This window comes from Hemitrygon akajei, unplaced genomic scaffold (genome assembly GCF_048418815.1).
Source record: "Hemitrygon akajei unplaced genomic scaffold, sHemAka1.3 Scf000098, whole genome shotgun sequence".
NCBI classification, from domain to species: domain Eukaryota; kingdom Metazoa; phylum Chordata; class Chondrichthyes; order Myliobatiformes; family Dasyatidae; genus Hemitrygon; species Hemitrygon akajei.
Genome location: NW_027331984.1, coordinates 11,756 through 83,844, shown reverse-complemented (window position 1 = coordinate 83,844; position 72,089 = coordinate 11,756). Strand labels below are relative to the sequence as shown.

General features: G+C 45.1%; 2 protein-coding genes across 3 annotated transcripts; one reads left to right on the top strand and one right to left on the bottom strand.

Annotated features, from left to right (window-relative positions):
* The first annotated feature begins 30,384 nt into the window (after window positions 1-30,384).
* On the top strand, window positions 30,385-35,367 carry LOC140723031 (NACHT, LRR and PYD domains-containing protein 3-like). Of its 2 annotated transcripts, XM_073037655.1 has the most exons (5): window positions 30,386-30,546; window positions 30,640-30,810; window positions 30,966-31,136; window positions 34,573-34,740; window positions 34,905-35,367. In XM_073037655.1, the coding sequence occupies exons 1-5, from the start codon at window positions 30,500-30,502 to the stop codon at window positions 34,990-34,992; spliced, it is 645 nt and encodes a 214-aa protein (XP_072893756.1). In that variant the 5' UTR covers window positions 30,386-30,499; the 3' UTR covers window positions 34,993-35,367. The 2 variants fall into 2 exon arrangements, with proteins under 2 accessions (XP_072893755.1, XP_072893756.1); XM_073037654.1 differs by having other exon boundaries at window positions 30,385-30,810.
* Window positions 35,368-43,119: 7,752 nt separating this feature from the next.
* LOC140723032 (NACHT, LRR and PYD domains-containing protein 3-like) lies at window positions 43,120-63,051 on the bottom strand. Its single transcript, XM_073037657.1, has 12 exons — window positions 62,759-63,051; window positions 61,873-62,062; window positions 56,643-56,734; window positions 56,096-56,262; window positions 50,655-50,826; window positions 50,490-50,555; window positions 47,181-48,948; window positions 44,973-45,059; window positions 44,647-44,817; window positions 44,323-44,493; window positions 44,001-44,168; window positions 43,120-43,825 (listed from the first exon to the last, which is right to left on the bottom strand). The coding sequence occupies exons 3-12, from the start codon at window positions 56,650-56,652 to the stop codon at window positions 43,723-43,725; spliced, it is 2,883 nt and encodes a 960-aa protein (XP_072893758.1). The 5' UTR covers window positions 56,653-56,734; window positions 61,873-62,062; window positions 62,759-63,051; the 3' UTR covers window positions 43,120-43,722.
* Between the last annotated feature and the right edge of the window lie 9,038 nt (window positions 63,052-72,089).

Here is a 72,089-nt window from a genome sequence, read left to right as displayed (position 1 = left end):
CGCTGTGTGGTCTTAATTTAGCTCAATAGAACACATTAACTATTTCTGAAATAATACAAACCGGACTTTTGTAAAATATAATAAAATTGACTTTTAGTGTGATTCATTTTGTTCCAACAGCCTTCTTTCGTAAACGGGGCCCGCAGCCTGTATCAGTACCCACAGTAATCCCACTGCCCACAACCCCCTGTCTGACAAGCTGATTAACTGGGTAAATGATCCTATCAGGCTGGAAACTCAGAGCTAAAATCGGGAACGGCTGTGCTCAGGGAAATGCACAACGGAAAAGTGGAAGTATTTTAGGCAGCGCTTTTTTGGGGTTCTGGATAGGTTTGTCCCATTGAGGCAGGGAAAGGGTGGTTATGCGAAGGAACCAGAGTTGAAAAGATATGTGGAACTAAGGAAACCTCCCCCCACCCCAAGACATTCTATATATATAGTTGATGACAGTTCAGGGATAGAAGGTGAACATGCGCCTAGAATCGGGGGAGGTAGGGCAGTTCCTTAATGAAGACTCTACTTCAGTATTCACTGGTGAAATAGATCTTGACGCTTATTAGGACAGCCACAAACGGGCTGGGGTGACGACGTTAAGACAGAGGATATATTGATACTTATGAAAAAACATCAGGATATTTAAGTCCTTTTGTGAATTCGGGACATACACCAGTTCACTGCGCGAAGCGGGAGAAGAGATTGCAGCTCCTTTGGAGATGTTCTTTGCATTGGCAGTATTCAAAGAAGTAGTGTCATAGGATTGGAACGGGGAAACTATTGTTCATTTGTTCAGGAAAGGGAGTAGGGATAACTCTGGAAATTATAGTCCAGTGAGACCTACTTCGATGGTGGGCAAACTATTGAAGAAGGCTCTTAGAGACGTAATTCATGATAATGGGGAAGCATAACCTGATTTAGGAAAGTCAGTAACGATTTGTGAGGAGCGGGGCATGTCTCGAGAGCCTGGTTGAATTCTGTGAGGATGTAACAAAACACATTGATAAATGCAGGGAAATTGATCTGGTATAAATAGATGTTAGTAAGACATTTGATATGTTTCACCACGGTAAGCTCTTTCGGAAGGCATAGTATCCAGGGAAAGTTGGCTGGTAGATTCATAATTAGCTTTTGTCCATAGCAGTCAGAGCATAATTATGCAGAGAGCGTTTTCTCCCTGGAGGATGGTGACCGGTGATGATGTACAGAAACTTGTCTGGGATCCCTTGTTCTTACTGTTTTTTATAAATGATTTCTTGAAAGAGTGGAGGGTAGAATTAGTACTTTTGCAGACGATGTAGAGGTTGGTTGAGGTAAAATAGAGTAGAAAATTGTTGAAGGTTATAACAAGTCATTGACAGGATGCAGAACGGGGCCAAGAGGAGTCAGATGGAGTTTAACCGGAAAAATGCGAAGTGATTCACTTTGGAAGGACACATTTGAAAGCAGAATACATGTATAATGACAGGATTGTTAGCAGTGTGGTGGAACAGAGGGATGATAGTGTCGACATTCACAGATTGCTCAACCTTTCATCACAAGTTGACAGGGAGTTTCGGAAGGCGAAATGGGTGTCGGCCTCATTCGTCATGGGCTTGAGTTGAAGAGCCACAAGTTAATTTTGTGACTCTAGAAATCCTGGTTAGACCGCACTTGGAATATTGTGTTCAGTTCTGAGCGCCTCGTTATTGGAAAATGTGAAAACGATGGAGTGCAGAGCAGGTTCACCGGGATGCTGGTTGGATTAAAGAGCATGTGCTCTGATGATACTTTCAGTGAGCGAGGGTGCTGTTTGTTGGAGCAAAGAGAGATGAGCGCAGACTTGATAGAGGTGTACAAGATGATTCGAGGCATAGACAGAGACTGGATAGATAAAGACTTTTCTCCGTGGCAGAAATGGTTATTATGACTAGTCACAATGCTATGGTGATGAAAAATACAGAGGGGGATAAGCATTGACCTTATGGGAGTGTATTAAACTAGAGCTTAGCACCTTGTGAGAGCATTATGCAGGACCTAGGGAGAGCTAACAGGGAACAGCTGCTTTTGGACAAGTCTGCATCCAACATGTGGAGGATGTTTGAAATCTAACTATACATGGTACAGGACTGTATGTTTCAGTCTGAAGGACCAGGATGGCAAGTTAAGAGAACCGTGGATTGTGAGGAAGATAATGTATCTTAATAATAAATGGAATAAAATGGACCAGAATAAAATGGAAAATAGGTAAATCTTTGAAAGCTAGAATCAAACAGAGACTGTGAGTTTTAATAAAATGCCAGAAAACAAGAAGTGGAAGGGAATTAGGAAGGCCAGGGCTGTCCGTAAAAAAAAAAAAAAAACAAAAGAAAAACCTCCTTGGCAAGTATAGTATATCAAAGCATTCTATAAATACATTAGGAGGAAAAGGACAATACGGGAGAGGGTGGGAACACTCAATGAACATTTGGTTGGGTGTGTATGATATGGGTGAGGTTCATAATGAGCACTTTACATCAATATTTACCAAAGTGAAGGATGTGGAGTAAGTGTAAATCAGGGCGAAGCGTATTGGTTTGTTGGAAGTAAAGGACGAGTTAGCGTTGCGTCTCTTAAATCGCATTAAAGTGAATATGTCCCAGGGCCTGATGGGATATACTCCAGGTTATTGACAGAGACAAGTGAAGAGGTTACTGGGGACTAGACAGATATCTTTAAGCCCTCTCAGGCCACACTGACGGGGTCTGAAGAACTGGTGAGCAGACAATGTTGACCGATTATTCAAGCAGGAAACCAATGATAATCCTGGAGAGTTATAGGCCGTCAGTAGTAGGGAGAGGACTTATGAGTATTTGAAAATAAAACATAGTTTAATCAGAAGAGTCAGCATGGCTTTGTGTGGGGCAAATCGTGCCTTACTCACATGATTGATTTCTTTTTTTTTTGATGAGGTGACAAGGATCATTAGTGAAGGTCGAGCTCTGGATGTTGTTTATACACATTTTAGTGAGGCATTTGACAATGTCCCACATGGGAGACCCATCCAGAAGATTAAGATTTACGGGATTGATTGTGAATTGGATTCAGAACTTGATTCCTCTTTGAAGACAGAGGGTGATGGTTAAATGGACCTATTCCAGCTGCAGGTTTATGATTAGTTGTGTTCCGCAAAACTGTGCCGTCTGTGATGTAAGTAAACAACCCGGATGAAAATGTACATGGATGTTGATAGAATAGATGACAGTCATAGAACCATAGAACATTAAAGCACAGAAACAAGCCCTTTGGCCCGTTTTAGCTGTGCCGAACCATTTTTCTGCCTAGTCCCACTGACCTGCACCTGTGCATATCCCTCCATACACCTCTCATTCATGTACCTGTCCAGGTTTTTCGTAAATGTTAAAAGTGAACCCTCATTTACCACTTCATCTGGCAGCTCATTCTACACTCCCAACACACTCTGTGTGAAGAAGCCCCCCCCCCCAATGTTCCCTTTAAACTTTTCCCCCTTCACTCTTAACACATGCCCTCTGTTTTATTCCTCCCCTTGCCTCAGTGGGAAAAGCCTGCTTGCATTCACTCTGTCTATCCCCATCATAATTTTATATACCTCTATCAAATCTTCCCTCATTCTTCTATGCCCCGGGGAATAAAGCCCTAAACTATTCAACCTTTCTCTGTAAGTCAGTTTCCCAAGTCCCTGCAACAGCCTTGTAAACTTTCTCTGCACTCTTTCAACATTATTTATATCCTTCCTGTAACAAAGGCTGACAAAGGCTGTACAGAATATTCCAAAATCGGTCTGACCAATGCCTTACACAACCACAACATAACATTCCAACTCTTATAGTGTGTCAAAGAATACAGTGAGATGTCCTGTAAATCAGCTGCAGATATGAGCAGAGAAATGGCAGATGGGTTTAACCTGGCCAAATCAGTGTCAATGAGCAGAGGGATTTTGGAGTCCAAGTTTATCGCCCATTTAGTGAGCCTACACAGATTAATAGGGTGGTTAATAAGGCAAATGGCATGTTTGCTTTTATTACTCGCGACATTGAGTTCAATAGTTAGGAAGTTATGTTGTACCTGATAAAACTCTAGTCAAGCCACATCTGGACTATTGAGAGCCGTTCTGGTTGCCTCACGCTCGGAAGATGGTGAGGCTTTGGAGAGAGTGCAGAAGAGGTGTACGAGGATATTACCCGGATTAGGAGGGCATGTGGTTATAAACCTTGCTTGTTTTCTCTGGAGCGTTGGAGTGTGAGGTGAAATTGGATAGAGGTTTATAAGATTATAAGAGGCAGATATACAGCAGGCAGATGGTATCTTTGTTGAGTGGCTGAAAGGTCTAAAACCACAGGATTTGCATTTAATGTGAGAGGGGGTAAGTTCAAAGTAGAAAGGCAAGGTCTGTTGAAAGACAAGTTCGTCTCCACAGATTGGATGTGTGTGGAATGAACGCTTGTGTGATTATAGATGCGGATACAGACGGGACTTTTAAGAGACTCTTAGATAGGCACACGAATGTGAGGAAAACAGAAGCATATTTATATTTTCAATAGATGCCCGTTTGATTTCCAATTTACTTACCTTTCAGGGAGCTCTGAACATTGTTGGCCGAAGGGCGTGTCCCTGTGGTATACGAACCCATCTTCAATGTCTATCTTCTATAATATTGTTACATCTACAATGTGTCAATGTGATTTTCTGTTCAATGTGTTGTTTTACAATACAGAGCTGCAGAACTTCTTTCAGCACTTTGTCCAACGTCGCCAACCCATTCCTTATTTCCATAAAGGATTCCCACATCATTCCCTGGGACTGGGAGCCTTTCCCATCACCATGCAGAGGAAGAGCGGGGAATCCTCTGTAGGGTTTCCCTTCTCTGTGAGTTACGTGACTTCCTGTAAACAATGTTGAGTGACAGACTAAGGGAACCCCAATGAAGATGATAATATCTGCCCTTTGATGACAGGTCCCAGTATCTCTGAGCACAGGAACAGTCAATGGGCAGCCACATCGGCTATTCTGTAAGTTTCTGGATTCAGTCTTTAGCAGCAAAACACGGACCGTGCAAGATGCAAATCAAAATATTACTAGAGTCATAGAGCACAGAAGCACAGAAACAGTCCTTTCGGCCTTGCTGGTACATGTTGACCTGTATATTTTTCTCTGAATGGTCTTGTCAACCAGCACCATCCTCCTCCAGAAATCTCCCATCGTATATTATCACATTTCTGTTGAATATCAAAATCGAGCCCCAATCAAATATTTCCACTTTCAGCTCGTTCCACACTCTCAGCATGCTCTGAGTGAAGCTCCCCTCAGGTTCCCTTAAGCGTTTCACCGTTCACCCCAAATCAGGCATCTCTGAGGGGAAGATGGGGTGGAGAATTAAGGTGGACGAGGGAGGAGGCAGAATGCGGGAGTGGGAGGGATTGAGTGAGTAGGAAGAAAGAAATAGAAGGGTGATCATATATCTGTGGTACAGTCCTCGAGTCTAATAAACAGCCATCCACTCTCTGTCTCAGCATCTTGCCATCAAGCCAGCTGTGAATCCGGGTAGACAGCCCTCCTTTGATCCCATGTGATCTAACTTTCCACGGTAATTTACAATTCTGAACCGTATCAAAGGCCTTACTAAAGCAGATATAGGCCACCTTCCTGGAACAGGAGTCTCAAATATCACACACTTGAGCAGAGATCAAAGGTGTTTCGAGCGATCTGAGGAAGAGATTTTTCCCTCAGACGGTACTTGAAATCTGGAACACACTGCCTGAGATGCTGGCGGAAGTAGGTCCATGCAGAACATTTACGAAGCGGATGAGCATTAAAACTGCCGAGATCAAGTCGGCGATAAACCAAGTGCTGTTAAATGCGTAGACAGTGAGTGGATGTTCAGAACAGGTATAGTTGGCCAAAGGCCTGTTTCCGTGCTGTGTGATCCACAACTCCCGACATGCTAAATTAACGATTGTGGCACCACAAGGCATTGATTTCATAACCCCACACCAATCTCCAAACTAAAATTAACCAGACTGCACACCTTTGTTGCCACTTCGAATAATTGTTTCTGTGAAGGTAACTTTCAGGTTGGTCATTGCTGCTAAACAATTGATGAGGTTCCTGTGACTGCCTCCTTGCAGCAACACTAACCCTCTCACTTTGTCAGAGTCATTGATTAAATCGAGACCCAAACGTTCTGCTTTCATCCCTGTCCGTCGTCATTTGAACTATCTCACTGAGCGTCTGATGGAGACGTAATGCCTGCATATGCAATCACATCTGCCCTGCCTCAGACATATCAACTACCCTCAGAATTGTTTTCTGATTCAGTCTGAAGACGATGGATTGTTGAACTCATCAGAACGGAAGCTCACATCATTGTCGCTCTCAACGTTCAGAGTTCTAATTAATTTATTAACAAAATGCATATTTTTCAACACATAGGACCCTGATTTTTTTTGCGTAATTTCGAAACATAGAAGCTTAGCCCACTATTTTTCTAAGCTTCATAATTTGTAATAGAACAATAATAATTTTAAAATCAACGAAAAACCATGCCATCCTGGATGTAAAACCAGTGTGGAAAGAGAGAAAACCGTGTAATAATAATAATAATAAGAAGAAGAAGAAGAAGAAGAAGAAGAAGAAGAAGAAGAAGAAGAAGAAGAAGAAGAAGAAGAAGAAGAAGAAGAAGAAGAAGAAGAATACTCAGAAGATTGGATGAGGGGTTCATGAAAGTGAGTCCATTGGTTGTAGGAGATTTTCAATGATGGGTATGTGAAGTAATTCTCTTTGGTTCAAGAGCCCGATGTTTGAGCGATAATATCTGTTACTGAATCTGGTGGTGTGAGACCTGAGGCTTCTATCCCTTCCTCCTGATGCAACATCAAGAAGACAGCATGGGTTGTATGGAGGGTTTCCGATGAATGATGTTGCTTTTCTGGGACTACGTTTCATGTAGATCTGCTGAATGGTGAGGAAGACATTATTCATGATAGTTCGGGCCGTATCCCCTAATTTTTATGTGAAATTTCTTCAAGGGCAATGGTGTTTTCATGGCAGGTTGTGATGTAGCCAGGCAACGCGCTCTCCACTACACATCTATAAATGTTTGTCAGCGCTTTGTATGTCATGTCAAATCTTCGCAAACTACCAAGGAAATTGCGGCACTGGCCTGCTTCCTAGGTAATAGCATTTACATGCTATGCCCAAGGACGGTCTTCAAAATAATAACGCTAAGGAAAACCATCTCTGATCCTTCGATGAGTACTGGCTCATGGATCCCTGGTTTCCTCCTCGTGAATTTATAATCATCTCCTTTGTCAATCTCCTACCCATATGCTGAGTCGTTACCACTTCTTATATAATAAGCTTCATTAGTGCAATATGAAGACTGTTTATGCAACGAACAGTTGGAATGTGCCTTCGTGCACAGTCATTTGACTGGTTTGTATTAAGTCAAATGTCAGAGATTTCCTTGTGTATATATTAATTCGCGTAGGCTAGTCGGGCCCTCAAACACGCTATTCCTGACAGCAACCTGTTTTAAAATTTGCTTATTACATTTTCACTTTAATCCCGCATCCAGCACGCCGAGCTCCATACAGCTCTTCAGCTCCACGTTCATCGAACACATGGTTCTTGAATGATTACTTATGGCGGAGTGTGAGGGATAACAAAGAGAAAGCCAGAAAAAGGGAGAAGAAAGAGTAGAGGATGGTTCTTTGAGAGAGCGATAAGGAAGGAGGGTTGCGTACAAGGGTGTGAATTTGGATGGGTGTGTGTGTGAGACAACAATGGAGAGATAAGCGTTTAGGGTAGCGAGCAGAGTGGGTTGGGTAAGCCGGATAGTGAGGGGTGAGGAGTGAGAGGGATGAAGGGAGAGGAGCTGGGATGACAGATTTGATAAGGCAAGAGACGGTAGGGGAAATAGAGCGTAGCGTTATGCAGAATAAGTGAAGGTGTGGGGAGATAGCAAAGGAGAAAGAACGAGGGAACGGCGATTGTGAAGACAGTTGTTGAGAAGGGAAGGAAACTGGGCGAGCTTGGAGAGGTGAGTTCCAAGGGATGGGGTAGAGGGATGGGTTAAGGAGACGGGTGGTCAGGAGAGATTGGGGGGAGAGAGACAGTGATTGTGGTCTTCAGGGATGTGAGGGTGATAAATTACCAGGGCTTGGTAAGGTATCCTCTTGGCTCCATGGCAGGCAAATGAAGACATGTCAGCTGCCCTAGCAGGGATATAAAGATCATCCTTAGCGATTCGTGAGGTACCAGAAGATTGTTGGATAGCCAATAAATACATAGAGTCACAGTGATAGGACAGGGAAGCACAGAAACAGGCAGTCCGGCCCATCTAGTCCGCGCCGGACCATTTAAAGTGCTACCTCCATCGAGCTGCACCCGGTCCATTGCCCTCAATGTCACTACCATCCATTGACCTATCCAAACTTTTCCTAATCATTGAAATCGAGTTTCCATGCACCGCCAGTGCTGGCAGCTCGTTCCACACTCTCACAACCCTCTGATTGTAGGCGTTTAACTCGTTTTCCATTTAAGCTTTTCACCTTTCACCTTGAAACTATGACTTTTGGTTGTATTCTCTCCCAACGTCAATAAAAATGCTTGCATTTAACCTGTCTGTACACCCCCATTTTGTATATCCTTATCGAATATCATCTCAGTGTTCAACATTCCATGGAAGAACATCCTAACCTGTTCAAACGTTCTTTATAACTTAGGCCGTCCACAATCTGACACAAACTTCTGCATTTTATCTGTACTCTTTCAAACTTATTTCCAGCCATCCTGTAGGTAGTTGAACAAAATTGCAAAAAATACTCCGAGTTAGGTCTCAAGTGTCCTATATAACATCAACACATCATCGATAGACTTGTACAGACTAACATAATTTTTGAAGGACAATGTGCCAAAAGTTTTTTCATCTAATTTTGACGCCTCCAATAGGAATTAAAGAGCAGTATTTCCATATTTCTTTATCCTACCACACTCATCAGTGGACCACCGTTCATTGTATGAGATCTATACTTGTTTGTAATGCCTACGTGCTTCAAAGTATTCTTCAAGGTTCATTTTAAGTAAATCAGCCCATTGCATCTCAAAACAGCATTCATTACTATTTGAGCACAACAACATTATCTTGTTTATGGAGACTGCAAGTTTCCCAGTTACAATGCAACTTACATCATAAATACTGCAGATGCAAGGGTGAGAGTAAGTGTGAGGGGAATGAGAGAGTGAGGCTGAAGATTAGGCTACGGTTTATTGTGAGGCGAGAGGGAAAGTCGGGGTGAGTGTGAGGGAGACCGTGAGAGTAAATGTGAGCGTGGTTTTAAGGGTGAGGTTTAAGAAGAGGTTTAGAGTTACAGGTGAAAGAGGGAAAGGGCGACGAGGAGTGTAAAGGGAGCGTGAGGGGGAGGTGAATTTTCAAGGTGTGGACGAGCATGAGGCGCAAATGAGGGATGAGGCGAAAGTTGGTAGGATGGAAAGGCTATGTTTCTGGTGATAAGGAGAGTTTGGGAAAGAGGTTGTTTGAGGGTGAGTTTCAGGGCAGTGTTGAAAGCAGTACGGCGAGTCTGAGGGCAGGACACGGTTCGGAAATGTGAGGGTGAAGGTCAGGGTAAGTGTGTAGTAGTGCGGGGGGAGAGTTGGAAAATTAGTTGGTGGGTCAGTGTCGGACGGAGGAGGAGGGTGAGGGTATGGGGTGGAGAAGAACCAGTGGAAAGGTGAGAGTTGGTGACCTGGGTGGTAGAGAGATGTTGCGGACGGGTTGGGGAAGGATGGGGGAAGTGGAATATGGTTGAAATTGAGTGTGATGTAGGGAAAGCGTAGAGAGTGGGCGTGTAAGAGCATGAGGGATAGGGGAGAGTGTGTGAGAGAGGGGGAAGCAAAGGAGACAAGGAGACAAAGACGAGAGAGAGTATAAAACACGGAGAAAGGGGGGCAGATGAGAGCGATTGAGAGTGTGAGAGAGGGAGTGGAGATAGAAAAATGGAGAGGTGGAAATGAGGGGTGAGAGGTGGAAAGAGGAAAAATAAGTTGAGCAGTGGAAAGACGGGAGAGATGGAGGGGAGGGAGAGGAAAATGGGGGTGAGCGTTCGAAAGAGGGGAGGGATGGAGATGGAGAGGGGGAGGGATATTGAGAGGGGTCTGTGAGTGATTGGGAGGGAGTGGAGGGAGAGGAAAGAGGGAAAGCGGAGGACTGAATGGGGCAGGGAGAAAAGAGGTGAAAGAAAGGGAAAGGAGAAGGCCGAGAAATAGGAACCGTCTGGGATGTTGAGTGTAGAAGGTGTGATGGATCACACCACTATTCAGTTATTATGCAAATTTATCGGGTCAGTCTTTGGCATCAAAGCATTGAAAGTAGAAAATGAAAGTCAGGCATTTATTAGTCATAAAGTACAGAAGCTCAGAAGAGGGCCCTTCGGCCCTTCTAGTCCATGATGACCTGTTTTGTTTCTGACTGGTCCGATCAAACTGCAACTCCCCTCTCCACAAACCTCCCATCCTGTACTGATCAAATTTCTGTTAAATATCAGAATCAACCTCTTCCTCTGGCAGTTCGTTCCATACTCTCACCATCATCTGAGTGAAGCTACCCTCAGGTTCCCTTAATCCGTTCACCCCAAATCTGAGATCTCTGAGGGGGATGGCGGGAAAGATGGAGTGGAGAGGGAAAAAAGGTGGAAAATGGGGTAGGAGGCAGAAGACAGGGGGAGAGTGGGAGGCTTAGGAAGAAGGAAACAGAGGGAAGAGTTTATATTTATGATCTTCTGAAAAAAGGCAATTGTTCAAAATTACTTCCTGCAAACTTACTAAACATACCCTATACATTCTCAACCAAATTTCTAATCTAGATAACAAGTAGCAATTGGCGTAACCATGAGGAACACCACTGGACACGCGCCTCGAGTCCACTAAACAGCCTCCCACCATCACTGTCTGCATCCTACCAACAATCCAAATGAGCATCCAGTTAGTCAGCTCGCCAGGGATCCCACGTTATCTAACTTCATGCTGTACCAGATCAAAGGCCTCACTGGTGCAAATATAAGCCACGATAATGAGACAGGTGACAAATATCAGAGATTTCAGCAGAGAAGGGGGAGGTTTTGAGGGATCTGAGGGACATAATTTTCACTCAGAGGGCCGGTGAAATCTGGAACACACTGCCTTAGGTGGTTGTGGCAGGTCCCTTCACGATATTTACTAAGTGGATCAGCATTGAAACTGCCGAGATACAGTTCGCTATGAACCAAGTGCTGATAAATGGGACCAGAGCAGACAGTGCGTGGATGGTCAGAACAGGTATGGCCGTTTCCGTACTCTGTAATCCACTACTTCGGGCATGCTAAATTAACGATGGTGGCACCACAAGGCATTGATTTCAAAACTCCACACCCCTCTCCAACCTGAAATAAACCAGACTGCACCCTTTTGTCACCGCTGTCAATATCTGCTTCTGACAAGGTAACATACAAATTGTTCGCTTCTACTAAAGAACTGGCAATTGGTGAAGTTCCTTGCCCTCTTCTATTAATATTGCTTCCTTACAGCAAAACTAACCCTCTCACTGTGTCAGAATCAGTGACTAAATCCGGCCCCAGGCACTGTGCTGTCATCCCTGCACATTGCAATTTTGACGCAAGCTCACTGAGGATCTAATGGAGACGTAATGCCTACAAATGCGATCACATCTGCCCTGCTTCTGAAATATTAATTATCCTCAATGTTGTTTCTTGATTCAGTGTGAAAGTGATTGATTATTCAGCTTGTCAAAACAAGAACTCACATCATTGTCGCTCTCAACGTTAAGTTCAAATTAATATATTATAATTCATATCTGTTACCACATACAACCCTGAGAATCTTTCTTCTTGCTGGCATAATCAATAAACCTCTAATAGAATAATAAAATTCTGGAATCACCAAAAGACCGCACCATCGTGTGCACATAACCAATGTACAACAGACAACAAATTATATAATAATAAAAATAATAAGATGAATAATTAAAGAAACAATAAATTTCAGAACATGAGATGAGGGGTTATCGAAAGTGAGTCCATAAGCTATAGGAAAATTTAAATGATGGGGCAATAGAAGTTAAGTGATGTAACTATCTTTGGTTCATGATGTTTGAAAGGTAATAACTATTCATAAACCTGGTAGTGTGAGTCCTGAGGCTTCCGTAACTTCCTCCTGATGCAACAGCAAGAAGAGAGCGTGGTCTGTATGGCGCGGTTCGCTGATGATGGATGATACTTGTCTGCGACGACGTTTCATGTAGATCCGCTCAGTGATGAGCGGACAATATTCCTGATACATTGGACCGTATACATTACTTTTTATGTGATATTCCGTTCAGTGGCAATGGTGTTTCCATACCAGGTTGCGGTGTAGCCAGCTATTTGATCTCCACTACGCATCCATAAAAGTTTGTCGACGTTTGAGGTGTCATGCCACATCTTCTCAAGCACCTATGGAAATAGAGGCGTTGGCATGCTTCCTAGGTAACTGCGTTTACATCCTGGGTCGAGGACAGTTCTTCCAAATAATAACACCGACGGATTTAACATTGCTGACTCTGATCCACCGGGGAGGATGGACATCTGGTTTCCTCCCCGTGAAGTCAATAATGAAATCTTTGGTCTTGCTGACACAGAGTGAGTGGTGTTTGTTGCACCACTCGGTCAGATTTTCAATCACCTTCCCATATGATGATTCGTTGCGAACTCGGATATCAAAAGCTTAATTAGATCAACATTAATTTTGGGATCAATCAAAAGAATGCACGTGATTTCGCGCGCAGTCATTGGATTGATCTATTTTAAGTTAATTGTCAAAGATGTCCGTTGTCAGTAAGGCGCTCCGCCACCACCCCACCCCCCCAATCCGCTACACCTGCCAGTAACCTGATTTAAACTTTGCATGTCAGATTTGCACTTTCATCCCGCATTCAGCACGCCCAGCTCCATACAGCTGTTCGTTTACCGATCATCTGGCCCTTGAATGTAATCAAGAACTTTGCTTCCATTGGCCATTGCGAGAAATTACAAGCACCCACAATCACCCAGAATATATATAGATGCAGCTATCTGAAATAATACATTTTGAAAACCGATGAGCAACTGGCTGTAAAGCCTTTGCTTTGAAATACTTAACCGTCATTGCAGACACCGTTTTTCCTCATCCCATAATATATAGAAATCCTCAACCCCGTGTAAACAGGAAATTCTAGAAACACAAACATCATTACCATCAAAAGAGTTTTAAAACAGAGTTGATAAGTCTTTGATCACTTAGACAAAGCACAGGAATGGGTGACTTGGAAATAAAGATACCAAATCAATATCAGTAGCAGAGTTATTCTCATATCAAATCCTCGAGAATATTCTGACACTGTTGACAATTTCAAGTCGCGCCTTTCAACTCGCCGCGCTCACTGCCCCACACGATCCCTCTCGGGGATATTTTGTAACCACGGCAATACACAAAATACTGCAAGAATTCAGTCGGTCAGGCAGCATCCATGAATGGAAGGGAACAGTCGATGTTTGAGTGCGATAGCTCTCGTAGTGACTGAAAATAAAGGGTTGAGGATGACAGATGATTGATTGATATCGGCAAGTGCGGGATGTTGCTCTGTGAGACTCGGATCTTTGGGTCCCCGTGTAAGCAGCTGCGTATCTGAGCACAGTTCTGGGAGCAGGGAGCGGCTTTCCAACTGAAATCATGTTTATTCCGTTCCTCAAAACACTCACATGCAGATGTGAACAAAGTCGTTTTAAAATTGTAATTCATCATTTCTGCTGAGGAACAAGCATTTGTACATTTAACATATTTTGAATAAAAAACATACCTCATTTATGGTCTCATTTATATCAAACTCCAATCATCTGCAGCTGTTTTAAAATATTTTTCACAGTTCCTTTTAGATAAATCACCCCATTGCATCTGAACAACAATATTCCTTAATGAAAAAAATAAAGTATTCTATCGTATGGAACTGACAGGTTTCCCGGTTACAATTGCCATTTTCCTATTAAATGCTCTTGATGAAAGGGTGAGAGTGCGTTTGAGGGTAAGCGGGAGATTGAGTGTAAGGGTTAGGCTGAGGGCGGGAGTACGGAGGTATGCTCAGAATCTGATAGATCAACACTACTTATTCAGTTCACAATGATGCTAATCCTGGCTGTTCACGTCATCGAAAAAAATCCACGCTGAGATTATTTTTCCCTATCTCGGTATCGCACACTGGGTGGTTTATCCCGTTCTCCATATCCTACATCGGTAGTGTACCTCACACGATTACCGGTCTCCATACGCCACGGCACACAAATTCTCGTCAATACACCGGGTCTTTTCAGACAGACAGACATACTTTATTGATCCCGAGGGAAACTGGGTTTCATTACAGCCGCACCAAGAATAGAGAAGAAATATAGCAATATAAAACCATAAATAATTAAACAATAATAAGGTAATCATGCCAAGTGGAAATAAGTCCAGGAGCAGCCTATTGGCTCAGGGTGTCTGACAATCCGAGGGAGGAGTTCCTTTGCATGGTTGCAGCTCTCCGTGCCGAACTGTTGGTCTGCCAAGTCCCGTTCACCTGGTCTCCCCACTGCTTTCATCAAAGCCAGGTGAGCCCAGGGCATGGGCCAATGCATAGAATTGTGATATTTTATACATCAGTGAAACTTAGATGCAGGAGGACCAGAACCGGCAGCCCAGTATTCCGGGGTCTCTTGTTTTAGCCGCGACTAAAGGGGAGTGGATGACGTTACTGTGATGGAAAATGTCAAAGCAGTGTTCGGTCAGGACTCGTGTAGGGAGTCTTTAAGAGTGGAACTGAGAAGAATCAGTGTTAGGATCACGCTAATGGGCGATATTTCAGAGCTCAGCCGTTCGGGTAGTTCAGAGGAACAAATTTGTGAAAAAGTCGCAGAATTTTGCAAAAAACATGATTATTTTACAGAAGACGATTTTAACTTTCTGTATATTGACGGAGACACCCATACTTTAAAAGGACTAGATGGGATAGATTTTTTCAAATGTGTTCAGGAAAGTTTTATTTAACAGTACAGATAAGTCTCATAGAGAGAATGTGCTTTACCATAGAACAGGGGTGTCAAACTAATTTTAGGTCACGGGCCGGATTGAGCAAAATGCATCTTCATGCGGGCTGGATAAGTCGGACGCGTGCGAACGCAGCTTTCGTTGCCTCCGTGTTTTCAGCCTGCTGTCATGTGTCACAGTCTCTGCTATAACTACAAAGTGTTTCACTTTACAACTTCCGTTTCTTATGAAGAAGACTGCCGAGCAAGACTGCCGAATAAACATTAAAAACCCTGAAAACCTGGTACCTGAATAAACTCAGCATTAGACATATCATACACCATAGGCGCTTAGATTACTGGGGCCAGCTTTAATTGTAATTAGATATTATCTCGCGGGCCAAAGATAATTCCACCGCGGACCGGATTTGGCCCGCGGGCCTTGAGTTTGACATATATGCCATAGAACATTACAGCACAGAAATAGGCCTTTTGGCCCTTATTGCTGTGCCGAACCATTTTTCTGCCAAGTCCCGCTGATCCACTGACATGCACCTGGACCATAACCCTCCATACACCTCTCATCCATGTACCTGTCCAAGTTTTTGTTAAATGTTAAAATTGAGTTCGCATTTGCCATTTCACATGGCAGCTCATTCCACACTCCCACCACTCTCTGTGTGAAGAATAACACCCCTAAAGTTCCCTTTAAATTTATCCCCCTTCAGACTTAACACGTGCCCTCTGTTTTTCCCCCCTAACCTCAATGGAAAAAGCCTGCTTGCATTAACTCTATCTATACCCATCATAATTTTATATGCCTTTATCAAATCTCCTCTTATTCATCGACGCTCCAGGGAATAAAGTCCTAACCTATTCAACCTGACTTTGTAACTCAGTCTCTCTCGTCCCGCCAAGATCCTTGTAAATCTTTTCTGCATTCTTTCAACCATATTAATATCGTTCCTGTAATTCGTTGACCAAAACTGCACACAGTACTTCAAATTCGGCCTCACAAATGCCTTATACACTCTCACCATCACATTCCAACTCTTAGACTCAATACTTTGATTTATAAAGACCAATGTAGCAAAAGCTCTCTTTACTACCCTATCCACTCGTGACGCCACTTTTAGGGAATTCTTTTATGTATTCCCAGATACCCCTGTCCTACTGCACTCCTCCGTGCCCTACCATTTACCTTCTATGTTCTACCTTGGCTTTCCTTCCTAAGGGCAATACCTCACACTTGTCTGTATTAAACTTCATCTGCCATTTTCAGCCTATTTTTTCAGCTGGTCCAAATCCCTGTGTAAGCTTTTGAGAACCTTCGTCGCTGTCCTATACATATCCTATCTTTGTATCATCAGCAAATTTACTGATTCAATTTACCGCATTATCATCCAGATCATTGATATACATGGTAAATGGTAGGGCATTGAAGAATGCGGTAGAACAGAGTGATCTAGGAATAATGGTGCATAGTTCCCTGAAGGTGGCATCTCATGTGGATAGGGTGGTGAAGAAAGCTTTTCGTATGCTGGCCTTTATAAATCAGAGCATTGAGAATAGGAGTTGGTATGTAATGTTAAGGAAGGATCATTTCTAGATGTCTAGGATACCCTGCTCGGGGGCGAAGGGAGTTTGCGAATAGGCGACCACAAGTGTCCCGCACGGGGCGAAGAGACCGGACCTGCACACCGGCCCGACTCCCCGACGGAGGCACAGTGGCCGTCGACTCACGCCCGTGGCGGCGAGCCGCCCGGCGGAGCCCGAGCCCGCAGCCGCTGCCTTTCCTGTTTTCGACTGCGGTCGGTCGTGCCGCCGGACGGTCGCCCGAAAAGGACGCGTCCGACCTCCGAGAGGAGGCGCGCGCGCCTGCAGCGTCGGCGGCCGCTCCGGGTCCGGCCGGTTGCGTCCGCGCGCCGAGCGAGACGGGCGGGGTGGGGCCCGCCGGAGCCAGGCGAGGAGAAGCGGCGGAGCCCCCGGGCGAACGGGAGAGAAGTGCGGCCCCCTCGGCACCGCCCCGCACTCTTCCCGCACTCGCGCGCGAGAACTCGCACTCGACTCCTCCGCCCCGTAGCTGCCGGTCGGACGGCCTCCGCCGCCGCCGCCGCCGCCCCGCGCGCGCGGCCGTCCGTCCCGCCCCGGGGTCGTCCGCCGCGTGCAGCGCGCGTCCGGGCTCGGCGGCCCGCCGCCAGACCCCCTCTGGGCGGGGACGCCTGGAGCGTGCCGGCGGCCGGATCGCGTCCGTGCTTCCGGACCGTGTTCGCCCCGTCGGGTCGATCACGGGTGAGGACTCCTCGCCCGCGCGAGAAGCGCCCGGCACCCGCAGGGCTTAGGCTCCGGGCCGGTCCCGGTAGCGCTCCGCCTGGCCCTGGGGCACGCGAGGCTGGTCGTGTGCGCCGTCTTGACTTTCCGTCTGTTCGGGCCACGAGTCCGCCCCGAGGTGGCGGCGGCGACAAGTGGGCCCACGACCTATAATGATCCTTCCTTAACATTCTGCTAGCGAAGAACCCTCGTACCCATAGGCTGATATGGAAATCTTTCTTGAAGGAAATGCAAGAACTCGGTACAGTAATTTTCATATTTTTCATTGTTTGCCATCATCAGTGGGGCAATTGCTCAAAGGAATTATTTTATCAAGAGCACATAGTATTTCGATTGATACTATCAGGATTCAGCATGGCTTTGTGGTGGAAATTCCTGCTGGCCGAATCATATGACGTGTTTTCATGCAGTAACCAGGAAGATAGATGACAGTAAGGCAGTGGATTTTGTCTGTGTGGACTTCAAGACGTTTGACAAGTTCCTGCATGGTAGTTTAGTCCTGGAGCTAAACTGCTATAGACTGAAGGATAAGCTATTTGCTTGGATTCAGTGTTAGCTTGGAGGTAAGAAGCAGATGTTGGTGAATCAAGGTTGTCTTTTGTAATCGAAGGCAACCACTAATCTTGTGCCATGGCGATTGTGCAAGGCTTGATCAGAACATTCGCGAATGACAGAACATTGAGAGAGGTTCTTTTTTATAGTAAATAAGGTATTCCCTGATTAGAGAGAGATGTTGGTCAATTAGAGAACTAAGCTTATGAGTGGTAAATATACGACAATATAAATATAAGGAAAAATATTTTGGAGAGTCCAAGTAGTGTGGGGCTTGTAATATCAATGGTAAATCTCTCTGCAGCGAACCAGAAATGTGGAATTGGAGCAGTGAATCATTGTACAGTTATACAGTGGCATGCCAAAGTTTGGGCACCCATGGTCAAAATTTCTGTTACTGTGAATAGCTAACCGAGTAAAAGATTACCTGATTTCCAAAAGGAATAAAGTTAACGATGACAGATTTCTTTAATATTTAAGCAAGAAAAGTTTTTGTTTATCTCCATCATTTACAAGTTCTAAATAACAAACAATGGAAAAGGGCCCGAACCAAAAGTTTGAGTACCCTGCATGGTCAGTACTTAGTAACACCCCCTTTGGCAAATATCACAGCTTGTAAACACTTTCTGTAGCCAGCTAAGAGTTTTTTTTTTAATTCTTGTTTGGAGGATACTCACCCATTCTTCCTTGTAAAAGGCTTCTACTTCTGTGAGATTCTTGGGCCGTCTTGCATGCACTGCTCTTTTGATGTCTGTCCATAGATTTTCGATGATATTTAGGGCGGGACACTGTCAGGGCCATGGCAAAACCTTAAGCTTGCGCCTCTTTATGTAGGCTATTGTGGATTTTGAGGTGTATTTAGAAGCCATCTTCTTTTCATTTTCAGCTTTTTTACAGAGGGCGTGATGTTTGCTTCCAGAATTTGCTGGTATTTAATTAAAATAATTCTTCCCTCTACCAGAGAAATGCTCCCCGTGCCGCTGGCTGCAACTCAAGCCCAAAGTATGATCGATCCACCCCCATTCCTAACAGTTGGAAAGGTGTTTTTTTTCATGAAATTCTGCCCCATTTTTTTCCAAAATACCTTTGTTCATTGTGGCAAAAAAGTTCCAGTTTAATTTCATCAGTCCATAGGACTTATTTCCAAAATGCATCAGGCTTGTTTAGATGTTCCTTTGCAAAGTTCTGATGCTATATTTTAGAAACATAGAAACATAAAAAGCCTACAGCACAATAAAGATCTCTTCGGCCCACAAAGTCGAACTGAACATGTCCCTACCTTAGAAATTACTAGGCATACACATAGTCCTCTATTTTTAAGCTCCATGTACCTATCCAAAAGTCTTTTAAAAGACCCGATCGTATCCGCCTCCACCACCGTTGCTGGCAGCCCATTCAACACACTCACCACTGAGTAAATATTTACCCCTCACATCTCCTCTGTACCTACTCCACAGCACCTTAAACCTGTGTCCTATTGTGACAACCATTTAAGTCCTGGGAAAAAAGCCTCTGACTATCCACATGATCAATGCATCTCATTGTCTTATACACCTCTGAGAGGTCACCTGAAATCCTCCTTCGCTTCAAGGAGAAAAGGCCGAGTTCACTCAACCTATTCTTATAAGGCATGCTCTCCAATCCAGGAAACATCCTTGTAAATCTCCTCTGCACTATTTCTGTGGCATCAACATCCTTCCTGTAGTGAGGTGACCAGAACTGAGCACAGTACTCCAGGTGGGGTCTGACCAGGGTCCTATATAGCTGCAACATTACCTCTCGGCTCCTAAATTCTATTCCACATTTGATGAAGGCCAATACACCGTATGCCTTCTTAACCACAGAGCCAACCTGCGCGGCTGCTTTGAGCGTCCTGTGGAATCGGACCCCAAGATCCCTCTGATCCTCCACACTGCTAAGAGTATTACCATGTATACTATATTGTACCATCTTATTTGACCTACCAAAATGAACCACCGCACACGTATCCGGGTTGAACTCCCATCTGCCACTTCTCAGCCCAGTTTTGCATCCTATCAATATCCCTCTGTAACATCTAAAAGCCCTCCACACTATCCACAACACCTCCAACTTTTGCATCATCATCAAACTTACTAACCCATCCCTCCAATTACCCATCCAGGCATTTATAAATATCACGAAGAGTAAGGGTCCCAGAACAAATCCCTGAGGCACACCACTGGAGACCTACCTCCGCAGAATATGACCCGTCTACAACCACTCTTTGCCTTCTGTGGCAAGCCAGTTCTGGATCCACAAAGCAATGTCCCCTTGAATCCCATGCCTCTTGACTTTCTCAATAAGTCTTGCATGGGGTACCTTATCAAATGCCTTGCTGAAATCCATATGCACTACATCTACTGCTCTTCCTTCACCAATTTTGTAGTGGGGACTTAGGAAAGGTTTTCTTCTGATGGCTCTTCCATAAAGGTCATACTTGTGCATGTTTCACTGCACAGCAGATCAGTGCACCACCACTCCAGAGTCGGCTAAATCTTCCTGAAGGTCTTTTGCAGTGAAACAGGGGTTTTGATTTGCCTGTCTAGCAATCCTACAAGCAGTTCTCTTGGAAAGTTTTGTTGGACTTCCAGAATTCAACTTGACCTCCATCGTTCCTGTGAACTGCCATTTCTTAATTATTTTACGAACTGAGAAAACGGCTACCCAAAAACGATTTGTTATCTTGTTACAGCCTTCTCCTGCTTTGTGGGCATCGATTATTTTAATTTTCAGATTGCTAGGCTGCCGCTTGGATGAGCCCATGGCTGCTGATTGTTGGGCCAAGGTTTGAGGAGTCAGGGTATTTATAAAGCTTTGAAATTTGCATCGCCTGGCCTTTCAATGATGCCTGTAAACAAACCATTGTCCTAACAAGCGAATTATATGTGAGAACTTGGGTAAAATTATCTGAGAGCTCAAATCTCTTGGGGTGCCCAAACTTTTGCATTATGCTCCTTTCCTTTTTCTTCAGTCTAAAATTTTACAAAACAAAAATAATACACAAATCTTGATTAAAATGTTGAAAAAAATGTTTCACCTTTAACTTTATGCTTCTTGGAGATCAGTTCATCCTCTACTTACTTAACTCTTGATAGTAACAGAAATTTTGACCAGGGGTGCCTAAAGTTTTGCCTGCCACTCTAACTATATAAGCAATTAAATTAGGGGCTAAGCACACAAACTTGTGGTGCAACTGTGCTGATGGTGATTGCCAAGCAGGTGTTTCCAATCTGATGTAACTGATCTGCAAGACAGGAAATAGATCGATGATTCGTTTGCATGGGAATATTGAAACCTAGGTGTTTGAGATTATTGATTTCCATAAGTCATTGTGTACTACTCCTGACCGGAGTAACTTGTCGGTTGTGTCTCAAGTAAGTCCAGCCAACTGCCATATTTGATATCATTTTGATCGTACTGCAATATGAAAGGAAGGCTGAATGCAAAGTCTTTGTAAGGTATTGGTCAGACAGCATTTTGATTTCTCGATTTGATTTTAAGCTATCCTCAAAGTCTAAGTATATCCTGTTATAACAGAGATAAGGAGGGATTTCCATTGCTACAGTGTGCTAAGTGTGTGGAATGCATTTCTGTTGAATGCTGTGGAGGCCACGGCATTGAAGATATTTCAATATATTAGAATATTTGAGAATATTTAAGTATATGTAGGTTTAGGTCGATAGGTTTGTAAATTAGTAAAGACGTCAGTGGTTCCAGCGAGAATGAGTTTGAATGGGAAAATTGATCGGCCTTGATAGAATTGTACAGTAGACTCTATGGTATTAATGGCCTAATTATGCTCCAATATTTCAGGTACTTATGGTCTTTTGGGACCTCGGATTTCAATCCATCGTGTGTTGAAAGGAACGTCAGTGTTAGACAAGGTGGTGTAATAGACCTGTAATAGGAGTAATAGGTCTTCAGACAGGGAATTGAATAGAGTATCATTTGCATTATGTGGCATAATGTAAGGCACACTTGGAGTTTTGTGCAGAGTTTTACACGTTGTGTTGTAGGAAAGACGTTTTATACTTGTTTAAACAGATACAAATCCTAAGGAGAATGAGGGTTCAGTATTTCGATGGGATGTATAAGATGGACACTAAATGCATTTTCCTGCAGTATCATGAGATCCTACAGCCGAAGTGGGGAGGGGGGTTGGAGGTGGCATAGACTTAGCGCAAGAAGGGAAAATTGTTAAAGGGACTAAATGCAAACAGTTCCATGCAGAGGGTGGTGGTCTGTTGGGGGATCTGCCAGAGACTGTTTTTGAGGCACATACAATAGTGTCTTCTATAAGTACTCTTTTAGAGTACATTTATGAATGGGGTTTCAAGTCTAGGGAGAGAACGCAGGAATTGGATAATAACTGGGTGAGCAAGTAGTTGGCATAGCAAGAGGGCCTGTATCGATACTGTAATGCTCAGCAACTCTTGGACTCTATTTGCTGAGGATATCACATTGACTGATTGCTTCTATTAATTTTAACAGCTTCTGATCCCACTGAATTTTTGAAAATCATGGAACTTCTGTGTGAGCTCCCTGCAGAACTGAAAGGTAAGTCAAAATAACACTGAGTATTTTTCTTCTGAAGCTGTGGTGTTTACTTTAAGGAGTTGTGCAGGCAATCAAAAGCGAAGGGAAGATAAAGTCATCTTGGTAACTGAGCAATGGAAACTGGGTGGGAGTATGGACGCTGGCTGGCTGTGTTTAATGTGCTGAGTGTTATATGCACTTAAATGCATGTTATCTCTGGATCCTCGATGACACTCAAAGTCATTCTGAAACTTTAACAGTTCCACAATTTAATTTAACTTGAGTTTGAGTCCTCAAGAAATCCATTCACCTCAATAATGAAGTCTTTTATAATAGTCTTTGCATAAAGATTGTCCTAGTCTTCCACCATTTCTAACGCAGTCAGGCTTACTGCGTAACACGCTAAAACACTGTACAACAAATAATTTGCTTCCTGAATAATTTTGGGTGTATATTATGGATTTTGGGCTGCTGATAATGAAAATTTCCATAACATTTCCCTAGCTAAAGTAACTAAAATAATTATGCTCAGAACACACGCACTCTTATGACTCAATCATTTTTTTTCTCTTATTGTACACAAAGAGATCAGCACTCACTGTTCTGAAGACTGAACATTTTATACTTTATTTTCTTGTCATTCATCGATACTGATCGTTATAAATGGTATATCTTTGAATTCCTTGCTCAGCAGATTAATAGCCATTGGCAATTGAGGTATTAAAGTTAATCAAAACTTCAAGCGGACAGCTGATGATATTTTGAATTTAGTGAGGACGACAGAGATTTAGTTATTAGTTATGTTCAATTCTCAATTGTCTTTGGCATCCCTTATTGTGCAGTGGGAAGCTAAGTTTTAAGAAGACCTTCCTGGAAAATGTCTCAGTCCAGAGGCCTTACTGGTTTATCTTAAATACACATTGTCAGAGTTACTTCAGCCTAACTCTTCTGTAGTAAGCAGAGGTGTCTCCGGTGGTCTGTCTTCAATTGTCTTAATTGACTATAACTGCACCAGGCTATTCATGCCTCACTCCCTCTTCTTTGTTCTTTAAACGACAACATAAACATTACGAATTTTGATAAAGCGGTCCATGAAACTCCATGACAGTTTCATCAGGGACGTTTGCCTCTCTGTATTAGGGATGTACGTGCAACATTCCTGGCTAGTAATGGCACAGGTACACTTCGCTTTGATAACAGAATGCCAAGTGCTAGTAGATTTTTGGGTCCACAGTGCAGATGAACTAGCAATTTTTACGATCTTTGGAAGGGCTCCGCAGGCTTTATTCACAAGCATGCAGGTACAGCATGATCAAGTGGAGGAAGGTGCGCATCGCCACAGCTGGAAGAGAAGGAGGACAGTGGACTCAAAGCAATGCTGAAGCACAGTGGAACAACATTTTACAAACGTACAGCCACTGGAGAATAAGACTGATGATGTAAGGGCAAGATTGCTTTATCGGTAAGAAATGAGGAATTGATGTGTTCTGTATTTCGTGGAGACATGGCTCACTTCAGTCACGCTGGATGTGTAACAAAATATCTGAAGGCTTCTTAATACACCAGATGGTCTGGAATGCTGATTTAAACAAGGTAAAATCTGGGATCTATGTTTAATGATAAATTCTTTGTGCTGCTCAGACTCAGCACTCTTTTCTCAGTCTTTATTCCACACCTGGAACATCTGATCTTTATGGTGTAGTTGGCAAGAGAGTACTCCCGCGTGAAACTATACTGAAAATAGCATCACAGTTTGCATACTGACGAAAACAGATATTTAAAAATCAATCGATGTATTGAATGCCTCAATTAGCAAACATGAAACAGCTTACCCTATCGCCTTTCTACTAATTGTCAGGGACTTCAGTCAGGCTTATTTAAAGAAAACTCTGCGCACATAATTCAGTATATCAGCTGCAGCGTTACTGTTCTCAATACACTCGGCCACTGTTATCTACCAATCCATGCCTGGACTGCAGTTCAGAATATCTGAACAGTTAGCTGTCCTCATCTTACCTGCATACAGTAAAAGACTAATGAGCATGGGTCCAGATACAAGGATAACACAGAAATGGCAAATTTGGGCGGGAGCCCAACCTGGACCGTGGAAAGCATCGCTTGTTTTTTTAAAAGCTGCATCTTTCCTATGTTGGTGACTAATGTAGTTTACCTTGACAACACCCACACGGGGGGGAGATTTCCATTTCAGCAACAGGCACATTAAATTGTTCAAATGAGAGAAGCCTCGGATTCAGGAGTGATCGACATCTTGGACTGAATTTCTTTCTCTTGTACAATAAAGCATAGGGTTAGCCATCTTGGTGGAACCCCAAGTACTGTCATCACTGATAAAGCAAAGAACCCCAAGTACTGTCATCACTGATAAAATAAAGCAAAGTAATAACATATCTGAAATAGAAGGGCCTAGAGCACACACAATCTTATGACTCAAAGGCCTCACTCGTTCGGCTTGAGGATGCACTGCTGTAGACACGACAACCTTTCGCGTCTGTTGTAGGCAGAGTTGTCTCCATCCCACTCGACTAAATCTGCCCCACCTTATCCTTCCTTTACCACAACTTCCACACAGGTTCTAGAGATTCTGCAGATGTTGAAAATCTTGATTAAAACACTCAAAATTTGCTATTGTAACTCTACAGGTCAGGCAGCTTCTAGGGAGGGAAATAGCATTCAACATATTGGGTCAAGACATATCATCAGGACACCCATCCTGAGGTGCTGACAATTCACTCCTCTGCATATTTGCTGCTGGACTTGCTGAGTTCCTTCTGCATTGTGTGTGAGTTCGACCATCCATAGACATTGGTCAAAGGAAATCCGAGTCACCAGCAAAGAGCTCACAACCTTTCCAATTCTGAGTTCTATATGTCCTACATTTTATTTGCAAAATAAACCATGCTAAGTTCCGAGTCAGCCAAGTTATTTTGTAATTATTTCCCTCATACCTAAGGCCTGCTGGGCTGCAATTACTCTATTTTTTTTTTTTAATTTTCACTTCCTCTATTGTGGATTCATTTGTGTTGCTGGAGGGAAGCAAGAACTGTCAGCTGTACAATTGGTATCGACTCATTCAGGCACTCCTTGTCCCAATATATAATCATTGTGTAAATAAAGACATAACCACCTAACCACTCTCTGCGCCTACACAACTATCTTCTATGCTTTCTCACAGGCAAATCAGGTTCCTTTTAGCAGAGCTATCTCATAGCACTCTCTGATGCACAATGCCTCGCTTTGCATCTATGTGTGACAAAGCAGGTGATCTTGCTTCTATAATATATTCTTTTTACTGAATTTCACCTGCTCCCCTTGATAGAGTTCTTAGTTCAAACACATAGTTCATTTGCATTTAGTATCATGAATTGTACAGCTCAGCACCGATCCCTGTTGTGTGCCAAACGTCATAGCCAACAAGCCGAGAAAGACCGATCTACCACCCATGCATGTGTATAAACAAGGCTACGCAATGACTTTAAAATCATTCGAGAGGAAAGCTTCCTTTATCTTTTTAATGAGAGCTTACTTCTGCAATTGATGAATGTTAAGTAAAATACATATGAATTTCATTACAATATTCTAGTGTCCCTCAATATACACTAACATTATCAATTATTCTTGCAATCAGTGTTAACCAAGGTAATACATACATGTAAAATTCCGTAATTCTGCTGAGCAGAGCAGTTGCTTAATAGCGATAGGCGATAAACATAAACATCACAGGAAAACGATACTGGAGAAACAGAAATGGATGACAAGGAAGCACCGGACAAATTAAATATGAATTTTATCTAAGTCTTCACTGTGGAAGTTCCAGGCGTCAGGGGTCATAAAGTATGTGATAAGCATTTCTGGAGAGATGTCACCGGCGCATATTAACTGACTCTGCAAGCAGCCATGTGATTCAGCCGGGAGAAGGCCACATTTATAGCAATATACCTCACGGGCTGATAACATTTTGGGTTCAACCAAAATGGATGTCAAGATGTTCTGATTAAAGGAACCTCGTTTTAAGCAAATGCTGTGTAAATACTGTTCATACGCAATTATCGGTCGCTAATATGACAGATCGTACATCAGCATAAAACCAAAAAGATATGTTTATTAGTTTTCAACTTTATCAACCAGTCAGTAGAAAAAAAAGGAAGAATGATCATCTGTTACAGTTAAATCAGTCTCAATGTCCTTCGTTCGAGAAGAGGTTCTTGCAATAGGAACTTCCCTTCAGATTGGATCCTCCAGGCATCTTTCCTGATTCTATCCTCTTCGCATCCCCAACCAAAAGACCCTAAACCAGACTAATGTCCATCAGGAATCACTCTTCACCCAGCTCCTGGAACCTTGTTTCCATCACACATCCTTATTGGCTGACACAGCATTCCCAAGTTGGAAAACCTGGCTCCTTACCTTTAGCTGAAGCAAAACTACTATCACCATCAGAACGCATGGCTATTACCAAAAAGAGCTGAAATAAATTGCCACACCATGTCACAGTAGAAATCTTAACCGGGGCTTTACCGGTGAGGAAGTCCATGAGTAGAGCACACAGCCTCAGAATAGGGGGTTGGGGGCATGTTTTTACAAAGGAGATGAGGAGGAACCTCGGGAAAGAAAGTGGTGAATCGGTGAAATTTATTGACACAGACTTAAGTCATTGGGTATATTTAAGGCAGAAGTTGATGGATTCTCGATTACTCAGGGACACAGAGAGAAGACAGGATACAGAGAATGGCCTAATTCTGTTCCAGTACCTTTTGGTCTTATCGTCCTAAATTTCACCTTAATGAAAGTCATGTTATGCAAAACCTGCCTGTCCCGATGTGCATCTAACTGTGTTTGTAACTTCATTGAAAATTACTCTTTATGTTAATATCTTCAGTATATTGTCCAGGGCCTCTCTGAACCAAGAGGCCTACATGAAGTAAAAGATCCATAGTACATTTAAGGGTGCTTCTCAGAAAGTGCGTAGGTAGTACCAATAGAGATGGAAAAATGTTGAGCTCTGTGTTGGGAACTGAACCGAGGTTGGTTACTGGCCATGCAATGGGAGACACTAAAGTCTATCTATACCAGCACGTCAGTTCGTTCATATCCTCCTTCTGCTAAACAGAATATCGGTTTCAGTTTCGCTGAAACACAAACCATGCATGCCACAGATAAGGCAGTATGAATGGTGGATAATTTTCAACTTTTGCACTTAAGCCTATATCAAAATAGACGATTTATTTTATTTCTAGCCATTGACTGCTGTTGGAATTTGTCTTACAATATTAAACCTGTCAGTGAGTTAGTTGTTTTAATTTTCAGTTCAAACAGCTAACACTGAGGTCATTTTCTTTCCCTTTCCATGGAAGATGTTCAACAGAAACACAAGGAAGTGCTGCGGATACAAACGGAAACACTGAGAGTGAACACGATCTTAAAGGGGGAGAAGGTGAAGATTTTGCAGCTGCTTGATCACTACGCTGAGCTAACAGTCATTTCCACAGTTCGAGATCGAAGACTGGTGGAACATGAGCTGCTGGCAAGAGGCCGAAAACACGAGGAGTTCAGACAGCAACATCTCAAGGGAGATTTGAAAAAAATCATGACTGATCAATTGTTCGAGAGCAGATTATTCCTGACCAAATCCAAATCTGGGAGTTCAGCAACAGTCGCTGGAGTCCCGGGGATTGGGAAAACCACAATGGTACAAAAGATTGTTTATGACTGGGCCACGGGGAAAATATACCAACAGTTCCAGTTTGTCTTCAGTTTCAGATGCCGGGATTTAAACTCCATTAACACTAGAGTAATCCTGAGGGAACTGATTCTGGATCAGTATCCTTACTTTAAGAATTTCCTGCCAGAGGTCTGGAAGAAATCAGAGAGAGTACTGTTTATATTCGATGGTTTAGATGAATTCAAGCACACAATTGATTTTTCTGACAGTCGGAGAGATACAGAACGCAAGCACCAGTGTCTAGACCCCGAGTGCTGGTGTGAAGTGTCTGACATTGTGTACAGTTTAATCCAAGGCAAGCTGCTCCCAGGGTGTTCAGTGCTGGTGACCACACGCCCCACTGCGTTACATTTATTGGAAAAGGCGGAGATCAGTGTCTGGGCTGAAATCCTGGGATTTGTTGGTGAGGAACGGAAGGAATATTTCACCAGATATTTTAAAGATCAGACAGTGGCGGAAGCTGTTTTCGAACACATGGAGGAGAACGAGATCCTGTACACCATGAGCTACAACCCCTCCTACTGCTGGATCCTCGCTCTGGTACTTGGCCACCTCTTCTCACAAAGAGTCAGGGACCCGCAGCGAGTTCCCAACACCATCACACAGCTGTATTCCTACTATATTTACAACATCTTGGAAAACCATGGCCGTGAGATTGAAAACCCCCGTGATGTGTTACTCAGGGTTGGTCAGATGGCCTTCAGAGGAGGGGCTGAGAAGAAGATTGTGTTCACAGATGGAAATTTGATCAAATACAATCTGCAGCCTTCCCAGTTCCTGTCCGGGTTCCTGATGGAGCTTTTGGAGAGAGAGGATTCTGGTCGGAGCGTGGTGTACACATTCCCACACCTCACCATCCAAAAGTTTGTAGCCGCTCTCGCACAATTCCTGGATCCACAAACCAGAAATATCCTGAAATTCCTCACTGAAGTCCGCAGTACAACTGACGGGCGATTTGAGGTATTTCTCCGTTTTGTTGCCGGTCTCTCCTCCCCAATGACAACTTGGCGGCTGGTAGAGATTCTGGGTCCATTTCCTCAAGAAATTGTCTGTGGAGTTATTGACTGGGTGAAGGAAGAGGTGAAACGCCAGACTGGGAACGCATCAAGTAGAATTGCTAAAAGGACACTACTGAACACATTGCACTACCTGTTTGAGTCTCAAAATCGAGTAGTGGCTCAGGAGACACTCGGGAATGTGGAAAAACTTTCATTCAGTGGACTGCGCTGCCCTGTCTCATGTCATTGGGCTTTGCAATACAACAAAACATCTCAATCTGGAGCAATGCTACATTCAGTGTGAGGGACTCCAGCGGCTGGAACCAGCGCTACACAAATGCCTGGATTTGAGGTAACTGTCATTTGTCACTGATTGTGAATTTGTCCCATTTTGTTGGTGTGATATGAAGGAAATGAAACAGTGAATGAAACTCTGGGAAAGCAGACTCCCAGTGTCATTAACAAATGCCAATGGATCCGGCAAGAGACTACAATCTCTACAATGCCTCTTTATGAAGCGGTTTTCTGATCATTATCTGATCAGAGAATACTAGACAATGATTACATTGGAATTTAATTAAATGATTACTATCCTTCCCTCTGCCAGAGACACTCACATTGATGATTATCGTATGGTGCCCCCTCTTCCTCAATTGTTGGTATCGGAGACTATAATAGCGAATGGATTTCAGTCTGTACACCATGTATTCTCCCTTATTTTACCCTGTACGTCTCTGATAGGAGGCATCCATTGTACATCCTGTCTGTTTTAGACTCCACTCTTGCCCATTTCTCTTTACATCTCCATGCTCCAACCTCTCACCCCGCATATCGGCAGTTCTGCCATGTCCCAGCATCACGTCGTTCTGACATTGCTATCTCCACTGTTGCTCATAAGCGATGCGACCTCGGCTCTGTCACAACAACGTACGCACAGTGAACCAGCACCTGCTCTTACAACCATAGCTGCCGCTGTATCTTCATCTCTCTATTTCATTAAGCAGGAAGATTTTTCAGTCGTCCTGGATTGAAACACAATTGGGAGAGTTCACAGATCTGTCAACTAAAGCACTTCATTGCATAAATTATTCACATTTCTTGAAAAAAAAAAGGAGGGGGTAATTTAACTGTTAATTCCTGAAGGTTTTAATGATTCTTGAAATACCCATGTGACAGAAGTGACATCGACTTGTATGAGCTGATTTCTCACTCTGTTTGTGTTTAGACTGGGTTATAATGAACTGGGAGATTCAGGAGTGAAATTAATGTCTGCGGCTCTGAGGAACCCGGAATGTAAAATACAGAGACTGTGGTAAGTACCAGACAATAATTGACTGTGCGACTGCCAAATGTCTGTATGGACAGTTTCTCTGTGTCTTACAGTCTCTCCCTCTCCGATCTACAGGATAGACAGAAACGGTCTCACAGATTCTTGCGCAGGGAATCTTGCTTCCGCTCTCAGTACAAACCGATCACTAACGGAATTATACTTGCGTAGAAATAACCTGGGAGATTCAGGAGTGAAATTGATGTCTGCGCCTCTGAGGGAGCCAGAGTGTAAAATACAGAGACTGTGGTAAGTACCAGACTGTGGCAGATTGTGTTTGAAGTCAGTGGCTGTCTGACACTGAACATTAATGTGATCAGTAATGGTGTTACTGATAAACTCTGGGGAATCTCACCGTCCCCTATCTCTCTGTATCACTGACTGTTGCTCTCTCTGATCGCCAGGTTGGGAGAAAATAGTCTCACAGAATCTTGTGCCACAGATCTCGGGGATGCTCTTAGTAAAAATGACTCACTGATGATGTTGGAACTTGGTCGCAATGAACTTCGAGATTTGGGAGTAAAACTGGTGTCTGCATCCCTGAGCAGCCCAGACTGCAAATTAAAGCAACTGTGGTAAGTGCATTTATACATACATGTCCCCATATGCACGACGTACAAATGTATAAGTCACCATGTACGCCATACAAATTTAACTATGTCAGTGTATGCATCATATAAATGTGCATATGTCAGCATGTACACCATATACATTTGCTTATGTCACCCTGAACACCATATGTCACTGTATACATATTTTCCTACAGGCAATTGCAGTTAAACAATAAAATACAATAGAATCAGTGAAAAAGTCTGTACACAAGGACTGACATGCTAAAAGGGACAAATAAAAATAATAATATTGATGATGTAACACTTGCTTCGCTAATCAACTTAATATAGGAAGCGATAACCCCCTGCCCGGCTAAACTTAAGGAATCTCCTTTGGGTGGATGCTGCGCGATATATCCCGTGTTACAAATCACTACCCCGAAATAACAAACAGTACACAATATGCGATTAAACGATTAAGCTTTATAACTCTTACTTTGACTATATGGTTAGTAGAGAAACAATATAACAGGAAAAGGGCCCAAATCGTATTAACAGTCTGTGCACACGAAGTTGGAGCTCACGCTGTTAAGTAGTCCTTCTTCCACCATCATTCTCCTCTTAGCGTCGCCGACCTTCGGATCGCTGCTCCGTGTCCATCCCGTCCGGCGGTTTACCAAATCAGTGCATTCGCGTCTGCTCACTTCATTTCTCTCTCTCTCCCTCTGGCAAAAGCCCGCAAAATCAACTGCTTCCGGAATCACAAGACAGGGCAACAAACTCCTGATTGGCTAATCCCTGCATGCCAAAGCCCCGTTATCTCTAGCCATAACCCAAACATTGCTGATACAGAGAAACCATTACCTAATCAGTGAAACATTACAAAGAAGCCATTCCAAGTAGATCAGTTGAAACATCCTTGAAAGTCAGCCCATAGATTGCATTGAGTGATTAGTTTAATGTTGAGGTGAAGGAGTCAATCTGTGCTGGCTAAAGTGCCTGATGGCTCAAAGATAATACCTGTTCCAGAACCAGGAGGCATGGGAATGAAGGCACCTGTATCTCCTCCCTGATGGTGGGAGTACTGGATAATGGTCGCTGCTTTCTCGTGGCGGCACCCCTTCCAGATGTGTTCAATAATGGGGATGGCTTTTTTTCTCTGAGAAACTCTGTTTTATCCACCAATGTTTATGAACATTTTTTTTCCTGGGGCTGGTGTTTCCATACCAGCCTATGGTACAATCAGACAGAATACTCTGCACTGTGCATTGATAGAAGTTGTTCAAAAGTTTTAGATGCCACGTTGAATCTCTGACAAATTCTAACAATGTGCAGACTCTGCCCAACACAGAGGAATTTAAAGTTACTCTCGGCTGCTAAACCCCTAATGAGCCCTGGGATATTACCCCTGATTTCCTCCTCCTGCAATCTATAATTAGCTCTCTGCTTTTGCTGATGTTGAGTAAGCACTGTTATAGTGGCACCATTCAACCAGATTTTAATCCCCCTCTATATACAGATTCATCACTACCTTTGATTCAGCCAACAGCAATGGTGTCAACAGCAAACTTAAATGTTTCATTGACTCTGTTCTTAGCCTCATAGTCACTAGCATAAATGAAGTCGAACAGAAGGATAAGCAGATAGCCTTGTGGTGTACTTGTGTTGATAGTGATTATGCAGGTAATTTTCACAAACATCAGGAATTTGCAATATTTTTAACTATCTGTTAAAAATGAAAATATGAAAGGAAATATATTATCAAAGTACATATGCAACCCTAAGATTTGTGGAAATACACAGTAAAATCCAGAAACACAATAAGTCAATGAAAGGCCACATGTAAAAGGACAAACATCAAAAATACAAAAGACAGCAAACTGTGCAAATACAGAATAATTATAATAAATAATTAAGAAATGTTTATCGAGTACTTGAGAGGGTCCATAGTTTGAAGAAACTTTTCAATGATGGAGCAAGTGAAGTTGAGTGATGTTATCCCCTTCGGTTGAAGAGCCTGATGTTTGAGGGTACTAACTGTTCCTGAACCTGGGTTGAGTCCTGATGCTGCTCTCCCTTTTTCCTGATGGTAGCAGCAAGAAGTGAGCATGGCCTGGATGGTAAGGGTCGCTGACGATGGACACTACTTTCCTGCAAAAACGTTTTGTACAGATGTCTTCAATGGCCTTACCCATAATGAACTGGGCCATATCCACTATATTACATATGCATTTCCGTTCAAGGGCATTGGTCTATCCATACCAGCATCTAACGCAGCCAGTCAATATACTCTCCTCTACACATCTGCAGAAGCTTTTAAAAATTTTCAGATGTCATGGCCGATTTTCGCTAGCTCCAAAGGAAGTAGAGGCACAGCTTTGCTTTCTCTGGAATTGCACGCACTTGCTAGGCCCAGAACAGGTTCTCCAAAATGTTAAGACTGAGGAGTTTAAAGTCCATGACTGTTTTCACCTCTGTTCCTCCAAAGTAACTGGCTTATGAACCTGTGAATTCCTCCTCTTGAAGTCCATAATCAGCTTTTTAGCCTTCCTAAAACGGAGTACGAGCTTGTTATTATGGCATCACAAGCCGATTTTCAATCTACTTCCTGTATGCTGATTTGTCACCACCTCTGTTTAGGCCAATGAACGAGATGTCATCTGCAAATCTGAATATGGCATTGCAACTGTGCATCATCACTTAGGGATAGTTGCAAAGTGATTAGCTGAGGAAGATAAACACACATCCTTGTGGTGCACCTGTGATGATGGAGATTATGGATATGTGGTTGGCAACTGATTGGCCTCTGCAAGAGGGGATACAACGGATCAAATTGCATAAGGAGGTTTTGAGGCCAGGGTCTTAAAGCTTTTTGATTAGTTTTGCGGGGATGTTAGTATTGAATGCCGAGCAGTACTCAATCAAGAGCATCCTGATGTATGCAGCTGCGCTGTACAGATGTCCCTCGGTTAAGTGAAGAGCCAATAAATTGGCATCTGCTGTGGATCTGTTGTTCCGGTAGGCAAAAATGAGTGGATTCAAGTTGCTTTTCAGGTAGGAGTTGAAATTTTTCATTACTGACCTTTCAGAACACCTGATCACTGGATGTAAGTGCTACTAAATAGTGATTGAGATAGGTTACCAGATTTCTCTAAGGCACTAATATAAGTAAAGTTGGCTTGAAGCAGTTGAGTACCTCAGACTGCTGAAGTGGGAGGTTAAAGTCCTCCATTATCACCCCAGTCAACTGATCAGTATAGCTCTTCTGTACTTGTGTACAGTTACGCAATCTGGTCTAGCAGGTTTTTTTCATGGGCCCACCCTCCTGAAGGCTGCTTGCATTAGAGGCTCAAAGACTGAAATTTCACTATTATCGGGGCACACACAGATTTTCTGAAATAATAGCATTGAGGAATTTAAAGTTGCTGTCTTTCACCTTCATTCTTTCTCTCATCTCCAGGCTGAGGGATGTCGGTCTTACAGATTCTTGCATCGAGGATCTTGTCTCTGCTCTCATGACCAACCCCTCATTGAACGATCTGGACCTGGGTTCGAATTCCCTCACAGACAGATCTGTCCCCGACCTTCAGAGATTGATACTTGAGCACCCAAGTTTGCAACAGTTCGGGTGAGGGTTTATGCTAAAGTTTAACGTAATAAAATACCACTTGATCCATGGGCTTTATTTATTATGGTTTTGTATAAGTGTTATTAGTACTTTAACCCCAGATGTCTGTGAAAGACATTTTTATGCAGTCAGTTATTTACTCTTTATTCCTCTATGTTTTTCAGGCTAAGGAACAATCCATTCAGTTCAGATAGAGAAAATCAGTTGAAATCGCTGCAGGAGGAGAGACCCGGACTGCGTGTGGACCTATAAACACATCAGTATATCAAAGGATGGGAATGTTTTCCCCAATTTCCCACCTTCCACTTTAAACAGATGATGCAGAAAGATTTGGACAGGACATCCGCTGTTTGCAAGACGTGTTAATATTTTTGATGAAACATGCTGGTTTTCTGATTATTATATTTGCAGATAGCACAGAATAAGTCAAGTTTTGGAAAATGTGGGAGATTCTCAAAGGCCAAAGCAGATATATATTGGAAATTTGAGAGGGCAAAACTGCACAGATAGCAACATTAGTGGCACGCGGGGGCAGACCCCAGCGTATACTCAGACTGTCACAGTATGTTTTGATGTACACGTGACCTGTACAGCTAATGTATAACAATAAAATGTGTGGTTTTGCAATTTGTCCCTACCTCACTTTAACCCACTTTCTTTCACAGTATCCATTCCTCGCTCATCTGCCTCTCAGTTTCTCAGCTTGTTCACTCTCAACATGTCCGTAGTTATTTCTATGCTGTGAAGTGGCAATATGCAACACACAAATGTTTTTGTCTGTGTGTGTGTAAGAGAGAGTGTATCTGCTGCACACGCCACACTCACAATATCCAGACATATACAGATGTTACAGCTTTCACGTCACATGACAGGCATTTGTGTGCACACATCCACACTTGCACACGCACCCGTCAGCACCGACTGAAACGCTTGCCTGGAATGCTAGAACACAGCAACATTGTCTTTTGCTGACACTCAGTTGCTGCTGCTTCTGCATGTCTCCCCTTTCTCACCGTCACAGCAACAGTGACCAAAGGGATGAGGCAATTCCGTCCTTTACCAGTTCTCTCTTCTGATCCCAGGCAAGATAAAAATGCAGTGGCCTATAGTTACAGTCCTAATTGAGAGCATATGCAACTTCAGACCTGTTTGCCAAGGACGAGAACTATATCCTATCCTTCTGCTGTGTGATGTCCCAACCTCATGTTTCACATCCTAATATCCCTCCCCATCCAGTTTCTCAGTCACCACACATACACACTGCTAATCATGTCCCATAATGGATCCCACACTCATACCCCATCTCATCTGTGATGTTTTTGACATTTTTCTTTTGGTCAGAATAAACAAAAGGAAAGGCATTGTGGAGGGAATGACCTCAATGTTTATTTTTCTCTCACCTGTTTCGCCATGGTCGGTTTCTGGTTGTCTGTATTAATTTCTCACACACGTCATGGTGTCTCCTCCTTCTGAGTCCATCCTTCCCCATTGTTCAATTTTCTCTCCAGCTCCTTGGTTCCCTGTGTTTCTCCTCACTTTTCCCCCACTTCTCATCATCTCTTTCTGCAATATTTTTTCTCCTCCTTTGCCAGATCTATCGATCCTTTCTGACACCTGCAGCAGATTTATAAACATCCCCGGCATCACTCAGGTATGCGGCAACTTGTGCGCCTTTAACACAGGCTGATCTCTGACTGATACAAAGGGAGGTTTAAGCGGTTAGATGGAACAGTAGGTAAAGAGGCTCTCCTATTCTGCCACAGTGATATCTGGGACTGTGATGCTCACATTTGGACAACTTGAAGTCCAGTTGTTCCGCCCGTCTCCTAAGCCACACCAAACATCCTCTGATGACAATGGTCTCGGCTATGGTATCCCTGTTTCATCCTCGTCAATGGACTTTTGTATGACAATCCATTGTGTGCCAGCATCAAAGTTGAGACTTATACACATGTGTCATCCAGAGTTCCAGAGAAATGGGTTATGAACGGTTTATGCACAGACTCTAGGTCAATCGCAAACCCTCCCGTATCCACCTGACCCAGAAGGCGACAGATTTTGTTATGTCATCAAAGAGGAAAATGAGTCAATACATGGGCAACACAGAAATGCAATGGATCCTCAGTCCTGATACAAAGTTTCGATTTGAAACACCAATTCATTTCCCCTCTACAGATGCTGCTCGACTGATTCCTCCGTGAGACTGTGTGGTGCTATGGAAATCTTGACTGTGACCCCGAGTCCTTTAGGAAGTACAAGGAAGGTAACAGACAGTAACCTTTGTGGATACTTGAGAAACAGAGATTCCTCTTAGTGCAGAGACAGTTCGGGATAGATTATACAAACAAGACAAGAAGCAGTTAACGAGATGACATACTGGTGGTCGGCTAAGTAGAGATTGATGGTGACAGGAACGAAACTATGCATTTTCCCAAAGAAAAATTTTATGATTTTTGAAGGCGCTGCCTGATACTATGATGGAGAAGGGTTCACCCAGAGGCTTTGAAGGCAACTGCACACACAGATGATGGTCGATTTACAGTGGCGTGCAAATTTTGGGTGCCCCCATTCAAAAGTCCTGTTACTGTGAAAAGTTAAGTGAGTAGAAGATGTACTGATCTCCAAAAGTCATAAAGTTAAAGATGAAACAGTCTTTTCAACATTTTAAGCAAGATTAGTGTATTATTTTTGTTTTGTACAATTTTAAAGGACACAGCTGACTACAGAAAGCATTTACAAGCTGTGATACTTGCCAAGGCGGGTGTTACTAAGTACTGACCATGCAGGGTACCCAAACTTTTGCTTCGGGCCCTTTTCCTTGTTTGTTACTTTGAAACTGTAAAAGATGGGAATAAAAAAAAATCTTGCTTAAAATATTAAAGAAATGTATTATCTTTAACTTTATGCTGTTTGAAAATCAGGTAATCTTTTACTCGCTTAACTATTCACAGTAACAGAAATTTTGACCAGGGTGCCCAAACTTTTGAATGCCACTATATGTGTAGATATCAAAACGAAACTTGCAGCACAAATAAGGAGAACGCTCGTCCAATTGTCAGCACACTGAAGACTGGATGAGGGACCTCCTTCTGTACCGTACACTGGGTTAATTCAATGGCGGTCGGGGATATTGAACTCCCTAAATACTGACTCTCACACTTGCTCGCATTTGTCCCCGTTCTGAATCAGATGATTGTCGCCTTTATCATCTTGATAATACCGGCCTCTGCTCCCCCAAGTATCTTCGATTTTTACTGCCGAAGGGAAACTTGCAGAAGAAGCAGCAACAGCTCAAAAAGACCAAGACGCATACACCCAAAGATTCACAGACATCTGATCCGGAGGGTGCAATGTGCGGTCAATTAGATGAGTGAATGTTGCTGGTGGGATTCTGTGGATTTTGAGCAGTGGGCATCCACTGATCGCGAGGAGTAGGGCAGTGACAGGGGAAGGCATGATGTAGATTCAGGGGCCATAGGAACTGTGTCTTGTTTCGCTGGCAAGGCCGTGTGGGAGCGGAGATACAGGTGTGCTCTTGGTGGGGAACCCTGATCCGTTTCAGGGTCTGGCGGGTGAGGTGTAGATTGAATGGGTGTTCGATAGTGGTGTGTGATCAGTAGCAGACGACTGGACGTGTGGGGTTCGCAGTGTGAGCTGATGGGGATGAGTGGAGTCAGCGAGCCTATAGAAGGTGTGTGGCCATTGGAATCGTGAGGAAGTGGCGGTCAGTGGAAATTAATGGAAAGGAGGAGAGTGACTGGACTGCCAACACAGATGCCTTGTGCAGGAAGGCACAGAGTCGACTGTACTTCCTTAGAAGGTTGGCGTCATTCAATGTCTGCAGTGAGATGCTGAAGATATTCTATAGGTCAGTTGTTGAGAGCGCCCTCTTCTTTGTGGTGGCGTGTTGGGGAGGAAGCATTAAGAAGAGGGACGCCTCACGTCTTAATAAGCTGGTAAGGAAGGCGGGCTCTGTCGTGGGCAAAGTACTGGAGAGTTTAACATCGGTAGCTGAGCGAAGGGCGCTGAGTAGGCTACGGTCAATTATGGAAAACCCTGAACATCCTCTACATAGCACCATCCAGAGACAGAGAAGCAGTTTCAGCGACAGGTTACTATCGATGCAATGCTGCTCAGACAGGATGAAGAGGTCAATACTCCCCAATGCCATTAGGCTTTACAATTCAACCGCCAGGACTTAAGAACTTTTTTTTGAAGCTATTATTAATGCTTTTTGAGTTAGTGATTTAGATGCATATCATATTATTACTGAGTTAAGTATTGTATGTAATTAGTTTTTGCTACAACAAGTGTATGGGACATTGGAAAAAAGGTTGAATTTCCCCATGGGGATGAATAAAGTATCTATCTATCTATCTATTGCGGCAGTGTAGGCGGTTTAGTGTCAGTGGAAACGGCTGGACAGTTCTGTACTCATTGGGGACGTGGAAATGTTTGACGTCAGTGGGAACTGGGAGATGTGTTGTGGTATTAGTTGTACCGTGGAGTAAGTCAATGGGAGCTAGCGGAAGAGTCGAGATCTTCTGGGCACGGATAGTAGGAACTGCTGGGGATGTGTGGAGACACTGGGGACGCAGTCTGTGTGGAGTCACTGGGGGCTTATAGAGGAGTTGTGGTGTTAATTGGAACATGGCGGAAGTGCAACGGCAGTGGATAATGTTGGGTCTTTTGGGTTGCTCGGCACGTGGAGCGATGAGAGGTCATTAGGAACTGCTGGGGAGATGTGGGTTTATTGCGACTTGGATTCTTGTTCGGCCAGGGCAGTGGGGGAAAGTGGAAGCGATGTGGCGTTCTTTGGAACGTGAATGAACGATGTTGTCAGAGATAAGCTACGGGGTGGTGTATGAGCAGTCGAGGTGCGTGGAGGGGTGTGGGGTCATTGTGAGCTGTCGATATGAGTGTGTTTAGTGACTCATCTGGTGCAGCGGTATGGATTCACTAGGGCTGTTGCAAGTGTGTTGTGTCAGAGAACCTGGTGGGGACGTGGAGGCAGGTGGGAAGGTGGGGCCAGTGGGAACCGGTTAACGCGGGTTAGGATTAGTGGGAAATGTATCGGGATAACACATACAAAATGCTGGACGAACGCAGCAAATCAGGGAGAATCCATAGAAAAAACACAGCCGATGTTTCGGACCGAAACCCTTCGCCAGGACTGAAGAGGAATAAAGCTGAGAAGTAGATGTGAAAGGTGAGGGGATGGGAGAGAGATACACCAGGCGATAGGTGAAACTTGGAGGGGGAAGGATGAAACAAAAAGCTAGGAAATTGATAGGTGAAAGAGACAGAAGACCATGGAATGAAGAAAAAAATGGGAGATGGGCGGACAAGGAGATAAGATGACAGAGAGAAAAGCGGATGGCAAGTGGTGAAAGGTAGGGGAGTGGCATTACTGGAAGTTTGAGAAATCGATGTTCATAAATCAGATTGGAGGCTGCTCAAACAGACCCAACCTAAGTGTCGCCTTATCACGACAGTGGAGGAGGCCATGTATAGACATATCGGAATGGGAATGGGAAGTGGAATCAAACTGGATAGCCGCTGGGAGATCCCGCCTGTTCTGGCGGACGGAGTGTAGATACTCCATCGAAGCGGTTTCCCTGTCTACGTTGGGTCTCACCGATATACAGGAGGCGCAACATGAGCACCGAACACAGTATATGACCCCAGCAGGCTCACAGGTGATGTGCGCCTGATCTGGAATGGGTGTTTAGGCCGCTGACTGGTAGTGAGAGAGTAGGTTTAGAGGCAGATGTAGCACTTGTTTCGCTTGGAAGGATAAGTGCCAGGAGGAAGATCAGTGGGGAGGGACGAATGGACAAGGGAGGTACGTAGGGAATGCTCTCTGCCAAAAGAAGAAAGAGGGGTAGGTGGGGGTGGGGGGGCGAGATGTGTTTGGTGGTAGGGTTCAGTTAGAGGTGGTGGAAATTTCAGAAAATTATGTGCTGGATGCGGAGGCTGGTGGGGTGTTAGGTGAGGGCAAGAGGAACACTATCCCCGGTGGGAAGCCGGGAGGATGGTGCAAGAGCAGATGTGCGTGAAATGGAAGAGATGCGGTTGAGGACAGCACTGTTTGTGGAGGAAGGGAAGCCACTTTCTTTGCAAACGGAGAACATCTCCTTCGTTCAGTAATGAAAAGCATCATCCTGAGAGCAGATGTGACGGAGACGGAGGATTTGAGAGAAGGGGGATGGCGTTTTTCCCAGTAGAAGGGTGGGACGAGGTATATTCCAGGTAGCTGTGAGAGTCCATTGGTTAATACTACACATTGGTGGATAAGCTGTCTCCGGAGATAGAGGCAAGGAAAGGAAGTGATGGAAAAGGACCAGCGGAATTTGAGGGCAGAGTGGAAGTTGCAGGCAAAGAGGATGAAATCGACCAATTCAGCACGCGTGCAGGAAGGAGCACCAATGTAGTCGTCAGTGCTGTGTAGGAAAAGTGCGGGACGGTAATCGGGATGTGTGTCAGCGGTTAGTGATTGTGTCGCTGACAGAATTGGTCAATGTAGGGGCTTTGAGGGTTTGCAGAATCAGAGATTAATAGGGCTGCGTGGCTACAGCGGTACATTCTGCTGGGATCTGATGAGACCACTGGGAAAATTTCATTAACCTTCCTCTACATCACGATTATGCTCCTCCAAACTATTCTCGCTCTTCATTAATATTTAAGAAGTGTTCCTGCTAAGTCTCCCACCAGTTCAGAAAAAAATTGTAACGTATCAGAGTTCTGCATTGTTTCTGTAGAATAGCAGTTCTTGTTATTCCACTATATTATACCGTGTTGGCAACCCAGAGCTTTTAAAAGTCAGTAACCGCCCCATTTCATTTGCTTGCTTATCTTCTGCTTCGTTAAAGGATCCTATCGAATTAGTAAGAATCAATTTGGATTTAACAAACCGGCCCGGTCAGTTGCAGACCAACAACGACGTGACCGACTGAAAGTTATATCTGCATTTGCACATCTGTGTCCAGTCCATCGTTCCTGAGGTATACAGTATATAGTTACTGTTCTATAGATCTGATAATCATATCCGCTCAAAAAAAATCCCAGTGTTATGTGTGGTGACAAGTAGGCAATCTGTTAATAGATGTTACTTTGAAATTTGAACTGGAATGCCGAGGCTTTGAAGTGGGTGCAGAAGACTTTTACCCGGGCATGGGCTATAACAAGAAGTTGGATAAACTTGTTTTTTTTTTCCTCTGGAGGGCAGGAGACTGCGGATAGAAATTTAAAAGTTTATGAGAAGCTTGAATAAAGTTGACAGACAGGATATTTCTACCAGAGTGAAATGTCAAACAATAGAGGGCATACATTTAAAGTGAGACGTAGCAATTCCAATGGAGATGTGGGGGTGGGGCAGCTTTTTTTTTTTAACACAGACTATGGATGGCGCCTGGAATGAGTTGCCTGGGATGGTGGTAGAAGCAGATATATTAGGGAATTTAAAGAGATATTAATATAGGCACAACATTTTCCATTAAATGGGAGCAGATTTAGGGGAAGGTTTTATTTCCACAGTGAGGCGGGAAGACAGGAATGTCCTGTCAAGGGTAGTTATAGAGGCTGATGCATGAGGACGACAGAAATATGCAGGGTTATAGGCTGTGAGTGGGGAGATGTTCGAGGTAGTTGGGGCGCAGGGGAGCAATTTGGAGGTCTGGCGTAGGGAGAGTGCGGACGTCAACGAGGAGAGTTCGGGAAGGGAGCCGAGTGAGGAAAGCGCAACTGGGGGGCTGAAATGTGTGGTTCGAGCATGCAGAGTGCCGGGTGCTGGTGGGAAGCGAGGAGAGCGCAGAATCGGCGGAGTTGGAGGACGAGATCCTGGACATTACTCCTGAAGTAGATATACTCCAGATTTTTAACAGACTTTCATAAGCACGGGAATGATACGACAATGGAGTATATTCGGCTGTGTGGTACGGATTGGTTCACGGTTCAGCAGCGAGAGAGCGAGAATCTGGCCGACGCAAGATGAGCGCGGGATGCGAAAACAAGTACGGTAGGCCGGTGGTCGTTGCAAAGAGTGACCCCAGGCGGATAGGCATGCAAGTTGCGCACGCGGATGGGAGCGGGATGGTTTGGGGAGGGTAGCGATGAGAGCGCGGTGGGAAGATTGTGCGGGTTAGGGAGCGAGGGGAGAATGGGAGATTCATCGAGCGAGGAGAGCGCGGGAGGTCACCAGACTCTGTGAGACTGACTTTCATCAGGCTGCAAATCAGATTCTGCTTTTCTGTGAAGAGATATAAACCACTGTTACAGTGCGCTGGGTGCGCGGGGCAGCAGTAATCTGAGGTCTGTGTTTTTTTTTTTAACCATAGTAAGATGCATCTGATACCAGGACAGGAATTTACGGTGTTTTATTGATTTCATCATGACAAATGTAAATTAAACTACCTATGAGTTGCTAACATACGGAAATAAATAAACTGCTCCCGATTCATACACAGTCACTAACAATTAACTGACCGACGACAACGAGAGACAGGTTGAATAATCAGTCCCGTTTCTCACCGTTACTCTGAATCGGGGAATCGATGATTATAAAATCACACCTCAGGGCAGTGTCCGAGATCGCTGCCGAGGTATTTGTTAATTTAACATCACTATAGTGGCAAGACTGACGAATTACCGTCCTCAGCCCAAAGTGAGAAAAACGATCCCCTTCCCGGATAATCCAACCCGGGACACGGGTGTCCCCGAGTAACAATGGCCGGCTTTGCAATTCCTGTCTGTGTAAGTCCCCGGTTCCCCTTGGCGAAGCCTGCACCAGGACATCCGGCAGAAGCAGGGCCGCTGCACTGCAGATGGAAACACTCGACTATGGGACTGGTTCTGACGTCAGAGCACACTCGGCTGGAGCCGGAGTCTATTGGAATTAATTCTGGGTCGCGGCAATTAAAGGCGGCCGTTCAAGATAAAACCGGGAATTCTGCTTAAATGTCCTCATCCCTCGGGGGGAAATTTTCACATATTCCGATGGTCAAATATCACGCTCAGTCCTGGTCTGGGTTCTTGGAGAGACCTCAATTCCTTCTCCCCAGTTTGACTGAACCGATTCTTCACCAGCCTGAAACAGATGGAAGAAAAAAGATAAAATATTCAGATTACAGATTACCCACCAATGTCAGTAACAGGGGACTGGGGGACTGGAGTTAAGGTTTCAACAACACTCACAGACAAATATCACCAGAAAACCTACGGATCTGCTGTTTCTTTTTATAATATTAAATCTTAACACTTACACGATCCGCTCCAGACTCGGGACTGCCAGTATAAGGCGACGAAGAGCGGGGACAGAACGGTCTGTGAGCCAGTTTGATCCCAGGTTCAGCCGCGTTAGTAATCCGTTTGTAATGATAGCTGAGACGAGATCCTCGACACCAGAATCTGTGAGACGGACACCACTCAGCCTGGACATAGAGAAAGTGAGGGTGAAGGACACAGAGAGACAGGACACGGTACAAATCCCCAGTGTTCATCAGTGACACAATTACTGACCACATTAATGTTCAGTGTCAGACACCCAGTGACTGTAAACACAATCTCCCACAATCTGGTACTTACCACAGTTTCTGTATTTTACACTCTGGGTTCTTCAGTGCCTCAGATACCAGTTTCACCCCTGAATCTCCCAGTTTATTAACACTCAAGTCCAGATCCGTGAGTGATCGCGTTGTAATGAGAGCGGAGACGAGATCCTCGGCACCAGAATCTGTGAGACCGACACTGAATAGCCTGGAGATGAGAGATAGTGAGTGAAGAACACAGAGAGACAGGAGACGGTACAAAGCCCCAGTGTTTATCAGTAAAACAATTACTGATCACTTTAATGTTCACTGTCAGACACACAGTGAATGTAAACACTATCTCCCATAGTCTGGTACTTACCGCACTGTCTGTATTTTACACTCTGTGTTCCTTAGAACCGCAGACACCTGTTTCACTCCTGAATTTCCCAGTTCATTTTCACTCAGGTTCAGCTCCGTCAGTGATGTGATTGTACTGAGAGCAGAGACGAGATCCTCGGCACCAGAATCTGTGAGACCGACATTGTTCAGCCTGGAGATGAGAGAGAGTGAGGGTGAAGGACACAGAGAGACAGGAGACGGTACAAATCCCCAGTGTTTATCAGTGACAGAATTACTGATCACATTAATGTTCAGTGTCAGACACCCAGTGACTGTAAACACAATCTCCCACAGTCTGGTACTTACCACAGTTTCTGTATTTTACACTCTGGGTTCCTCAGAGCCGCAGACACCAGTTTCACTCCTGCATCTCCCAGTTCATTGCGCCCAACTCTAAACACAAACGGAAAATTGATGAACAAAGTGATTCAAAACGTGGGTCTGAGGGAATTTATCTCACTCTGATATTTCAGGAAACATTAAACCCTTCAGTAAACCACGGAACAGAGTTCCCATCATTGTCAATGTCCCTCGCTGACCAGCTCCAGGGTATTCACCGAATGGAGGTAATTTAGTCTGTCGGTGTGACCCTGCAAACTCCACTTATTCTGTCTCAATCCCGGTGGTCCGAAAGATATTCCTGTTTCATGGGCGTCGGAAGGAGCAGGATTGAAGTTTAGATACATTCCCATGGTGAAGATCATGTTGGATGGGAAGATGTTCAAGGGCGATTGTGGAAAAGTCCCCCACAACAGAAGAAAATAAATAGGCGGAGAGACTCCAGCGGCAAAAAGGGGCATGGGGAAGGGAAACCCGACAGGAAGAAAGGAGATGGCAAGGAGAATCCCTCAGGAGGAAAAGGTAGGACGATTGATTCCCTCAGGAGGAAGGGAATAGTGAAGAGTAATGCCACACGGGGTTGGGATGAGGAAGAGAGATTGGTGAGTTGGCAGGGGACCGCGCAAGACAGATCCCCAGCAGAAGTGAGTTCCAACTGTGAGAATGGGAATGTAGGAGACATTTCCTCAGGATGAAGGGGAATGGGAACAGAGATCCGACAGGAGGAAGAGAGATTCGAAAGAGAGATCCCACAAGGGAAATGGGACGTGGAAATGTGATCGGACAGGTGCAAGGGAATGCGCAAAAAGAGATTCTCAGAGTAAGAACTTGTGGAAGAAGTATCCGACCGTCGGAAGGGGAATACGAAGGGTGGTCCCACAAGAAGAAGTCATGAAGGGGACGAAAGATACCACAGGAGGAAGTGGGATGCGAATGAACATTCCGCAGTAGTAAGGAGGATGTGGAAGAGGTTATCCAAAAGGAGGAAGTGGACTTGGAAAGAGATCCCACAGAAAGATAAGGATGCGGCAGAGAGACTCTACTGCTGAACGGGGCTGGGGAACAGACATCCGCCTGGAGAAAACGGACGAGGGAAGTTGATCCGGCAGGATGGAGGGGGGTGGCGAAGAATGTTCCGTCGGAAGAAAGGGAATTACTACAGAGAGATCTCGGAGGATGAAGAGAATAGGGAAGGGAGTTCCCACAGGAATAAGGCGGGTGTGGAAAAGAGAACAGGGACGTGGAAGGAGGATGTGGAAGGGACATAAAACAGGATGAAGGGGAATGTAGAGGAGAGACGCCACGAGGAAGAGAAATGGAAGAAGAGAGACCCAACAGGATGAAGGAGGATGGGGAAGAGTTGTCCGTCAGTAGGATGTGGAGTGGTGAAGAGAGATTCCACAGGATGGAAGGGGTGTGGAGGAGCGATCCAGCGGGGGGGGGGGGGGGGGGGGGGGAGGAGACTGGGAGAGAGTTCAGACAGGAGGAAGGGGATTGGTGCACAGAGATCCACAGGACGAAGGGGATGGGAAAGAGGGATCCAACAGGAGGACGGTGGTGGGGCGGGGATGAAGCAGACATATCCCACAGAAGGCTAGCGATAAGAAACGATGATCCCGCAAGAGGAAGCGATAGGGGTTAGGCCCACAATCTGGAGAGGAGGTGCTCACATTGGACTGTGTATCTGATAGTGAGCAAATACGCACAAGTGGAGCGATGATGATAATCACGCACAGGGAAGTACAAGGACAGGACAATCTCACAGAGTTCTGCCTCACCCTCTCACTAGAAGAGTCTACTGGCCCTCACTAGTCCCTCACCAGGAAGATGGTGTGAATCTCTGACCCACACGGTGCAGTCAGTGTCGGTCTGGGTGTCATTGACAGTGAGAAGAAACATCGTCAATGGACGTGTCACAGGCAGCGAGAAACACGGCTACTCCTGTGATTTACTACCATTAAACCAATGGCCGTTGTCACTAATCTGATGGTCTTCAATGTCTCTTCACAAAGAACCACAGAACCCTCCCGTCCTTGGAGATTTACTGACCGACCCCCTGGGCATTCGTCACAGTTCTTCACAATCCGATTTACTACAATTTTAGCCACATTCTTTTATATTGAAAAACACAATGGAAAAGTTTCACAGTTCATAGTGAGAGATACATCAAGTTACCTCAACTCGTGGCACTTGTGCAGCCCGGGTCCCAGCCGCTGGATTTCTTCACACTGAATGTTGCATTTCTCCAGGTCCAGGTGTTTTATTGTATCACAGAGTCCGATGACATGAGATAGGACAGCGCAGTCAATCGGGGTCAGTGTCATTCCACTGAATGAAAGTGTTTCCACAGATCCCAGGGTGGCCTGAGCCAGTCCACTATTCTGAGACTCAAACAGGTAGTGCAATGTGTTCAGGAGGCTCCTTTTACCAGCTTCACTCTCTGTGTTTCCACTCTGGCGTTGAAACTCCTCCTTCACCCAGTCAATCACCTGGCAGGTTGTTTCATGAGGAAATGGACCCAGAAAGTCCTCCAGGCCCCGAGCTGTCATTGGGGAGGAGAGACCAGCAACAAAACGGAGAAATACCTCGAATCGCCCATCTGTCGTGTTGTGGGCTTCACTGAGGGATTTCAGGATATCTCCGGGATGTGGATTCAGGAATTGTGCGACTGCAGCTACAAACTCTTGGATGGTGAGGTGTGGGAATGTGTATACCACGCTCCGGGCAGAATCTTCTCTCTCCAAAAGCTCCATTAGGAACCCGGACAGGAATTGGGAAGGCTGCAGGTCGTAGTTGATCAAATCTCCACCTGTAAACACAATTTTCTTTTCGGACACTCCTCTAAAGGCCATCAGACCAACTCTGAGTAACACATCACGAGGGTTCTCAATCTCACGACCGTGGTTTTTCAGGATGCTGTATATATAGTAGGAATATAGTTGGGTGATGGTGTTGGGAATTCGCTGCGTGCCCCTGACATTTTGTGTGAAGAAGGGGCCCAGTACTAGAGCGAGGATCCAGCAGTAGGAGGGGTTGTAGGTCATAGTGTACAGAATCTCGTTCTCTTTCACGTGTTTGAAAACAGCTGCTGACACCGTCTGATCTTCAAAATGCCTGAAGAAATATTCCTTCCGTTCCTCACCAACAAATCCCAGGATTTCAGCCCGGACTCTGATCTCTGCCTTTTCCAATAAATGTAACGCAGTGGGGCGGGTGGTCACCAGCACTGAGCACCCTGGGAGCAGCTTGCCCTGGATTAAACTGTACACAATATCCGACACTTCACACCACCACTCGGGATCTGGGCACTGGTGCTTGGGTTCTGTGTCTCTCCGACTGTCAGCAAAATCGATTCTGTGTTTGAATTCATCCAAACCATCAAATATAAACAGCAATCCCTCTGGGTTCTTCCAGACCTTTCTCAGGATATTCCTAAAGTAAGGATAGTGATCCAGAATCAGTTCCCTCAGGTTTATTCTGCAATTAATGGAGTTTAAGTCCCGGAATTTGAAACTAAAGACAAATTGGAATTGTTCGTATATTTTTCCCGTGGCCCAGTCATAAACAATCTTTTGTACCATTGTTGTTTTTCCGATCCCTGGGACTCCGGCCACAGCTGCAGAACACCCGGACCTCGGTGGTGTAAATAATTTCTTCATTTTGTCTCGAAAACGATGTGAGTCATTGCTCTGAAACAAATGAGCAATGCGGATTTTCTCCAGCTCTCTGCGGAGATGTTTCTCCCTCCATTCCTCGTGGACTCTGCCTCTTGCCAGCAGTTCATGTTCCACTAGTCTCCGATCTCGAACAGTGGAAATGACCGTGAGCTCAGCGTATCGATCAACCAGCTGGAAAACGTTCTCCTTCTCGCTCATCAGGATCGTGTTCACTCTCAGTTCTTCCGTCTGTGCGCGCAGAGTCTCTTTGTGTTTCCTCTGAACGCCTGAGGACATTATGAACAAAAAATGTTATGGTCACGAGTCCCCCAACACATTTTCTCATTTGGAATGACCTGACAGATAAAGTGGGTGATCTGGGCATATTATCAATGTTTAAGACACATTGGCAGGAGAACTTTAAAGGGTTATGGGCCAAATGGGGGAAGATGGGATGATTTGCGCGGATGTGTTTGACCGAAAGGCCCGATTCCATGTTGTAATAGTCTATGACACTGTGCATCCATCACAACATCAGGGAAAAGTGTCTGTGCGCGCAGAGTCTCTTTGTGATTCCTCTGAACGCCTGAGGACATTATGAAAACAATATGTAATTGTCACGAGTCCCCCAACGCATTTTCGCTGCGAAAGGTTTTGCAGAAGTTCAGACAATGTTTGTCTGCCGGTGGGGATCCGGCCTACATACAGTGCTGAAAATGAATACGATAGCAAAATCATTTAAACTTCCTAGTTCCCGCGTCCCATGGGATCATGTCTTCCCTGATGGTGGCGTGTGCCACTTTGTTAATAATTGCAGTTTCACAAAGCTCTGATGAACACGAGGTCAACGCACAGTCCTGGATATCTCAATGTTCCACTTTTACAGAAATACATACTCCCTTTACAGTTTAAATTCTGCTGAACTGGGCTTTTGTACCGACTTTTTAAACAAACACTACGATCACTCAAATCCTCCACTCCTTAGCAGTCCATAATGTTCAATATTGCTTTCATCCATGTACCTATTTCAGAGTCGCTTGAATGACCCTAATTTATCAGCTTTAGCCATTAACCCCGGAACCGCATTCCGGACACTACTCTCTGGGTAAAGGATAAAGAAAACTACCTCTGATATCTCTTTTAATGCCTGTAGTATAAAACAAATTGTAGAGCCCTGCGGTTCTGATATTGAACAGAGGGATGTGGACGTGCCAGTGCAGATTTCACTGAAAGCAGAATCTCAGGTAGATTGGATGGTGAAGAAGGCTTTCGGCAGACTGAACCATGTCAGTCAGCGTTTTGAGTACACGTTGCAGTTTTAAGATGATACTGACTCACGAGGAGTAATAGTACAGATTTGGTCACCTTGTCATGATAAAGATGTAAGTAAATTAGAGAAAGTGTAAAAATGGTTCACCAAGATGTTGTCAGAACTCGACGACCACAGTTACAAGGAAAGATTGCATGGAACTGGATATTATTCGATGGAATCTAGGAGGTTGAGGGGTGGGCGAATAGAGGTACCTTGTCATGACGGACACAGACAGGGTGCTCAACGTCTTTACCCTGGAGATGTGGAGCGAACAACAAGGGAGTATAGCGTTCAGATCAGATGGAAAAGAATCGAAAGAGCTTCAGGGCAGCTTCTTGGCCGAATACTGGACTCGTATTGGAGGTTTCTGCTCAAAAGCTCGAAACTTGGCAGGCTGTCTGAGGACTATGGCAAATCTAAATGGCTTTCAGTCCTCCAGGCGCCCAGATTCCAACACGAGCTAAACAGGGGTAAATATTCTCAGAGCGAAATAAAAAGGTTGGTATTTCAACTTACCTTTTAGGTGTGTGGGCACTTCAGATAAACCCCGCTTGGTGTCCATGTAGGCGAACTGCGCATCACCTGTTTAAAACAGAATAACTTGCATGACGTCTGCTCTCTGCAATACTATAAATTCGGCAGCATTTACAGCTGTAACACACAGTGTATTGTTCAACATACCACGTTCCTGTATTTCCTTCAATATTCTGCTCAGCTTCGGTAAATGGTGGTGTAGTTTCACAAAGGATTCCCACATCACCCTCTGGGTCCCGGAGCCCTTCTCCATCACCAGAACCAGGAGGAGTTCGGAAGCGCCCGCTCGGTTTCCCTTGTCTGCGAGCTCAGTCACGCTCTGTAATGAGCAATGGGGAGTATATTGAGAGCCGGAGAGAGGCGGGCTGCAGGCAGGAGGAAAGGATCTGCAGGAACAGGGAGTGCGGACACTGGATGGGTACGGGTCCATCCTGAACACAGACAGAGAAAACACCAGATCCAGCAATGACAGTGTCACTGTCGGGTTTCCCCGGGGTAAACTGCTGGTTAAAAGCAAGCAGGCTCAGGTGATGGACGGTGGCAGACTCACGCTTAACTGCCTGGTAACATGAGTGCTCCGGTTTCAGCCTACAGCTGGGAACTTGCACCGAGGAGCAGCCAGCAACTTTAAGAGTTCTGTGCATGTCAGGAATATCAATGCAACTGGTAGTAATGGCGAAAAGGAGTTTGGCCTGGGATTATCAGACATCAAATGGGGAATGTTATGGTTAGATATCATGTGTGGCCCTTCGATACCATTCAGTCTGGGTGGCAATAATTGAATGTGCCCCGGTACGTAATGGTAATTAGAAGGCGGTCTCTAGATAATATTTTGTTCACGTACGCATACTTAGCATACCGTGGTTTTATTGATAGTCATTCAGCAATATATGTGTCAACATTTCTTTATCCAGAGGGTGGCGAATCTGTGGAATTGATTGCCACAGTAAACCGTGGAAGCCAAGTCATGAGGTATTTTTATAACATAGAAACCTACAGCGTATTTATGGCCATTCGGCCCACAATATTGTGTCGACCATATAACCTACTCTAGAAACTGCCTAGAATTTCCCTACCACATAGCCATCTATGTTTCTAAACTCCAAGTACCTCTCTCTTAAAAAACATTGTCCGCCAAGATCACTCAACCGGTTCTCATAAGAAACGCTCTCTCATCCAGCAAATCTCCTCTGCGCTCTCTCTATAGTATCCACTTCTTTTCTGTTGTGAAGTGACCAGAACTGAACACAGTACCTTAAGGGGGTCTAACTACGGTCCAATATAGCTGTAACATTACCGCACGGCTCCTGAACTCTATCTCACGGTTGATAATTACCAACACACCACACACCTTCTTAAAAACACTGTCAACCTGCGCAGCAGCTTTGAGCGTCCTTTGAACACCGACGTCAAGATCTCCTTAATCCTCCACACTGCCAAGCGTCTTACCGTTAATATGGTATATTGTCTTCAAATTTGAACTATCAAAATGAACCACTTCACACTTGTCTGGGTTGAACTCCATCTGACACTTTCCTGCCCAGTTCTGCATCCTCTCGATGACCCGCTGTAACCTCTGACAACCCTGCAGACTATACACCACACCGCAAAACTTACTAACCCACCCTTCTAATTCTTCATTCAGGTCATATATAAAAATCACAAACAGGAGGAGTCACCGACCTCTTTTCAGAATACCAACCAGCTACAACCACACTTGGCCTTTTGTGGTCAAGCCAAGGTTGGATCCCAGCAAGTTCTCCTTCGATACCATGCTTCCTTACTTACTGAAAGAGCCTTGTAAGAGAAAGTTGTCAAATGCCTTACTGAAATCCATATACAATACATCCATCTATTTAAACAGGAGTCTGATAGGTTCTTGATTATTAAGGTATTCAAAGGTATTTGCTAGCATGGTTCGGGAGGGTTTAAACTGATTTTTAAGGGGGATGGGACCCGGAACGATAGAGCAGTGAAAGAAGAGCATGGAGTAAATCCAGATCTAACATATAGAGAGACTTTGAAGAAAGCGAAGCAGAATAAAGGGTGTAAAGTTAGTAAGGTGGAAGGGCTAAAGTGCGTGTACTTCAATGCAAGAAGCATCAGGGACAAAGGTGATGAACTGAGAGCTTGGATACATACGTGGAATTATGATGTTGTGGCCATTACAGAGACTTGGCTGGCACCAAGGCAGGAATGGATTCTCAATATTCCTGGATTCAGTGCTTTAAAAGGGATAGAGGGGGGAAGTGGAGGAGGGGTGGCATTACTGGTCAGGGATACTATTACAGCTACAGAAAGGGTGGGTAATGTAGCGGGATCCTCTTTTGAGTCAGTATAGGTGGAAGTCAGGAACAGGAATGGAGCAGTTACTCTAATAGGGATACTCTATAGGCCCCCTGGTAGCAGCAGAGATACGAGGAGCAGATTGAGAGGCCGATTTTGGAAAGGTGCAAAAATAACGAGATTGTTATCATGGGTGACTTTAACTTCCCTGATATTGATTGGCACTTGATTAGTTCCAAGGGTTTCGATGGGGCAGAGTTTGTTAACTGTGTCCAGGATGGATTCCTGTCACAATATGTTGACAGGCCGACTAAGGGGAATGCTTACGAACCGGGTAAGCTCACAGATCTGTCAGTGGGTGAGCATCTGGGGGACAATGATTACCGCTCCTTGTCCTTTAGCATTATTATGCAAAAGGATAGAATCAGAAAGAACAGAAAATTTTTAATTGGGGAAGGGCAAATGATGAGGCTCTAAGGCTAGAACTTGCGGGTGTGAAATGGGATGATATTTCTGCAGGGAAATATACTATGGAAATGTGGTCGATGTTTAAGGATCTCTTGCTGGATGTTAGCGATAAATTTGTCCCGGTGAAGAAGATAAAGAATGGATAGTGTGAAGGAACCATGTGTGACAAGTGAGGTGGAAAATCTAGTCAGGTGGAAGAAGACAGCATGCGTGAGGTTTAAGAAGCATGGATTAGCTGTGTCTATTGAGGAATATAGGGTAGCAAGAAAGGAGCTTAAGAAGAGGCTGAGAAGAGCAAGAACCGGGCATGAGAAGGCGTTGGCGAGCAGGGTAAAGGAAAAGCTCAAGACATTCTTCAATTATGTGAAGAACAAAAGGATGACAGGAGTGAAGGTAGGACCGATTAGAGATAAAAGTGGGAAGATGTGCCTGGAGGCTGTGGAAGTGAGAGAGTTCCTCAATGAAAACTTCTTTTTGGTATTCACCAATGAGAGGGAACTTGATGATGGTGAGGACAATATGAGTGAGGTTGATGTTCTGGAGTATGTTGATATTAAGGGAGAGGAGGTGTTGGATTTGTTAAAGTACATTAGGACGGATAGGTCCTCGGGGCCTGACAGAATATTCCCCAGGCTGATCCACGAGGCGAGGGAAGAGCCTCTGACTTGGATCTTTATGTCCTCATTGTCCACGGGAATGGTACCGGAGGATTGCAGGCAGGCGAATATTGTCCCATTGTTCAAAAAAAGGTAGTAGGGATAGTCCGGGTAATTATAGACCAGTGAGCCTTACGTCTGTGGTGGGAAAGCTGTTGGAAAAGATTCTTAGAGATAGGATCTATGGGCATCTAGAGAATCATGGTCTGATCAGGGTCTGTCAGCATGGCTTTCTGAAGGGTATATCGTGTCTAACAAGCCTGATAGAGTTCTTTGAGGAGGTGACCAGGTATATAGATGAGGGTAGTGCAATGGATGTGATCTACATGGATTTTAGTAAGGCATTTGACAAGATTCCAAACAGTAAGCTTATTCAGAAAGTCAGAAGGAATGGGATCCAGGGAAGTTTGGCCAGGTGGATTCAGAATTGACTTGCCTGCAGAAGGCAGAGTGTCGTAGTGGAGGGAGTACATTCAGATTGGAGGGTTGTGACTAGTGGTGTCCCACAAGGATCTGTTCTGGCACCTCTACTTTTCGTGATTTTTATTAACGACCTGGATGTGGGGGTAGAAGGGTGGGTTGGCAAGTTTGCAGAATACACAAAGGTTGGTGGTGTTGTAGATAGTGTAGAGGATTGTCGAAGATTACAGAGAGCCATTGATATGATGCAGAAGTGGGCTCAGAAGTGGCAGCTGGAGTTCAACCCGGAGAAGGATGAGGTGGTACTCTGTGGAAGGACAACCTCCAAGGCAGAGTACAAAGTAAATGGCAGGATATTTGGAAGTGTGGAGGAGCAGAGGGATCTAGGGGTACATGTCCACAGATCCCTGAAAGTTACCTCACTGTTAGATAGGCTAGTTAAGAAAGCTTATGGGGTGTTAGCTTTCATAAGTCGAAGGATATAGTTTAAGAGACGGGATGTAATGATGCAGCTCTATAAAACTCTGGTTAGGCCACTCTTGGAGTACTGTGTATTTTCTGGTCGCCTCACTATAGGGAGGATGTGGATGCATTGAAAAGGGTACAGAGGAGATTTACCAGGATGCTGCCTGGTTTAGAGAGTATGGATTACGATCAGAGATTAAGGGGGCTAGGGCTTTACTCTTTGGAGAAAATGAGGATGAGAGGAGACATGGTGGAGGTCTACAAGATATTAAGAGGAATATACAGAGTGGACAGCCATCGCCTCTACCCCAGAGCACCACTGCTCAATACAAGAGGACATGGCTTTAAGATAAGGGGAGGGAAGTTCAAGGGGGATATTAGAGGAAGGTTTTTCACTCAGAGAGTGGTTGGTGCGTGGCATGCACTGCCTGAGTCAGTGGTGGAGGCAGATACACTAGGGAAGTTTAAGAGACTGCTATGACAGGTATATAGACACAGACTACATAGACAGGTATATGGATAAATTTAAGGTTTTGGGTTATATGGCAGGCAGGCTTTGAGTGCCGAATGGCCTGTAATGTGCTGTACTATTCTATGTTCTATGTTCGTTCTAAAGGATATGGGGAAAGGCAGGAAATTGGGGTTGAGAGCAATGATGGCATGGCGATCAAATTCGACGGGCCGAATGCCCTAATTCTGATCATATGTCTTGTAATCTTAACAGTATATACGGTAGGAATTTTTTTTTTTAAACCTGTAAATATAACAGACACAAGCAACAGAAGTTCACTGAACCACGAGGTATAATGGGATAATTGCTCAAATACAAGAGTTTCAGCCGTTCACAAGAGAGACGATATTCAGTAGTGTCTGGTCAATAGATGCTGGGGGTGAAGGCAGACTCGACAGATGATCTGCGAAACCAGTCACTATACACGGGTTATGAAGCGAACGCAAACTGGTGTGTGGCAATAAAGATTGAGCTTTGCGAATGTAATGGGAAATGAGACAGATTGGGGTGAAGTGGTTTTCTGTACACTTGCAAGTTCCATCAGGTTGGCACAGTACCAAAATCTCATGTCAGTGATTGGCTATACCTTAACCAGTCTATACCTGAAAGAGGCTCCTATTGGTTTAATAAAGGCTCAGTGTAGCTGCATCTGGGGACACTTTTGTTATTATTGACCATAAGTATCTCGGCCTTTCAATGACCGACATTTCTTGTGCACCAATACTGTGGGTCTGTAATAGCTTTAGAAGAATCTGCACTCAGTCTGTGTCCTTTCGACTTACGTGATGCTCCCGTCCCGTGAAATGATCCTCGCCTGTTAACATGAGGCCGAGTTCCTCCACAACCTCCTCAATCGCCTGCTCCAGTCGGTCCCGATAGAATTTCGTCAACTGGAACAGTTGGTGATCGACACAGTGTGACAGGAAGGCGGAGATTTCAGAGCTCCGATCTGTGGACAATTGAAAATCACAGCATGACTGTGCCGACCACGGTGTGAATTTAAACCAATCTCATCTACAGGCACATGGTCAATATCCCTCCGTTTCCTGCTTACTCAAGCGCTCCGTTGAAAGCACATCCCAGACACCGATCACTTTCAGTGTAAGTCATGCATCCTCAATCCCCTTTAAACTTTCACCTTTAACCTATTTCCTCTATGCGCTCAGGAAATTCTAAGCAGATTCTGGAGTAGGTTACATGGTCGGAACAACATTGGGCCAGGGGCCTGCAATGTGCTGTAGATTTCTATGTTCTATAGGCTAAGTTCAATGTTGTATGTGCACCATACGGACGGAGGTTCATTGGACAAAAAAGAAACACTGAGCATACCTGCGTCCATTCTGACTCTGACTGATGATGGTTGATTGCCGTCTTCTTGAATTTGGTCTCGGTGGAAGAACGCCCCAACTGCTGGTAATGCTCTGAATAACAGAAATAAAACAGAGCGAATAAGTACCAGGGATTTAAACACAAAATGCTGGAGGAACTCTGGTGGTCATGCAGCATCTATGGAAAGGAATAAACAGTCGACGTTTCAGATCGAGACGCTTCAGCAGAACCTGAAAGAAAACGAGGTCAGAATAAGTAGGGGGCGAAGTGAAAGGCTAAGAATTTGATTGGTGAAAGGGTAAAGGGCTGGAGAAATGTGAATCTGATCGGAGACGGTCGAAGAATGTTGAAGAATCGTATTTCCAGAACTTCGAGAAATCGATGTTCATGCCATCAGGTTGGAGGCTACCCAGATGGAATATAAGGTGTTGTTCCTCTAAGCTGAGTGTGAACTCATCGCGCCAGTCGAGGAGGCCATGGACTGACATGTCGGAATGTGAATGGGAAGTTGTATTAAAATCGGTGACTGCAGGGAGATCCCGCTTTTTCTGGAGAGGTGAAATGGTCTACAAATCTACGTTGAGTCTCACCAATACACAGGACGCCCCACCTGGAACAGCAGATGCCGTAGATGACCCCGACGAACTCTCAGCTCAAGTGTCGCATCACCTGGAAGCACTGCTTGGGGTCCCGATTGGCAGAAAAGGTGGAGGTGTACGGGCAGGTGTGGTTGGCAGGAATGAGTACAAGCAGGGAGATCAGTGGGGAGGGACGAATGGATATGGGATTCGCGTAGGAATCGCTGCGAAGCCGAAAGTGGCGGGGATTGGAGGGGGAGGAGGTGAGATCCCATTGGAGATGGCAGAAGTCATGGAAATTTATGTGCTGGATGCGAAGGCTAATGGGGTGGCAGGTGAGGACAAGAAGAAGCCTATCCCTGGTATTGCGGAGGGAGATTCGGGTGTGAGGGAAATGGAATAGATGCATCAGAGCTTCAGACCCAAGTATGACCAATTACTAGTAAATTCTACGTATTGCTTGTCCAGTAGCATCTGCCGGATCTCGCCGATAGATTCAGAGATAAATGCACCATGTATAAAGACTCTTCGGCCCAACGAATCCATGCCGACTGGTGTACCAAGACAGCTTATCCCGATTTACTGCGTAAGGCCGAAGTTGCTTCATACCCCTGCGTGAGACATTTGCTGTTCATACCCTTTTTAAACCTTTACCTCTCATAGTTAATCTATGTCGTTTGGTTTCCCTTGACTTCGGACAATGGCTGTTAATGTCCACTAAATCTCTGCCATTCAAAATTTAAAACACTTCTGTAATGTCGTTGTTCATTCTCCTACATTCAAGGAGTGAAGACAAAGCGTGATCATCGTCTCCTTCTAACTCAAGCCTTTTGGTACTCAAAACATCATCGGAAATCTTCTTTGCATTATCTGAAGTTTAGAGAAGGAATTTCCAGAATGCAACGGCCATAACTATGCTTAGTACTGCAAACATAGACTCACCTACGACATATACAACTGCAATATAATATCCCAACTCCTGCACTCATAGTGTCTTGATGAAAGCCGGCGGGATAAACGCCGTCTTCACCACCCTGTGACCCTGCGAACAATTCATTACAGTCCTCGGTCCCTCTGCTCCATGACACTCGCTGGCGACCTGGAACAAATTCTGTGTAGGTTTGTTTTCCGAAATGCACCATTTCGCACTCAATTGTATTGAAGTATATTTGGCACGCCTCCGTCCTCTTTCCTAACTGATCTAGAACCCCCATTATATCAGCTAATCTTCAGTTTCAGCAGGTCTTGCTAATAATGTTTCACCAGCAGACGTTTTGATCAAGACCTATGCATTCGCATCCAAATCAGTTATATAAGTAACAGAAAAGAAACGTCCGAACACCGAGCGCTAGACCACGCCAGCGTCCATCTGACTATCACACCAACTCACCTGGATACACTTGCTACTTTCCAACACTTTCCATCTCCCTCCCCTTGGGTGTTATTGTTCTTTGTAAAGGTCTGTAATAATGTTCCTCCTGAACATTTAAGAACTTTAAATATTGCTGGCTTACCGCACCGTTGAGTTTCCCGTTGGGGAAGAAAGCGAAGGAGCTGGACTTGGTGTGCATCGTGCTGCTACCTGCGTCAGAGAGGTATTGGAGGTGTCGCGAGGTTGTGTGTAGACTAACAGCGAGGAATCGTCTTAAACCCGTTTATTGCGATAACAAGACCCTCTTGGACGCTGTCAGTGAGGAGTGGTCTAACTCTGAATCAATGATCTATTAGCAAACGGCGGGGTAGCTGCGTGGCCTCGTCGTAGCAAGGACTCGGGCTCAAGCTGCGGCATCGCCTGTTTGCAGACACCCAGTGAGAGGGGTCAGATTCGTTACACTCCACCTGAGGCAACGTGGCGTTACATCCACGCTGTAGCCGGTGAAGCCACCCCCACCCCGGTGTCCGCTCGGTAGAAGCCAACATCTATTGTATCCGACTGTCTGCTCCTGCAGCATTCTGCGGCATCGCCTGTTTGCAGACACCCAGTGAGAGGGGTCAGATTCGTTACACTCCACCTGAGGCAACGTGGCGTTACGTCCACGCTGTAGCCGGTGAAGCCACCCCCACCCCGGTGTTCGCTCGGTAGAAGGCAACATCTATTGTATCCGACTGTCTGCTCCTGCAGCATTCTTGAGCTCATGGTGTCCGACTATACGTGTTTTCTGTGACTGTTTGTTAGTGACATCGCATATGTGTTTGCTCCCTTCAATGTGCGATATGTGCATTGTGCTCTGTGTGACTACTGGTACTACGTCTTGCATCTTGACCCCGGAGTAACCATGTTTCTTTTGGCTGTTTCCTGTCCGGTTGAATGACAATTAAACTTCAAATTGAACAGAAATTAGACAATTTGTGTTTCATAAACAAAATATAGTATAAATTCCAATGTTTTGTATCACCAAGGGACTTCTAAATGTTGTATTTGTTCCTTCAGAGAAGTTGTTAATACAGATTGGGAAAAGAAAGGCTTCATCTATCTGTCCACCTCGAAGCACCTGCCCTTCCAACATCCATTGAGAAAGCCTGCTGGCTCAAGCAGCGTCTGTCACAACGGTGGGGATATGGCCCAACTGCGGAGTGAGAGACACTCAAATGGATCGATATTTCACAGACTTTAATGCAAACGTCGTTAAAGGGTAAAATAAAACAATAAGCGCAAGGCCAGACAGAGTCAGTTGACTCGACAGTCTAATTTCTCAGGCATTTCTCCCGGTGCGGCCTCGTCTACATCGGCGAGACCCGAGACAGATTGGGGGATCGCTTCGTCGAGCACCTCCGCTCCGTCTGCCACAACAGACAGGATCTCCCGGTTGCCACCCACTTCAACTCTGCTTCACATATCCATTCAGATATGTGCATACATGGCCTCCTCTGCTGCCATGATGAGGCCATCATCAGGTTGGAGGAGCAACACGTCACATACCGTCTGGGTAGTCTCCAGCCCCTTGGTATGAACACTGCATTCTCCAACTTCTGGTAATTCCCTCCCTCTCCCTTCCTCTATCACACTTTCACTCTGCCTCCTCTTCTAGCTGCCTATCACCTCTCTCATGATTCTGCCTTCTACTACCCATACTGTTTTTCCCTTACATTCCTTCTTCACCTTTCCTGCCTATACCCTCCCTGATTCCCTTCCCCCAACCCTTGATCTTTCCCCTGATTGGTTTTTCGCCTGCACCTTCCCCTCCCCCAACCTTCTTTATAGGGCCCCTGCCTCCTCTTCCTTCAGTCCTGACGAAGGGTCTCGGCCCGAAACGTTGACTGCTCCTTTCAACGGATGCTGCCCGACTTGCTGAGTTCAGCCAGCTTGTTTGTCCGTATAGAATATAAAAGCAAGGAGATTGTGCTGAGACTTTATAAGACACTAGTTAGGCCGCACTTGCAGTATTGCCAACAGGTTTGGACTCCATCTCTCAGATTGGATGTGTTGTCATTGGAGAACGGGTTAACAAATGAGGAGCGTTTGGCAGATTTGGGCCAGTGCTTAGTGGAATTCATAAGTATGCGTGGGGATCTGACTGAAACCTACTGAATGCTGAACGGACTAGATAGCATGGATGTGGAGCAGATGTTTCCGATGGTGGCGGTATTCTGAACTAGAAGGCACAGCCTCAAAATTGAGGGGCAACCCTTCAGATCAGAGGTAAGGAAGATTTTTTTTTGAAGAGTGTAGTGAATCTGTGGTATGCTCTGCCACAGACTGCAGAGAAGGCCAAGTCCGTGTGTATATTCAAAGGGGGAAGTTGTCCGTTTCCTGATCGTTCTGGGCATTAAAGGATATGGCGAGAAGGCAGGTGTATGGGGTTGAGTGGGATCTGGGATCAGCCATGATGGAATAGCGGAGTGGACTCGATGGGCTGAATGGCCTAATGCTGCTCCTCTGTCTTATGGTCTCATGGTCTGAGGTTCAGGGGCTTAGAAATGCTGGATGTGGTTATAAATTGGCTTCGCGGGAGAAGCCAGCAAATGCTAAAAGATAGTTTAACCCTCTGACTGGAGACCAGTGGGTAGTGGGATGCCCCAGGGATCGGTGCTGGATCCATTCTTGCTTATCATCTATGTTAACGGCCTGGATGATATAATTGCAGCAATGTTTGGCTTCGGTTCATCGACAGGTAATTTACACGTTTGTTGGCCCGTTCGCATTAAATTGATTTACGGTAATTGTAGTCATATCGTTTCTTGTGAAGATACCAGGCAGAAATTGACCATTCGGCCCATCGATCCTTCTGCCCCACACAGTAAAATCATGGTTTTTGTTTTGAAATACCACCTGCCGCTTTTTGTAACTATTTCCCCAGCCCAACTCCAGCTCGAAACACTGACAATCAACACAGTCACAAAGAGGAAAAGCATGCATTGATCTGCAGTGACATATTTGGAAATGGAACCCGTGCTGGCGAAGCAGCTTATCGCAGGCTGGCTTTGAAATCGTAACCCTTAAGCTTTAGTTTGAGAACTGTTTTTAATCTGGACATAAATTGTGGGAAATATCACACGTGCGGACAGAAAACTGCAGGATGACTAACAGCACCACGGCCAGAGGCGAGTTACAACAGAAATGATGACTTCTCGATTACTGTTTCAAAACACAGATAACGTGATGATTGGTAATAACGTTTCGAAATAAATCTCAGAAGCTGAATTATTCTCACCTCAGTTCACCAAGAATGTTCTGTTTCCGTGTCAATATGTTTTCAAGTCGTTTTCTGCTAACTTCATTGCAACCAGTCCAGCGACAGATATTTAGTAGCTGCGGGGAGGGGCCGGTGTTGCTGTCCTGGGTGACTCACAGCGCGATTTTCCGTGTACAAGCTGCTGCCTGTCCACAGGGCGGATTCTCTGCTGAAACCGAACAAACCAGTTCGATACTCCACTTTAACTGTGCACAAAGGTAGCTTAATGTTGTACTTAAGTATTTCTTTTACAGAAAAATAAAACAATGAACACCCGTCGATATAGAAAAGAAAGATCCCAAGTGTCTTCAATCTGAATGACTACTTGTTACAATTGCTACCAGACTTTGTGAGAGTTCTGTATTTAATTTTACCCCCACTCCCATCATTTGTAGTTTTAATGTCATTGTTTTTTTTTTGTTTTTTTTTGCGATTTAACGCAATAAATTGATCTTAGGCATTCTCTACTGCGACGTTCCGAACAGTAAAACAGTAGAATCTCACGGTCGCTCTGTTATTCTGAGTAGTTAGTTTTTATTTTGTGTACGTGTGTGTGTGTCCCTGTGTCTAACTGTGAGAGAGAGAGAGAGATCATAGTAGGGACCCTGCCCTGCCCCGGGGGACATTTTAAATATCACTATTCGTGCGCAAGGTTCATCTGCACTGACTCAGTAGAACCTGCCGCAGAAAATGGGTATAACTGAAGGTGACGACGTCGTTGCTTTTAATGCATTTGGTCAATAATTACTTCGTTGAACGTGTCAGAGCTTCCTTCTCCCCTTGTATCCCCTCCCCCCCGATCCCGTCAAAAGCCGAGCCCCGCTCTAAACGCACACTGATTTGCAAAATCGAAAACAACATTTACCTCTGATTTTGAAACCGGACGGTGTTCAGTGCTGTCTGGGATGATGAATGTGCCGACCATGAACCAAGAATTCAGTCTGCGCTGCTGCTCCCGACGCTTTTCGGTTATAGAGAGTCAGTCGCTGATCACAGGTAGACAGGTCCGGATGAGCCGGGGTTAATGAGGCAGTCCGCCGTTCTGGTTCCACACCTCCTCACCGGTCTGGTACAGGTCTGTCAGCGGGAGGAGAGGGGACTAGGAAAAATGTAGCCAACACAGATAGAATTACAGAGGCTGTGAGAATCTTCCCTTGCCGTCGCAAATAGTTTCTGTCTGGATTTCCGTGTAGATCTCTCTTTTCCTCATTATTCCTGTGACGCAACCAGCAAGGCGGAGAATCTCCGTTTTATTCAGCCAGTGCCAGGCTGTCAAGTTGATCCAGCGGGATGAGGTACCACCCTCTGTATGAACGGGGCTGTCCGGCGCAGGGCGCGTTTCAGCTCAAACACTCCACACCGGTCACAGCTATTTCAGGGTCAAATTACTTAAGGCGTAACAGCGGGGAGGATGAACTAAGGAGTGGCGTTACCAGTCAGAGAAAATGTTACGGCAGTGTTCAGTCAGGAGAAATCGTAGAACTCGACAAGTGAGGCGTTCTGTGTGGAAATGAGAATTAAGAACTGTATGGCCACGTTGGTGGGACTATATTCAAGACAGCCCAACAGTCCTAGAGATTTAGAGGAACACATTTGAAAGATCTCAGACTGTTGCAAGAACCTTGTAGCTGCTATAGTAGGTGATTTTAATTTTCCACATAATGACTGGGAATCCCGTATTGTAAATGGACTAGGTGGCATAGAGTTGTTCAAACGTTTTCTTCATCGGTAGGCAGAAATCCCAATTACAGAGCGTGAGATACTGAATCAGTAATTAAGCAATGGGGCAGGGCAGGGGACAGAAGTTTGTGTGTGGGGATACTTTTCATCCACTGACCACGAGAGCCTTGGCCGAATGGTAGGAGGCTGCGAGTGGGAATAAAAATGTCCTTTTTATGGTCGGCTGCCAGTGACTGGTGGTGTTCCGCAGGGGTCGGTGTTGGGAGCATTTCTTTTCCTGCTGTATATTAAAAATTTAGATGATAGAATCGATGGGTTTGTCGCCAAGGTTGCAGATGATACGGATGCATGGTTATGCACTTTGGTAGTAGAAATAAATGTTCGTACTATTTGCAGATGGGCATGGGACTCCTTGCGGAACACCCAGAAGTTTATCTTGCATGTTCAGTCGGTGGTGAGGAAGGCAAATACAATGTTTGCATTTATTTCAAGAGGTCTAGAATTCAAGAACGAGGATGTGATGCTGAGGCTTAAAAAGGCCCGGGTGAGGCATCACCTTGAGTATTGTGAACAGTTTCGGTCCCCCAGCTTAGAAAGGATGTGCTGGTATTTAAAAGGGTCGAGAGGAGGGACGATTCCAGGAAAGAAAGGGATATCACATGAGGAAGGTGTGATGACTCTGGGTCAGCACTCGCTGGAATTCAGAAGTATAAGTGTGTGGGGGGGGGGGGGGATCTCATTAAATCCTTTTGAATGTTGAAAGGCCTAGACAAAGTAGATGTGGAAAGAACGTGAGAGGGTCCAGGACAAGAAGACGCAGCTTCAGGATGGAGAGCCACAGGGATCACAGGCGCTTTGTCGTTTGCTGTTTGTCATCTATAATGATTTATAGGATAATCTGGTTCACTGATGAGTACATTTGCGGATAGCACCAGGTTTGGGGCTGTGGTGGACAATGAGGACGGTATCGTGGCTTGCAGAAGGATCTGCTCCAATTGTAAAGATGGGCTGAAAATGGCCCGATGGAATTTAATGCAGAAAAGAGCAAGGTTTTGCACTTCTGTCGGACCAACCACGGTCATACGGCGGCGAAGTCTGATCTGAAGAATTATGTGCAGCTTCGTTCACCAATCTGCAGGAAAGGTGTAAACAAGGTTGGAGGAGGACAGAAAAAAACAAAACAGGATGTTGCCGGGTCGGGGGGGACCTCAGTTATAAGGGAAGTTTGAGCAGGGTAAGAATGGATTCCTCAGAAAGTGGAAGATTGAGAGGGGATTTGATAGAGGTGCACACAATTACAAGGGGTGTAGATGGAGTTGGTGCAAGCAGGCTTTTTTTCTACTTAGGTTGCATACGGCTACAATCGGGGTGAAATGTGAGAAGTTTATGGGGAAGGTGAGAGGAAACACAGAAACTTATATAACCTACAACACAATACAGGCCTTTCGGCCCAGAATGCTGTGCCGAACATGTACTTACTCTAGAAATTACCTAGGGTTGCATTTAAGTAATTCGTCTTCACTCAGAGGGTCGTGGCAGCATCGTGAAACAAGGGGTGCGGGCGAGCTTGAGTTCAAAGTTCAGTCGAAGTTTGCATGGATACATGGATAGCAGGGATATGGAGGGTTATGAGCCCGGTGTAGGTAGGTGGGTGTAGGCAGTTTAACTGGCTTCGGTATTGCCTCGATGGGCTGAAGGGCCTGTTTCTGTGCTGTCGTTTTATATGACTCTCTGTTCCGGGACATGTAATTTCACCCTTTCTTCTGGGAACAAACCAAACCCGTTCGCCGATGTACGATTCAGGGATGTTTATGACTATTCATTTATTGACACCAGCACCAACCGATTATTGTATTTCCATCCTGGCAAATTCTTTCAAGAAACACCTTCGCCCTCGGTTAACACTGCGCCAGAAAGATTTGAGAAATTTATCTTTCTTAAAAGACGCCAGTTCTAAAAGGGAGTGATAGGTTGTTTGGAAATGGGCGCTATTGAGGGAGTGACGCACGAACTTGCGATGGCCGTCCTCACTGTTATTGGAATGGCCGTCGGGGAGGGAGAGTCGGAGAAACTGACAACCTTCACCGCAGTTAACCCGGCTGACTGGAAGGGAATGACGTATTGATTGAAAATTATAACAAGTCCGGGTGTTATGTAGTATTCATAATGGTAGCCAGGAAAGGAATGATCCCCTATTTTTAAAATGTTCACGGCAGTGCAGACCAAAGCTCAGCACTTCGGCAAACTGCAGAAAGAGAACGGAGAGAGTGAGTGGAGAAGACAGAGAGTGCAGTGAATAAAGAAGTTGGGTGAGGAGAGCTAAAGGGATCGGAGTTAAAGAGAGAGAGGAGAGAGATTTGGATAGTAAGAGAGGAAACAGGAAAATAGGTAGTGAGATTGATGAGTGGAAGTGGGAGAGGGTGGAGGGAAGGAGGAAAAGAGTGAGTGAGAGGGAAAGCGTTGAAGGGGATGAGGTCAATGAAAGTGGGAGAGAGTTGTTATAGGTGGTGGCAGAGAGGAAGAGAGATAGGAGGGGAGAGAGTGAGGCAGATGGAGATGGTGGCATGGAGAAGCGGAAAGATTGAGAGGGATAGAGTCAGAAAGGAATGACAGAAAAACAGAGAGAAAGTCTGAATATGATGGAGAGTGAGAAACACCCGTATTAGCGACAGAAATATGTGACAGAAAGCGAGAGAGGGAGTAGATGAAATAGAAAGGGAGAGGGAGAGAGGGAAAGAAAGCGGGGGAGAGAGAGAGCAAGAGATTGCAAAACAGTTAGCTTGAAGGAAAGAGTTTGCAACGTGGGATACGGCGACCTGTCCTGTGCGTAGGAAGCCCCCGTTGTGGCGTAGGGAACAGTGCAGAGGTACATAAAATTCTGAGGGGTATAGATAGGGTTAATGCATGCAGGCTTTTTCCGGTTAGGTTGGGTGTGACTGGACTTAGAGGTCATGGGTTAAGTGTGACGCGAAAGGTGAACTATTTAAGGTGAACATCAGGGGAAACTTCTTCGCTCAGAGGGCAGTGAGAGTGGGAACTAATGGAAGTTGGACGTGGGTTTGATTTCCAATAACGAAACATAGGTTCACAGTCATAGAGACGTACAACACAGAAACAGTTCTTCGGCCCATCTATTCTGTGAAAAGGACTGCCTATTCTCATCGACCTGCCCTCGGACCACAGCCGTCCATGCCCCTCCCATCCATGTGTCTATCCAACCTTCTCTGAAACGTTGAAAACGAGCTCACATGCACCAATGCGGGAGCAGCTCGTCCCACATTCTCACCATGCAGTGAGTGAAAACGTTTCCCCTCATTTCTCTCAGAATGCAGACATAGATTCTATCGCTCGCCGCTGCTGCAGAAAGGGTTAAATACAATATTAAAGCGGCTTTCCACACACCCGAATGAGAGTGATTTGCGGAACCGGCTCGATTTGATTTCAGCCCAAAGGCGGTTCCCTGTTCTCAGGAATGTGACCGGACAAGCAGCTTCTCGCACACAGACCCTGGACTACGAGTTTCACAGAACAACAGCTCGTACCTTCCCAATCAATCAATGATCTGGCCTCTTCTCCTTCCATTCCAGTCCTGCTGAAGGGTCTTGAATCGAAACGGCAAATCTTTCTTCCCATCCATAGATGCTGCCTGGCCTGCAGCGTTTCTCCAGCATTGTGTGTGTTGCCCTGGTTACGAAAGATCGGCGAGAGGGCGCGGGCGGGGGCCGTGGGCGGAGCTAGCTGAGAGAAACTACTTCAAAACACTCACTCGCTTAGAATATTCCTGGGGAATTAAGATGAGAATAATTCATTTTCTGATATGTATTTTGTATCTTTATTTGCAAACAACCCGTCGAGAATGTTCCGACGTTTCTTCATAGCTCAGTGATATTTGCACCTCAGCCCCAAACACCCGCCTTCTCCCCGTATCCCTTCATGCCCTGACCAATCAAGAATCTATAAACCCCTGCCTTAAAAATACATACAGACTTGAACTGCACAGTTACCACTCACTGGCTAAAGAAACTCCTCCGCATCTTCGTACTGAAAGGACGTCTCTCTATTCTGAGACTGTGTCCTCTGGTCTTAGACTCTCCCACCATAGAAAACATCAGCTCCATATCCACTCTATCTGTATCCTCTGGTCTTAGACTCTCCCACCATAGGAAACATGCTCCCCCATCCACTCTATCTGTGTCCTCTGGTCTTAGACTCTCCCACCATAGGAAACATGCTCCCCCATCCACTCTATTTCACCATTCGATAGGTTTCGATTAGGTCACCCCTTATTCTTCTGAATTCTGCTGAATACATGCCCAGGGCCACAAAACGCGCTTCATATAACAAGCCTTTCAATCCTAGAATAATTTTCGTGAAACTCCTTTGAACCCTCTCCAGTTTCAGCGCATCCTTTCAACGATCAGGGACAAGAATTGCTGACAACGCTCCAAGTGAGAATTTCGTGAGAAGATGGCAGCGCGACGGCAGGGCCCAGCGGCTACTCCAGCAATGAATATCTGTTATCTGTAAGTAGGGGCCGTGCACAATCCTGATTTGATGGAGACAGACGTAAGAAGCACGGAGGAACATCTGGTGAAATTTCTGACATGCCTGTTTCGCTTCCGCTGCTCCTGTGCGATCGATAAATCTCCGGAGTAGGAGGCCCCGAATCCTCGTCCTTGAGAATAACATGACCCGATCCGAGACACCCCTGATCTGGGCACCGGGGAGGCAACATACCACGTGGATCTCACTATCGCTCCAACAGAACATCGTCCCTCCGAATAAGGAATCTCCTATCAACACCGCAATTATCTTCATCTCTCTGCGCTTCTGAGCCGCAGAACCAGACTCAGTGCCAGAGAGCCGGTCACTATGGCTCCTCCCGGGTAGGTCGTCGCCCTCAATAGTATCAAAAGTTGTGTATTATTAATAAGAGGGACGGCCACAGTGGCTGAGCAATTCCCCTCCTTCTCCTGACAGCCACCCAGTTGCCTGTGTCCTGCAACCTAGGGGTCACTACCTCATTTTAGCTCCAGTCTATCACCCACTCATTATCCCGTGTGAGTCGAAGGTCATCGAGCTGCAGCTCCGGTTTCTTAATACCTTCTCTCAGGAGGCGCTACTCTGTGCACCTGATACAGATGTGTTTATCTGGGGAACTGGAGTTCTCCCAGACTTCCCACATCCCACACACAGTACAGAACCCTTCCCAGGAGCCATTCGCTCTAATCTGCACCGCCATAACAAATGAGGAATGAACCACTGAGGGCACAGAGAGAGTAACCTATAAGACAATGTGCCTCTCCCAAACCTGATCTCGCCTAAATCTGATGAGCCAAAGCCATTCTAAACAGTGGCACACGCAAAAAGAGCAGTCTCTCCGCTTACACTTGAATTATTCTTATTGGCCCTCGGGTTCAAATCAGATTACTCCCTGAAGTAGCCGTTTTGAGGGGCTCGCTGACTTACGAATGCACATTTCTCTGTTCACAAGAGCATCGGTGACAACTGATTTGGAGGAAACCAATCGCATGAGTGCTTGCGAAGGCACATGTAAGCTTTTAGTTTGCCATGCATAACATTAATATTGCACTAATTGTGTATTTGTATCCCGTTTTCAGTGTGAATTCTGGACCCCAGCAGTGACTGGGAAATCGAACGGTTGCTGGGCAACACGGTCTGGAAGAGGAGACGCGTTTCTCGCTCCTATTCACTCATCCTGCAGACTCCCCATCGCTCTTTGCGCTACTACACTGCCCCGCCTACTGCACACGTGCCCTCTCACGGAGCTTCCGCAGCATCGCGGTCCGTGGGGCAAGCGGTACTCCTGTCATCTCCCAGACAACGAGAACCTCTCGTCAAATGACTTGCGCGATATTTTGCTTCCATTGGCATCAGATAATGTCAATCTAGGCTACCAACCAATAGGAATACGAGATTCGTCAAGAAGGCGTTCCACCCACAGACACCTCCCCCCACCGAACGCTCACTCCCTGATAAACTCGATTAAACCTCAGGGGTAAATGGTCCCCACTTTAATTGATTTCAATTTATCTCCGATGGTTTTGTCGATTTTTTTTTATTAGCCCCACTCAATAAAATATAAGCGATGTGAATAGTGAATATGCATTTCTTTCATGTGCACTTCCAGGTCCCAACGCAGAGATCCTGAAGATGCTGGAGATCCGGAGTGACACGCAAAATGCTGGATAAGCGCCTCAGGAGAGTGACCATCTCCGGAGAGGGGTAAAGTGTCGACGTTTCCAGCAGAAACACTTCATCAGCACTGGAAAAGAAGGAGGAATGAGGCAGAAAGAGAAGCTGAGGGGTGATGAAGGAGTATAAACAGGAAAGTGATTTGTCAAGCCAGGTGAGTGGAGGAATTTCTGTGGTGTGGGAGTGAGGGTGAAGTGAGAAGCTAGGAGGTGATGGGGAAAAGGAGAACTGATAAGAAGAAGGATTCTGATAGGTGAGGATTGGAGAGTGGACCATAGGAGAAAGAGAAGGAAGAGGGTCTTCGGCTAGGCAAAAGGGGGAACGGAAAAAGGAGAGTAGTAGTAGAGAGCAGAAATTACTAGAGTTTCGAGAAGTCGATGCAAATGTTGTCAGGATCTGAGATGTGATGTGTTGCTTCCCCAACCGGATGTTGGCCTTATTGTGGTAGTACAAATGTCCGTGTACGGATATGTCTAATTGGGAACAAGAAGTGCATTTAAAAAGGTTAGTTACGGAAAAAGTTCCTGTTGTAGATGGAGCAAAACTACTCAACAAACCGACTCCCGAAGCACGTCCGGCCTCACCGGTGATAAAGAGGTTTCACCACATACAGATCTTAGGCACCGTATGTGTTTATGTGTGTGTCTTTCTGTGTGTGTGTGTTGCGAGGGGAGACAGAGACCATTGCACAACACTCTAATTCTCCGTTTGAACCCCATCCTCACCTCCATATTCGGGGTTCCGTTGTTTTAGATGCGACAAATTTACAAAGAATTTACAAAGAATATTAGAAGGCATGGATCGAGTGGTCGTGGACGGCTACATCTAGTTGTCACAATGCCATAAATTACAACGTAAATATAGAAACGACAGACCTGCATATATACACACGATAAGCTTGCTCTGCGGCTTGAGATTCTAAATTGGAGAACGGTGCTTTATTCACAAAAGCCTCATAGCCCACAGTGACTGAACACTGATCCCAGCAATGGAACCCGCCACTGCAGCCCCACAGTGCACTATGTACTGATTGCAAAGCTACGAAATTGCATCTGAATAGCCTCCCCTCCCCCAACTCCAGTCTTCCTTTGTCATCAGCAGACTGGGACATCTCACATCTCGCTGCCTCTGCCAGGCCATTAAACTGTGAACAACTGTGGTCAGGGACTGATCTCTGGGGAACTCCAAACGCTCCCTTCTCCCAGTCTGAAAATGGGCTACTCATCCAGCCACACACTACCGGCAGTTTATCGATCTCCAATGAAAAAGCCTAATCACCTACTCCTGAGGATCAATACCATTGCTGACTCTGAGTTTACCACAGTCAGATGCCATGAGGGACACAATAATCAGAACGTCTCTAGTCGCAGCCGTGTAAATAAAATGTGATCTTAGTGAGTGTGTGGTGTATGCTCAGAATGCGAAGGCGATAAACAAACTGAGCCAAGTCACAGACTGATGAAGGGGAGGAATGATCCATTTTGATACAGAGAGGGAAGCAGAGAGTTTGATATTGACCCTGATGCCGGAACTGTAGCCAGTTAGAAGATGAAATCTTGTTCCTCCAAATGGTTTTGAGCTGTGACAGTGCTTTTTTCTGAAGGCACCATGGAGACTAAAATTATCTGAGTTGAAATGTTGTCTTCCGCCCACTGACGTGGTCTGTAAACTTTTAACAGTGTAGAAATGTCAAAAGATGTGTGTGTGGGAATCACAAACACAACAGAACGATATCTCCGCTGTATCTGTCAGTTCACCAGCGTGTGAATGCCATCGATCCTTGAATGTGGAGGCCGAGATGCTGGAGAAGACAGCGCCCACTCGCTACGAGGAGAGCCCGATCACGTGTTCATGTCCGTGATCTGATTGGATACATTGCCATGACGATAACAGCAATGTGACGTCATTCACTGTCTCTCATTTTGGAAGGGAATCAGTCGGCCATCGCAGATACACCAGCAGCTTCGCACTGGGAAGCGGCCGTTCACCTGCTCCGTGTGTGCGCGGAGACTCATTCAGTTAACCCACCTTGTGATGCTCCGGTGAGTTCACAATAAATAGAGGCCACATTTCTGTCCGGAGTGAGCAAAGAGTTTTACTCAATCATCCCAGCTGCTGCAGCACCAGCAACTTCACATCAGGGAGGAAGTTGAAATCAGCTCAGTGTTAAATGTTTAACCATCACGGTGACTGAAGGCAGCTGCAGGTTCATGAGGTACTGTTACTGTCAGATTCTGCAGTTCTTGCAGCTGCTCATCGCATCCAGGACTGAACCCTGGTCGCTGAGCATTGGAGGAGTC

Coding starts and splice junctions, on each gene's coding strand:
- LOC140723032 (XM_073037657.1), bottom strand. Junction 48,949..50,489: donor AGTGCCCACACACCTAAAAG/GTAAGTTGAAAT, acceptor TAATGTCCTCAG/GCGTTCAGAGGAAACACAAA. Junction 44,818..44,972: donor TGTAAAATACAGAAACTGTG/GTAAGTACCAGA, acceptor TCTCATCTCCAG/GCTGAACAATGTCGGTCTCA.
- LOC140723031 (XM_073037654.1), top strand. CDS start 30,584: ATGTCTGTATGGACAGTTTCTCTGTGTCTTACAGTCTCTCCCTCTCCG. Junction 31,137..34,572: donor TGCAAATTAAAGCAACTGTG/GTAAGTGCATTT, acceptor TCTCATCTCCAG/GCTGAGGGATGTCGGTCTTA. Junction 34,741..34,904: donor CCAAGTTTGCAACAGTTCGG/GTGAGGGTTTAT, acceptor TATGTTTTTCAG/GCTAAGGAACAATCCATTCA.